The following is a 72,089-nucleotide window of genomic DNA, read 5'->3' as shown; positions in this document are numbered from 1 at the left end:
AAACAAAGATGGGCTGAGAGATGTTGAATAACTTGTCCATGGTCTTAAAGACAGTAACAAAGCTAGGATTGTCTCAAGATGCTTAACCACATACTATACTGTTGATCTCCTTTGATGATTGTCTTATAAAATATCAGAGGAAAAAAGGTTATAAATAGCTTTATTAGTTCAAATGAGATTTTATTATCACATTTGGCAAGGTTTTCGTACCTTATGAATGCAGAGGAAACTTTTGATTTTCAATTTTTGGATTTCAGAATTATGATAAGGGATATGAACCTGAACTTAGTCTTTAAAATGCAGTATTAAAAAATGGTCTTGAGAATGTTACCATTTTGGAAAGGAACATGCTTTCCCAGAAAGACAAAAGCAGTCTCTGAAGCCCCGTGTGCAACCTCATATTTGGAAAAGTAGTCCCTTTTACACAAGAAGTGTTTTATATCTGTAGTTCATCATCTATAGAAGTCTTTCCCTGATAGAAAATAAAGCTGTTAAATGCATCAGGTTATTTCTTATTTTCTCACTTTTTGAGGGGACAGTTTGAGGTTTCATATATATTAATCAGTATATCATCTTCTGGAATCCATTTTAACTCTACTCTAGAGCCAATTCTGCCTCAAAAACAGTATTTCTTCTTCTGAAACATTCAGCTTAATTTAAATTTAAATTGGGAAATTTTACCTTATCCCTTTAGTTACTTGTACTAGATTTGGTATATCACTAATGAAACTCCTCTCCCCAAACCTAACTCAAACAGATTTACTCATACACTGGAGAAATAGCAGAGAAAAACTGAGAGGTCTTTTAGTACATTTTATGGAGCCTGTACAAATATTGGGAAATAGCAGATTTTTAACTTTTTTTCATGAATGTGCACTGAATTCATGTAAGAATTGTTGCTATATAGGTTTCAAGTATGAACCATGTTCTTTATGAGCTTGAAGCACAATATGAGATGATATATGCAGTGGTTACCTGATATTAGGCATCTATCATGAGACAGAATAAAGTGACTGGAAAGTGATTAGCTCTACTAGAACACACTGGAGCCAAGCACGGTGGCTCACGCTTGTAATCCCAGCACTTTGGGAGGCTGAGGCGAGCAGATCACTTAAGGTCAGGAGTTCAAGACCAGCCTGGCCAACATGGCAAAACCCTGTCTCTACTAAAAATACAAAAATTAGCCGGATGTGGTGGCGTGCTTCTGTAATCCCAGTTACTTGACAGACTGAGGCAGAATTGCTTGAACCCAAGAGGCAGAGGCTGCAGTGAGCTGAGATCACACCACTGCACTCCAGCCTGGGCAGCAGAGTAAGACCGTCTCAAAACAAAAAGCAAAAAACAAAAAACAAAAACACTGGAAACCAGGAATTATGGTTTGTTTGTATATTGCTTATGGACAAAACTCTTCCTGGTTGATGTTTATATGTGTTCATTTACATTTTATTGAATAAATAAAAATAATGTTTATATTATTTTATTTATTTATTTCTTAGAGACAGGGTCTTGCTCTGTTGCCCAGGATATAGTTCAAATGGCATGAATATAGCTCACTGCAGCCTCGAACTCCTGGGCTCAAGCAATCATTTCCCTTTGGCCTCCCAAAGTATTGGGATTATAGGTGGGAGACACTCTACTCAGCCAATAGAAGTTTTTAAAGTACCAAACCAGAAAATATTTTGGCAATTGACATACAGGTTAAGTTACATGTATGTATGTATCATCTATTATTTTATGATTAATATCTTTTAAAAATTATGTTTTTATTTAATAAAAATTACTACACAGCCAAATAAAATATAGAGAATATTTTAATTTTTTACTTTTTCCCAAAAGGCATCATATATAAATAATATCAAGTGTTCTCCCTTCACTGAACCATAACACAATTCCACATCACATATAAGATATTTTCCTGGTTGGGCGCGGTGGCTCACGCCTGTAATCCCAGCACTCTGGGAGGCCGAGGCGGGCAGATCAAAAGGTCAGGAGATCGAGACCATCCTGGCTAACATGGTGAAACCCCGTCTCTACTAAAAATATAAGAAATTAGCCGGGCGTGGTGGCGGGCGCCTGTAGTCCCAGCTACTCAGGAGGCTGAGCCAGGAGAATGGCATGAACCCGGGAGACAGAGGTTGCAGTGAGCCGAGATTGCGCCACTGCACTCCAGCCTGGGCGACAGAGCGAGACTCCGTCTCAAAAAAAAAAAAAAAAAAAAAAAAAAGATGTTTTCCTGTCTGTCACTTTAAGGCCTTGCAAAATGAAATAGTAAAATGACAGTATGGTTTAGCATGTAGTAGCCTGAAATGGTAGGTAAAATAGTTAATCCTGGACTTATTAGAAATGATTAATTTGTTGATATTAGAAAAATTTTTAATTTATCTGTATCTCAAAGTCATTATAAAAAATGTCTTTGGAATTACTTGGTAATTGCGGTGCATAATAGTAACAGCCACATTTTAATAGCTCTTTCCTTTATGTTACTGAAAACTCAGGCTGGGTGCAGTGGCTCACGCCTGTAATCCCAGAACTCTGGGAGGCCGAGGCAGGTGGATCCCTTGAGGTCAGGAGTTTGAGACCTGCCTGGTCAACATGGTGAAGCCCCCATCTCTACTAAAAATAAAACAGTAGCTAGTGTGGAGGCACGTGTCTATAATCCCAACTACTTGGGAGGCTGAGGCAGGAGAATTGCTTGAACCCAGAAGGCAGAGATTGGAGCAAGCCAAGATCACACTACTGCACTCCAGCCTAGGCAACAGAATGAGACTCTGTCTCAAAAAAAATAAAAAAAAAACCACAAATGGTTACAAGCTGAGCCGAGCTATATGTAGCTCAGTTTAAGACCTAATTGCATGTGTGGTTTCATCTGTTATGTCTGAATGCTATGCTATTATTTTCATTAACTGTGCGACATTTTATTCCAGGGGTTGTTGATTTTAGTTATTTGGGTATCATTTATCAAACTTAACTTTACAACCTTTTATTTTTGTTCATACATTTGTACAAATCTACTTTAAAATGAAAATTTTTCATATTAAAAGAGAGCACAATGGTTTATTTGGTAAATCATCAAAGCCTGGAAATTAAAAAGAAATTTAGATTTTTCTGAGTAAGCTACCTGGTATTCTAGTTTTGTGTGTTATTAGATTATGTGTATAATCTGGTGACGTTTACCGTGCATCGTCTGATCCTGACAGAATAAACCTTTGATTTTGTGCTAAAGTTAAAACAGAATGTGTTCCTAGGTCCAGATAAACCCAGCTTTTAATATTTTGTTTAAGTTATATTTATCATTATGCTTTCAAAGAAGAAATAAATCATCACCATTCTTCCATACAAATCAAACAAATGAATGTGAAAATGTCACTACCAGTTTCATGATTTGATCTATTTCAAGATATGATCGCAAAACAGTACCCAGAAGTACTCAATGCCTTTACCCATCAATTTACTTCTGGTCTCTATAGATACTTTAAACGGTCTTTCTTAAATCACTGAGGAAAAATGTAGATTCTATTGATCTACATTCCCAGACCCTTTGCCACTCACTTAAGAGACACTAAAACAATGATATGGAGTTTATCTAACTACTGTCCCCTGCCACCATCATTAACTAACAAAGACAAGTAAACACTGATAAGTCATCAGAGGGCCTTTTAGGAATGTGATCGCTCTTGGAAAACTTCAGGACCTCATTCCTCAGATTTGGTAGAAGAGAAAGAACTTCTTCCACCTTGATGTTGGTGAGCACACCTGACTTTCAAGATTCAGGTTAATGGTGGACTCGCTTTCTTTACATGTACTTCCAATTCAAGAGATTAAATAGTGTGAGATCCATTTCCTAATTGGGCCCATTTCCTAATTGGTGTCCATTTAACTGTGGTGAAGGGAAATGACAGATTTCACAAGACTGCTCAGATAAGCCTTCACACACTTGCAGGTTATCCACATTTCTTTATTCCAGCATATGAGTGGCAGATTTTTTCCCCATCTGAGTCTCACTTTGCATTCATGTTTCTGCTCCTTTATGGAACACAGAGGTTCAGGTGTATTACAAGTTAAAAACATATGGCATGTGAACACTAGCTTTACTTTTATTTTTATCCAGAGGGAGTCTCATCTCATTTCTTCAAAATCAGAATTTAAAAAAAGTATTTTGAATGCAATCGTGTTTCATACCAACATGAAAGTACCATTATAGTTAGTGGAACAGAAGTGAAGTGTTCATTAAGACAAACCAATCAAGAAGACATCCCAATAGCATCCACTAGAGATTTATTCAAAACACAGAGCATTGACATCTGTGGAAAAGTGCCACAAAAGATAAGTCAGCCTGACGGAGGGAGGAAAGAGCATTTTAGGCACAAAGAAGTGTAGGCGGAAAGGTGAAAGAGCCTAGAGAATGCCAGGAACTTAATAAAGATGATCAATGGGACCAAGATTGGGAGTGAAGGCAGGCACAGTCTGAGATGCGGGCAGGAGCCCTCACAAACACCAGATTTTGCACAGCTGTCTGGAGAAATTAAGGAGTTTTAACTTCATCATAACTACAGTGGAAAGACTGGAGAGTTTTAGGGTGTGTCTGTTGTGGGATAGGGAAGGTTGGGAGGTAGATGGGATGACTGGGAGTCCTGTGAGTAATGAGCGAATTTTTGAACAGTACACTAGCTCCATGGTGGAGAACACGTGGAGGAGAGCCAGTGAGACTGGGAGGCTGCTTCCCACATGTTAGTGAGTGATTATTGTCGCCGGGGCTCAGGCGGTGGTGGTACAGGGAAGAAACACAGATGCTTCAGGTCTCCAAGGTTCTTTGTATACAGTTTCATGAAAAGACAAAGGATGGCCAGGCGCAGTGGCTCACGTCTGTAATCTCAGCACTTTGGGAGGCCAAGGCGGGTGGATCACCTGAGGTCAGGAGTTCGAGACCAGCTTGACCAATATGGTGAAACCCTGTCTCCACTAAAAATACAAAAATTAGCCAGGTGTGGTGGTGTGTGCCTGTAATCCCAGCTACTAAGGAGTCTGACACGGGAGAATTGCTTGAACCCGGGAGGTGGATGTTGCAGTGAGCTGAGATTGTGCCACTGCACTCCAGCCTGGGCCACAGAGCAAGACACCATCTCAAAAAAAAAAAAAAAAAGAAAAGGCAAAGGAAAGTAATTTGATGAGTAATGGAGGAAATACTGAAGATAAAGTGTGAATATTGATGCTTTCTTTTGGTATATGGAATGAAGCCCAGTTTTTAATACTGTTTCTCATCTCTAATGTACAAAGGGTAAAATGTTATAATTCGTTTTAGGAAAACTGAAAAAAAAATCCAACTGAAATCATTTAATATCCAACAACATACACTGCAAAATGAAGATTAATGAAGACTTTCTTTTTAGACATTTAATTTTAAGTTTCTTAAGTGATTAGGCCAGGGAAGATATATTTTGGTATGCATAGCAAGAGACTTAATTGGATACCTAATCAAAATTACAGATTTTATTTCCCCTGAATTCTTTCCTTACATGATGATGCTATGATGTAATTGGTGAAATTACTCCTAGTTGACCCATAGAACTAATGAAAGCTCAAAGCTGAGAAGCCTGTATAATTTGATCTACAGGTTTCTGAAATGTGTTCTCCATATGGTCTAAAGTATTTAGAGTTATATTATTTAAACTGCAACAAGAGTGCAATGACAGCAAAGTACTTTTGTTTTTGTATTTTTTCCTAAGCGCAAAGGATTTTTTTTCTTGATAAAAAATGTTTGCTGTGGCCAGCAACTCTTTCAGTATAGGCATTGTGTTTCTAAGAAGAGCTTTGAGTTTCCTACACAGAACTAATTCCAGGACTTAGACTGACAAAGGGACAAGTAAACATGTTCTCTTTCTTTCCAGAAAACTCCAAGGTCATTCTGTCTTTTCCAGGCTTTTATTTAAAATTTATCTGTTCAAAATGTAACCTTTTCTTTTCTTTTCTTTTTTTTTTTAAATATAGAGATGGGGTTTCACCCTGTTGCCCAGGCTGGTCTTGAATTTCTGGGCTCCAGCAATCCTCAGGCCTCAGCCTCCCAAAGCGATGGGATTATAGGAGTGAGCCACCGTACCTGGCCTGGAATGCACATAATTTTTTTCCCTCTTCTCTCCCTGTTTTTTGCAGAAAATCACACAAGTCTGAGGACCTGTAAGGCAAATGACAGGAGCAATCTTGAGTCCTTTTTTAAAAAAGATGTTGTTTTATTCTTCACAGCAGCCACCCTGGGGCCTCTATGTACAGGGGCCCCACCTTTGCCTGTGACTCCCAAGGAGTAATTTTTATCTCTTGTGCCATATGTTAGATGAGTTGTTAATTCTTTCATTGAGCCTGGATATTATTATGAGATACTCATTCAAGTTCCCAGACCCCTCAAAAAACTTTGCAACTGCATAAGGTCCTAAAATCACTCATGGAACATTTTCAGTAAAGTGAGGAGGAGGCAGAAAATCCCCAAGGCTAAACCCCTGAGGTTAAAATTTTCAATGCCTCTCTTATAAACACAAATTTGTGGTCTGAGATCTACGGACTGAAATCCACACCTATAAATTTATCTTATTTATGATTTTCTGAGCCTGTTTCTATCTCTCTTTTTGGAGAATGCCTTTCTTCTCACTGAGAGGTAATTTGAAATCTTAGATGTGGGTAGAAAGGTTTTTCTTACTTCAACCTGAATGGTTTGATTACTTTACCTATAAAGGTCAATTTTTTAAATGTTTGATTTCTGAATGTAATTTTTAAAATCTTATGTAATCTGAGCTCTAACTTGCTTCTCCTTTTTGAAGTCTCGTATGAGCAATGTTGTGCTCCTACAAATGTTGTCTTGCATTGATGTTTCAAGGAGGGCGAGTAGTATAAAGCAGTGCTTCCTAAATTTGGCAGTGTGGCAACCTCCTGGACTTTTCAGAAATATAAATTTCCAGGCTCTGCTTCAGACCTACTAAATCACACCACTGGGGAGCAAGACTCTAGAGTTTATGTTTTATAAAGGCTTCCCAAGTGATTCTGATGTAACCATCGACTCATTTACAGATTGCCTTTAAGAGCTCTCTAAGCATTTTCTTGGACAGAGTTAATTTACTTAGAAGACCTCTGTATTTGGATGTGAAACAATTTTAGGAGGTCTTTTGCCATTAGGAACGGTTGTATGACAGGGCAAATACAGATTTTCATTTTGGTGGTGGCCACAGTGTTAATTTTTATAAAAGTTTAAAAAATCTAACCACCAGAAATTAAATCTATTCCTGATATTCAGTTCTCAGGCATTTAGTTATGACACGATGGGATTAAACATTTTAAAAACATGCATGGAAGCCTATAAGGTCAAAACTCTTTTTTCTTTTTTTTTTTTGAGACAGAGTCTCACTTTGTTACTCAGGCTGGAGTGCAGCGGTGTGATCTTGGCTCACTGCAACCTCCACCTTCCGGGTTCAAGCAATCCTCCTGCCTCAGCCTCCTGAGTAGTTGGGACTACAGGTGCGCATCACCACACCCAGCTAATTTTTGTATTTTTTAATAGGACAGGGTTTCACCATGTTGGCCAGGCTAGTCTTGAACTCCTGATCTCAAATGATCCACCCATCTTGGCCTCCCAAAGTGCTGGGATTACAGGCGTGAACTACTGCACCTAACCCAAAACTCATTTTGACCTTACATTTGCAAATCTCTTTTTAATGATTCACCATATAAGCTTAAACGATTAAATGTGCTTTGATAATTCAGACAGTCGCATATTGAAGGCATAACTATATAAAGTTCCTAGTATTAAGGTTCATTGATTACTAGATTTAAAATGAATATAGTAGTCCAATTCTTGATTAAGCTGAACAACAAAAAACATATCACAAGCTACAAACAAATAATGGGTATATACAAAAGTACTCATTTTGTCAGCAGAGTCTACAGTCTTGCTAGAAGGTGAGAGAAGACTAAATGTATTTCTTTTTTTCTTTTTTTTTTGGAGACAGAGTCGCCCAGGCTGGAGTGCAGTGGCGCGATCTTGGCTCACTGCAACCTCCACCTCCGTTCAAGTGATTCTCCTGCCTCAGCCTCCCAAGTAGCTGGGATTACAGGCACCTGCTACCACACCTTGCTAATTTTTGTATTTTTAGTGGAGACAGGGTTTCACCAAGTTGGCCAGGCTGGTCTTGAACTCCTGACCTCAGGTAATTTGCCTGCATTGGCCTCCCAAAGTGCTGGGATTACAGGCGTGAGCCACAGCGCCTGGTGAAGAGTAAATATATTTCTTGCATATGATGTTAGGTTCCTTGAAAAGAAATGGGATAGGCTTTGTAATGATAATGGCCTGAGACCTAATTCAACCCAATATCATGTGGTAGGACGTTGTTAATTATTTCAAGCAAAACTTTTGCAGGATCTCCTTCTCCCTCTCCCTCTCCCTCCCCCTCCCCCTCCTCCACTTCTTCTTCTTCTTCCTCTTCTTCTTCTTCTCCTTCCTTCCTTCCTTCCTTCCTTCCTTCCTTCCCTCCTTCCTTCTTTTTTACACAGGCTTTCACTCCCATTGCCCAGGCAGTAGTGCAGTGACACATCACTGCTCACTGTAGCCTCAACTTTCCAGGCTCAGATGACTCTCCCACCTCAGACTCCTGAGTAGCTGGGACTACAGGCATGTGCCACCACACCCAGCTAATTTTTTGTATTTTTGGTAGAGACAGGTTTTCACCATGTTGCCCAAGCTAGTCTTGAACTCCTAGACTCAAGTGATCCTCCTGCCTTGACCTCTCAAAGTGCTGGGATTATAGGCATCAACCACCATGCCTGGCCTCTTCCTTTTATATCCTCTTCTAGGTATTTCCAGATTCACAATACTGTTGATATCACACACATTTATTACAATAAATATTTGTTTACTAAATCAATATGTAACTGAAACAAATGTAATTTAATTTCCCTCATAATTTATGTGCTAAAAATAAATATTGAAGTGCAACCTAAGGTCTCTTGAGGAAGAAAAGTTCTATCTTAGTTAATCCTAGCAACACTGATACTATACAAAGCACTATTGGAGGATAAAAGCAAACATTATGTTTTTTGCAAGACACTCACAATTTCATTTAAAAAATAAGGCACACTTACACAAAGTTAACTCAGAATAATATATGAAGGTTTGCATATGAATGAACATTTTGCACTTTTTTTATAATTACACTTTAACAAATTGATACAAATGTTACTAAATTTTAAAACAGTTTATACTTGCTTATCTATTTCTTGAGTCCATATTTGTCCGCTATAAATGTAAAAAGGTAAGCTCAGGAATCAACCTGAGAGGTATTTGAGAATCCATACAAGTTAAATGTTTCTTTAAAAAAAGCAAATTCTTGGCCGGGTGCGGTGGCTCACGCCTGTAATCCCAGCACTTTGGGAGGCTGAGGCGGGCGGATCACCTGAGGTTGAGAGTTCTAGACCAGCCTGACCAACATGGAGAAACCACATCTCTACTAAAAATACAAAATTAACAGGGCATGGTGGTGCACGCCTGTAATCCCAGCTACTCGGGAGACTGAGGCAGGAGAATCAGTTGAACCTGGGAGGTGGAGGTTGTTGTAAACCGAGATCGTGCTATTGCACTCCAGCCTGGGCAACAAGAGTGAAACTCTATCTAAACAAAACAAAACAAAACAAAACAAAACAAACAAAAAAAGTTAGTGAATGCTGTGAGTTAAAATTACTTATCTGCATTAATTTCCAGTAAGATCATGTGAGTATTCTGATGACAATAATAATCTATGGAAGATTATTTTGAATTTGGCAGTGTTAAGTAAAATCCATTATTGAAAAGTATTTAAGTTGTGTGCTTTCTTGATTTCTCGGCCGGACAAAGACAATGCTATGTGTTCATCAAACCATTTTGTTTTTGTCCTGAGCACATTGGAAGATGCATTTCCCAGTTTTCTTGCAGCTAGGTAGGATATCATATCACTAATTCTGGCCAATGGGATATTGGTGGCAACGATGTATGTATTTTCAGATCTCGTTCATAAAAATCTCTCACTTACATTTCTCTCCCTTTCTTATGGATGACGTGTTGAAGTGGCAACATCACAATGGAAGTAGTCTTGGTCTCTAAGTCCCCACTTGGACGTAAGTAACCCGACCACAAAACCAAATTGTCAACCATATTCAACATGAGAAATAATATATACTCTCAGGTGCTGAGATTTTTCTTTTTCTCCTCTTTTTAAATTTTTGTAAAAACAGTATAGCATAGCTTCCCCTGACTAATTCCCACTTCAGCCTGTGTGCTAAGGATAAGCAGGTTTTGTCCTCATATTGCTCAGCATTTTCATATACTCTGAAACACTCTCAGGTTGGAATAATATCTTCTCAAACTTTAACATCTTTATTAATCCTTATAAAATTGGCTGTATACTTTATTTTCCATGTGTTGTTGAGAAATTTGTGACTTATAGAATGTTAAGTGAAAATTGTAAGTAGTTAAAAGAAAAGATAAATTATACAAAAATAGACTTAAAACTGACAAAGATTTGAAGAGAATTACAAGAGAAAGCAAGTGGCAAATTCCAAGGGAGTAAAAGTTTATATTCGATAACTGAAATTGGATTTCTTTTATATTAGAAGGGGATGAACTTGAAAAAAAGAACTACCAACAGACACTTTTTGGGAGTTAATCCAATTTTTTGTCCATTTTTTCCTTTAATTATTTTAAAACGGCTAGTTAATGGATACGTAATTCATACAAATCATAAAGCATATTTTACTTTTTTAAATTTTAAGGATTTAATTTAATTAAAATTAATTTGTTGAATTATATATCACATGGTTTGAAGTTCAAAAGATACTATATATGTATATCTATCTATATATCTATCTCTCTATCTATCTATCTGTATATTTTTTGTTTTGTTTTGTTTTGAGATGGAGTTTCACTCTTGTTGCCCAGGCTGGAGTGCAGTGTCACAATCTCAGCTCACTGCAACCTCCGCCTTCCGGGTTCAAGTGATTCCCCTGCCTCAGCCTACCAAGTAGCTGGGATTACAGGCGCCCGCGACCACATCTGGCTAATTTTTGTATTTTTAGTTGAGACAGGGTTTCACCACGTTGGTCAGGCTGGTCTTGAACTCCTGAATTCAGGTAATCCACCCGCCTGGGCCTCCCAAAGTGCTCAGATTACAGGCGTAAGCCACTGCGCCCAGCTCTATCTCTATATATTTTTTACATACATAAAACAGATTTAATGAATCGATATTCCAAGAAATGCCAAAGTGAGGTACCAAGACACTGGGGAAATTCCTTAAACACTCTATGCCCCAGTTTCCTTAACTGTGAAGCAGAGGCAGCTATGGAGTCTCCAGGAGGATGGCATCGTGGGAGAACTCCATGAGGCCATGTAAGGCAAGCACTTAGTCTTGCTCAAAATAAACACTTAGGAGTAAAATCTACCCAAATGCAAAGACAGGATGCCAATGTAGTTCTTCCAGTATCAAATGAAGGTAATGGTGGCATTTCAAAAATCTAACCGAAGACATCTGCTTAAGGAATAAGAGGCTCAGGGTAAGATCTAAGGAATTCTAGCAAAACAAAACAAAACAAAAAAGCAAAACAACAACAACAACAACAACAACAACAAAAAAACAACAGATATGACTGATCCCAACACGAAGAGAAAACAATACAAATCCCAGGGAGGGAAACTCCAAAGTCCCCTAACATGAAAGGAATGCCTTAGTCCTCAAGTGTGTGGCGTCCATGCTGGGCTTTGTCCAAGCACACAAACCTCTTAGGCTGAACGTTTCTGTAGAGCTTCAAACAGGCTGACCATGAAAAATCCCGGCCTGCTAGAGGAAGCTCGCGGAGACAGAGATGACATTTTCTTTGCCTATGTAGTTATTCTTCCACTTCCGCGAGCTCTGAAGATTGGCATTTTTGAGCAAAGGTATCTACCCCTCATATCCAAGTTAGTCCTGGCAGATGAACCTCTGGAATTTGCTTCTCAGTAATAAAGAGGAGTTTTCTAACTACGTTCTCATGCCAACTAAGCTTCAGGTGGCTTAAGGCTGCAAAGATGCTGGTTCTCATCCAGAAAGGACCGATCTCTATTACTCCAAAGAAGGTCTAATCATTTCATCTATGAACTAAGACTTTTCCTTGTTTATAATTTTTATTTTATTTTATTTTATTTTTTGAGAAGGGTCTCACTCGGTCACCCAGGCTGGAGTGCCGTGGAGCAAGATCATGGCTCACTGCAACCTCCACCTTCTGAGCTCAAGCAATCCTCCCACCTCAGCACTGCCCCCCACCTCCCTACTAGCAGCCGGGACCACAGGTGCAAATCACCGGCTAACTTTTTTATTTTTCATAGAGTTTCTACAGGCTGCCCAGGCCGGTCTCCTGGACTCAAGTGATCCACCCGTCTGGGCCTCCCAAGTGCTGGGCCCATGGTCGTGAGTCACTGCTCCCGGCTATAATTTTTTAAAGGAATCAATTTTGTTCCATTTAACATACATTCAACCAAGACAAAGTATTAATATTTTCCTTTATGAAGAGACTTGGGGTTGGGCATGGTTGCTTATGCCCAAAGGCTGTATGTGGAAAAGTCTCCTTCCCGCAATTGTTCACAGACCCTTAGTTCTCCTCATTAGGAACAAATAATGCTACCAATTTCTTGTTTACTCTTCCAAAGTTTATATGCAATTGTAAGCAATGACATATCTGTATCTACTCACTTCTGCCATTATAGCTTCAAAACAGTCATAGTCAATACAAAAAATGAATGAGCATGACTGTGTTACCAAAAAACCATATTTACAAAAATGGGGCCGGGTGCGGTGGCTCACACCTGTAATCCCAGCACTTTGGGAGGCCGAGGTGAGTGGATTACTTGAGGTCAGGTGTTCAAGACCAGCCTGGCCAACATGGTGAAACTTCGTCTCTACAAAAAATACAAAAACTAGCCACGTGTGGTGGTGCACACTTGTAATCCCAGCTACTTGGGAGGCTGAGGTGAGAGGATTGCTTGAACCCATGAGGCAGAGGTTGCAGTGAGCCAAGATTGTGCCACTGCACTCCATCCTGGGCAAAAGAGCGAGACTCCACTCAAAATAAAATAAATAAATAAATAAACAAAAATACAAAAAAAATTTACAAAAACGGGTGGGCAGCTGTGTTCTTAGTTTGTCAACAACTACCCCAAGGCATTAATGTTATGAGTTAATTTCTCTCCTGTGCAATTAGAATAGTACTAGTTATGCACAACCCTTCAGAAAATTGAAAAAATAGTCACTCAAATAATTTTTTGTATGGCTAATTCTCTTGCAAACTGTTGTTGAGAAAGGCTGTGGGATCTAGAAAACCATCTTGCAATTGATGTCAACTAGTCCCTTTGGAATCTGAGAGCTGTGTCTCTGGAAATGGTAGGCTGTGATACATGTGGGACCAGCCCCTTTCATTGCTGTTTAGTATCTTCAGTTTGTGATCTCTGTAATTTCACCTTGTCCCAGCCCCTGAAGTTGGGTTGGAAGCACTCACTGCTGCCTTCTCTGTTCTCCTTCTAATTCCCTAATGTACCCCACTTAATTGATGTAAACTGTATTTTTAAACAAACCTAACCTCATGAATAGTTGTTGTAACCTTTATTCAGTGGATGGGAAATTAATGGATAGAGCACTAAAGATATTTATTGATGGAGGAAGCTCATGTAATTTTTGAGAGAAAAATCGGTGGCCAGAAGATTAATGACTCAAGCTCAGTAGCAGAGCATGTGGGGTCCAGGCTACATACGCAGGTTGCGCCTTCAGAGTCACTTCTGGGTTACACAGAGCGGGATAAATTCTGAGACTGCGGAAAAACGCAGTTTACTTGTCTCTCCACATTTTTCTCTTCATGTTTTTACTTCCTGCAAGACTTATGGTCTATGGTCTTTTCCTTGTACTTTAATATCTTTTTCCACAGGGACTTAGAGTTGAAAGAAGAAAAAGTTAAAACTTAAGCTGATTGGTTTAGTTTCTGGTTAACTCTTCAAATAATAGATTAAGCTTGAGAGAAGCTTGAAACCACTGAATGAAGTCAGCTTTTGTATTATTTGTGAACCTTAGTTATTCTTTCTCTACTTCCAGGTAGCACAAATAACGGATTGTTGGTTTTACTTTTAGAAAAATTTACATCTATTTTCCAGTCATTAGATAATAATCATTTTATTTGGATTGATAAATGCAGAGGTAACATTGTGAACCCATCTGTGTATTTCATCACTGTTATGAGTGCCTGAAATACAAAGGTCTTCTTAAGAATAAGTGCTTCTGAAGTCCCGTCCTTTCTTCCCAAATCAGAGCAAAGAGAAATAAAGTACTTCAGTCTTTTATCAGTTAAAATACTAACAGATAGAAAATAACAAAGAATAGACTGTTTTCCTGCCTATTGTATGACAAAATAAAATGTTTACTGTTGGAAACACTACACCTTTTTTTAGCCTCTCTCCCCTATCTTATTTTCCTTGATGGACTCTTTCTCTTATCTGAGCAAACTTTTTGTTTGTTTGTTTGACTCAGTCTCTCAGTGAACAGCATAGCGACCCATTAGCTCCAGCGTTGGACTCTGACTGTGTCAAGAGTAGAAGTTTGAAATGCAATTCTTATCCATCATATTTCTCCAATTATTAACTCTCCTTTACTGCCTTTTAAATACTTCACAAAATGGAAACCCCTTTTGAATAAGAACAGCTGATTTTCTGGGAGATGGACAAAAGCTATGGAGAGATGCTGGGTTTCTTTGTTTAGTATGTGGCTGCTTGAAAGTTGCTATTAGATCCAGAGAACTTTTTTGTTAAGTGTGATTAGAGTTCAAAGAAAATGTTTATTTCTTAGATCCTTCTATTGAAAGAAACATAAGGTGTCTATATCTGTATATCTATAATAAAATTCAGAAGGCAAGTATATATTTAAATCTATATTAACTGCACACATAAAAACAGAAGGTATTTGTGATGGGTAAATTTCAAAAGGTCTGAGAGTTGTAATAAACACTCCAAACTTCGTATACTTATCCGAACTCCTTCATCAAGAAACGGGATGGGTTGCTATGAGAACAGGATTTCTTAAGAAAATTCCTACACCTTCTAGTTTCTGTAAAACTCAGAACTTTCTCACTGAATTTACTATTGCTCTGATTGCAAATCAAAAATAATAGAACACTTAAAGTAAAAGATGGTAAGTTTGTTACTACATTGAAAAAAATATTTTATGCTGGATGAGAATACCATTGAATAAATATCTCAGTTACTTATCTGAGATAGTTTGTCTATCCTTATAGGCAGACATGAATGACAGAAATCCTATGTTCAGTATGTCTCTGTTATACGGTTGCTTTTGAAGCACTTTTTTTTTTTTTAGACAGAGTCTCGCTGTGTCGCCCAGGCTGGAGTACAGTGGCACAATGTCTGCTCACTGCAAGCTCTGCCTCCTGGCTTCAAGCAATTCTTGTGCCTCAGTCATCCAAGTAGCTGGGACTACAGGCACGGGCTACTATGCCCAGCTAATTTTTGTATTTTTAGAGACAGAGTTTCACTGTGTTGGCCAGGCTAGTCTTGAATTCCTGGCCTCAAGTGACCCACCTGACTCGGCCTCCCTAAGTGCTGGGATTACAGGCGTGAGTCACCACGCCCGGCCTTCTGAAGCATTTTGGATGGCTTTGGTAGATTGGTTATGCTTTGGGTAACAAAATAATAGCCTGGGGTTTTGGCAGTTATTTATTTTCTTTTCTTTTTTTTGAAATGGAGTTTTGCATTTGCTCCCCAGGCTGGAGAGCAATGGCGCAATCTTGGCTCACTACAACCTCCGCCTCCAAGGTTCAAGTGATTCTCCTGCCTCAGCATCCTGAGTAGCTAGGATTACAGGCATGGACCACTATGCCTGGCTAATTTTTGTATTTTTAGTAGAGAGGAGGTTTCACCATCTTGGCCAGGCTGGTCTCTAACTCTTGACCTCAGGTGATCCACCCACCTCGGCTTCACAAAGTGCTGGGATTTCAGACGTGAGCCACCACGCTCAGCCTTTTGCAGCTATTTCATAAACATGTTAGGGAGATTTTATTTTACATGTCCTCTTTAACATCTAACTTGACAGGTTTTTAAAATTTTTTATTTTTTGAGATAGGGTCTTCTCTTTCACCCAGGCTGGAGCTCACTGCAGCCTCAAACTCCCAGGCTCAAGCGATCCTCCTGCCTCAGCCTTGTGAGTAGCTTGGACTATAAGCATGCCCACGGCGCCTGGCTGACCTGACAATATTCCTAATTGTGAAGTGCCTCCCATTTCCAGTCAATGCAGTAATATACATAAGATGGGCTAAGGGAGTGAATGGAGCCTCATCCAAGTATTTGAAACCATGTTGTTGATTTTTCTGCTTTTCTGAAAAAACGTATCATTAAACTTAAAAGTCCAAATGTCCCAAAATGCTTTCCAATAATAATAGGTAGCGTTATTCAGCAACGATCCTAGGCACTGAGTTACACATTTTACTTATACTATCTCTCATCCATTTGTCAACCAAGCAAAGATTTTTTAAAATGCTCATTTTTTCAGAGAGAACACCAAGGCTCAGAGAAATTAAGTAATTTGCCCAAGGTCATATAATAAGGAAAGGTTGGAGCAGACTCAAACCCAGATCTGCTCATCTCCAAAGCCCATTCTCTGTCCTCTGTAACTTAGTGAGCCCTTTTAAATGTTTAGTACTCTGATCTGGGTGACTACTTGGTTAACTTTGTAAGCATTCTGTTTACACTAGTATGCCTATCTCTGTATGGCAGAAAGCCATCTTTATTGAATCTTTCTTGAAAGTGAGCAGTAAGGGGTAAGTACAGATAAAGCGAGTCTCTCACATGACTGAAACTCTGTGGCAATGGAGACCTGAGCTATGATTCTTATGAGATGCAGGTGGGTATCTTTGGTTGTATCGTGGATTCCTTCCTGCCACGATAATGCTGCCAGCATTGATTGTGATGGTTTAATGTCTGTAAGAGTTATAAATAACAGGCCAGGCATGGTGGCTCATGCGTGTAATCCCAGTGCTTTGGGAGGCTAAGGCAGAGGATCGCTTGAGTCCAGGATTTGGAGACCAGCCTAGGCAACATAGAGAGGCCTTGGTTCTACAAACAATTACAAAAATTAGCTGGCTGTGATGACACATGCTTGTAGTCACAGGTACTTGGGAGGCTGAAGCAAGAGGATCACCTGAGCCCAGGAACTCAAGGTTGCAGTGAGCTATGATTACACCACTGCACTCCAGCCTCGGTGACAAAGCAAGACCCTCTCTCTCTCTTTTTTTTTTTCCTTTTGAGACAGAGTCTTGCTCTGTTGCCCAGGCTGGAGTGCAGTGGCATGATCTCAGCTCATTGCAACCTCCGCCTCCCAGGTTCACACCATTCTCCTGCCTCAGCTTCCCGAGAAGATGGGACTGCAGGCGCCCGCCACCACGCTCGGCTAATTTTTTGTATTTTTAGTAGAGACGGGGTTTCACCGTGTTAGCCAGGATGGTCTCAATCTCCTGACCTCGTGATCTGCCCACCTTGGCCTCCCAAAGTGCTGGGATTACAGGCGTGAGCCACTGCACCCAGCCTCTCTCTCAAATTAAAAAAAAAATTATAAATAACAGAAAACTTTCAACTTTTAGGATGAATAAAGGACACAGAATGACAATTTTTCCTGGATGCTTACACATTAAGGATTTACATAGTATTGGGACGAGAGATTTACAAACACTTATGTCTCTGTAAACCTTATTGCTTCAGAAAACGTAGACATTTGTGTTTTAAAGCTTACTGAGGCAATGCTAATATTTCCATTGAATGTAAACCTTCTTCTGTAAAGCTGAAAAAATATATAGTGTTTTTTCCCTCTTTCACCTATTTCAGATACGGAAGCAATAACACAGTTACTTATAGCTTTTCATTATCATTTGTTAGGAGAATTAAGACAAAAATTATCATGTGTGTCGCAGGACCAAAAAAAGTGATTAAATTTTTTGTTTGTTTGCTTATCTTACCAAATTGTAACACATGTAGTTTTCTTCTTTCTCTGTGTTCTATTTTATTATTGTAACCACTTTGGCCTTTTTTTTTTTGTATAATCAATTGCAGCTAGAATGGTGTATGGTTCTTAATAGATATTTTGGATAATGCTGAGTCCCAGAAATGTTGTGAAGCCTTTCCCGAGTATTGAGTTCATTAATGGTTATTATCATCGTGTTTAATCAGTAAGTGATTTTAACTTTCTTCATTATCCCCTCCTCTTATTTAACTGTGGATAAGTAGTTCCCATGGATTGCTTCCTCTGTCTTCTTAGCGAGAAATATCGGTGGCTATGAGATCATAGCTCAACAGCTTCAATTCTATGCTCTTCCTCTGAGCAATTTTTCTTCTTTTCAGACTTTTTCCTTTTCTTTTCCCTTCCCTTTTTTTCATGTTCTTCCTCTGCAATAAAAAAGAATTTAGAAAAAAGAATGTAAATACACCATTTGGAAAAAGTAGAAATTAACTTCGGTTATAAGAAGACTTGGGTGCTCACTAATGTAACTTTTCCTGTTGGCTAGGAAAGGGATTACACCTAGCGAAAGGAGACAGAGCAAGGATGAGAGGACATTTGCCCACTGAGAAGAGACTAGTGAACACTCGTTTCTTCCTAGGTAATGTTTTGGTTCAGTATTGCAAAGGCTAATGACATCTTTTGTAAGGTGTGAACTGCCTCTGAACTAAGAGGCATTAAGATGATGAGCAGAAAGAGCACTAAGATTGATGTTAAAATTAATGGCATGTGAGAAACATGTCACATATAAAGAGAGAGAAAGCTGCAGAGGGCTGGGTGCTCAAGACAACTTGTGATAGATTTTGGGAGGCCACTGTCCACAGACTGGGATCCATAAGCCTGAGGGGCATTGTCACTTGGTCTGGTAACCCATCTCAGTCTGTTCTGGGGTCCCTGGACCTAGTGTGTGAGATATCAAGATACCATTTCTTAGGCACTAGTTAATATTTCCTGAAATAAATATGTTAAACAGTCCAGGTGCGATGGATCATGCCTGTAATTCCAGCACTTTGGGAGGCTGAGGTGGGCAGATTACTTGAACCCAGGAGTTCAAAACCAGCCCGGCCAACAGGGCGAAATCCCATCTCTACTAAAAATTAAAAAATTAGGCATGGTGGCGCGTCTGTAATACCAGCTACTCAGGGGGCTGAGGCAGGATAATTGCTTGAAACTGGGAGGTGGAGATTGCAGAGAGCTGAGATAGCACCACTGTACTCCAGCCTCGACAAAGAGAGACTTTGTCAAAAAAAAAAAGAAAAAGAAAAAAATAAGTTAAACACCCTTTAAATGTAATTATGACTGTCCTCTGGAACCTCAAGAAATCTAGGCTAAAGCATTCCCTAGGCAAGAGAAGTAGTGAAGAGCTGAGGAAAACTACTAAACTAAAAGGCTCAGATTTTCTTTACTCTTTGCCACTAGTTTGCAGAATGATCTCTCATAAACATTTGATTTCTCTGGTTCTGTTTTCTAAATGTTTTAAAGGGGTTGTGTTGGGTGAGCCTTAAAGCACCTTATGGCTTTGAAATTTTACTTCTATCTACTTTGATTGCACATACTGTCCATTTATATTATTAGTCCTGATGTCAATTAGCACCACTTATCTTCAATCATTCATTCACTCATTCATTCAGCAATTCTTACTGAGCACACACCATGCTTCAGACTGTGTTTTAAATGCTTGGGATACATCAGTGAATAAAACTGACAAAGATCACTGCGTTTAGTGATGGTTAATTTTTTGTGTCAACTTGAGTGGGCCATGGGTGCCCAGATTAAACATTGTTTCTGGGTGTATCTGTCAGGGTGTTTCTGGGTGAGATTAGCATTTGAATTGGTGGACTCAGTAAAGCAGATGGCCTTCCCCATGTGAATGGGTTTCATTCAACCTGTTGAGGGCCTGAATAGAACAAAAGGTTAAGGAAGGAGGAATTCCTCCTGTTTTTCCTGCCTCACTTCTTGAGCTGGGGATCTCATCTCAGATATTCTTCTGCCCTGTATTAGGCTGTTCTTTCCATCGCTGTTAAAAAAAAATCCCTCAGACTGGCTAATTTATGTTTATGTTTATTTTATTTATTTATTTATTTATTATTTTTTTGAGATGGGGGCTTGCTCTGTTGCCCAGGCTGGAGTGCAGTGGCGTGATCTTGGCTCACTGCAGCCTTGAACTCCTGGACTCAAGCGATCCTCCCACCTCAGCCTCTTAAGTAGCTGGGATTACAGGTATGTGCCACCATACCCAGCTAATTTTTGTAGTTTTGGAGGGATGGGGTTTTGTTATGTTGCCCAGGTTGGTCTTGAACTCCCGAGTTCAAGGGATCCACCCTCCTTGGCCTCCTAAAGTTCTGGGATTATAGACGTGAGCCACCATGCCCAGAGACTGGGTAATTTATAAAGAAAAGAGGTTTAAGTAGCTCATGCTTCTGCAGGCTGCCCAAGCATGGCACCAGCATCTGCTCAGCTTCCAGGGAGGCCTCAGGGAGCTTTTACTCATGGCAGAAGGTGAAATGGGAGCAGACACTTCACATGGTGAAAGCAGGAACAAGAGAGTGAGGGGGAAGATGCCACACACTTTAAACAGTGGGACTTCATGAGAACCTACTCCCTATCACAAGGACAGCACCAAGGGGATGGTGCTAAACCATTCATGAGAAATTCACCCCCATGATCCAATCACCCCCCCCACCAGGCCCCACCTTCAACAATGGGGATTACAATTCAACATGAGATTTAGAGGGGACAACATCCAAACAATATCATGCCCTCAGACTGCAGTTTACATCACTGACTCTCCTGATTCTCAGGTCTTCGGACTTAAATGGAATTATACCATCAGCTTTTGTGGATCTCCAGCTTGCAGATAGTAGATCATGGAATTTCTCAGTCTCCATAATCCCCTAAGTCAATTTCTCATAGTAAGTCTCCTTTAAAAATCATTATATCAGGCCAGGCGTGGTGGCTCATGCCTGTAATCCCAGCACTTTGGGAGGCTGAGGTGGGCGGATCACGAGGTCAGGAGATCAAGACCATCCTGGTTAACATGGTGAAACCCCATCTCTACTAAAAAAAAAAAAATACAAAATATTAACTGGGCTTGGTGGTGGGCGCCTGTAGTCCCAGCTACTCAGGAGGCTGAGGCAGGAGAATGGCGTGAACCCAGGAGGCGGAGCTTGCAGTGAGCTGAGATCGAGCCATTGCACTCCACACTGGGCGACAGAGCGAGACTCCGTCTCAAAAAAATAAAAAAATAAAAAAAAAAATCATTATATCAAAAAGATACCTATACTCATATGTTTATCGCAACAATGATCACAATAGCAAAGATATGGAATTAAACCTAAGTGTCCATCAATGGATAATTGGATAAAGAAAATGTGGTATGTATTATACACCATGGACTACTTAGCCCATAAAAAAGAATGAAATCATGTCTTTTGCAGCAACATGGATGGAACTGGAGGCCATTATCCTAGGTGAACTAACTGACAAACAGAAAGACAAATACTGTGTGTTCTCACTTACAGGTGAGAGATAATCAATAGGTACAAATGAACATTCAGAGTGGAGTAATAGACATTAGGGACAACAAAAGGTGGGAGGGTGGGAGAGTAGTGAGGGTTGAAAATTACCTATTGGGTATAATGTTGACTATTTGGGTAATGGGTACACTAAAAGCCCAGATTTCACCACTGTGCAGTATATGCATGTAAGAAATTTGCACTTTAGGCCAGGCCCGGTGGCTCACACCTGTAATCCCAGCACTTTGGGGGCCTAGGCGGGCTGATCACCTGAGGTCAGGAGTTCAAGACTAGCCTGGCCAAAATGGTGAAACCTCATCTCTATTAAAAATACAAAAATTGGCCGGGCATGGTGGCACACACCTGTAGTTCCAGCCACTCCGGAGGCTGAGGCAGGAGAATTGCTTGAACCTGGGAGACCGATGTTTCAGTGAGCCAAGATCACGCCACTGCACTCCAGCCTGGCTGACAGAGTGAGACTCTGTCTCAAAAAAGAAAAGAAAAGAAAAGAAAAGAAATCTGCACTTTACTCTCTAAATACATACATACATATATATATACATGTCCTTTTGTATCTGTGTTTATATCTATATTCTATTGGTCTGTGTTTCTGTAAACCTTGACTAATATACTCTTTCTTCTCGTATCCCCAAGTTTACCTTCTTGCAGACAGAGATAGACAATAAATAACAAAATATAATAAAGAAGAAAATGTATGGCATGTTAGCATGCACGATATAAAAAAAAACAACTTTGCAAGGAGGATCAGGAATACTGAGGTAAAGAGGAGATTGAAATTTAAATGATGTGGTGAGCATAAAGCTTATTAAGAAGGCGACATTGAGTAAGTACTTGAGGGAGATGAGGAGTGATGTATGTGAATATTATTAACTAAAAGAGTCGTCCAAGCAATGACAGCAGCCAGTAGAACAACCTAAAGCAGGAACCCCTCAGTGTATTTCAGAAACAGCTGGAAGAACAGTGTAGTCAAGGGTCTTAGAGACAGATACGGAAAAGAAGATCAAGAGGCTGGGTGGAAGACGTTTGGCTCTGTTAGTCATTGTAGGAATTTTGGCTATTGGTCTAAATGAAATAGCCTCATTACAAGATTTTGAGCCATTGAATGATATGATCAATTATTGCCATACTCTGGGGTGAGAGATGATGGTGGCTTGGATCAGGGTGGTGGCAGTGGAAGTTTAAGGAATGTAATCAAATTCTGGGTGTATTTTGAAGCTACAGCCAACAAGATTTGCTGACAGTTTGGATATGGGTTATGAGAGAAAGAGGTTTGTCTTGAACCACTGGAAAGATGGAGTTGCCAACAACTTTGAAGGGAAGGTGGTGGGTGGATGAGGTTTTGGAAGCAAGATCAGGAATTAAGTTTAGATTTGACTTTGAAGTAGGCATGCTGAGCAGAAAAGAGGTCTAGGCTAGAGATACAAATTTGTGACTCATCAGTTTACAGATGTTGTTTAAAGCCAAAGTAACAAGGTAAAAGCGATCCCCAAGGGAATGTGTACAGATAGAGAGGAGGTGGAAGGACTGAGTCCCAGGCACTCCAGCATTAGGGGAAACCTGCAAAGGAGGCACACAAGGACTGATAGGGGAGGTAGAGGGGGAACCAAGAGGTGTATATCTACTCATTTCTCATTATTGAAGGAATTCAGATTTAAAATCATCACCGCAGTAACATTTTCGGCAGTTGTGAATAAATTAAGTTTGCAAACTGAAGAAAAAGAACAGAATGAGAAGTGATGCTACAGAATTTATTTTACACATGGTGGTTTGAACACCACCCGGCCAATAGAATTAGTGCATCTCCTGATGGGCTAGTTGAGGATTTTTCAGAGGAAATGGTTCAAGTTCGCTTATATTTTGGGTAAGCAAATTCAAGCATTAAAGTAGTTCTAAGCCCACTGAGAATTAGCCCATAAGCTGGATACTTCTGTAAATTTATGATAACAGAGTTGCCACCCTCTCAGAGTCTTTTGAGGATGTCAGCAAGGAGTGAAGGTGGGGGTTTCTCTGTAGTGTCTGGTGACCTGTAATCAGAAGCCGAATGGAGGGAACTGAAATATTGCACCTCACTAGACTGTGCTTTCTTGGAGGGCAGAGGTTGTGCTTTAGTCACCTTTATGCTATGCAGCCCCGGCATATTGTAAGCAATTAGTAAACAGTTATTAAATGCATTATTAACTGATTATAATTAACACTTGATTTCTTACAACATGGCAGGCCTTGGAAATATGAAAATGACTAAAAAATACAATCTTTATTTATTTATTAAACATTTGCTCTTCCCAACAACTCTGTGAAGTAGGGTTATATTCAATTATCTTATATTTGCTTATATTCAATTATCTTACTCTAACGAATTAGGATTCTTCTTTTTTTTTTTTTTTGAGATAGAGTATCTCTCTGTCACCAGGCTGGAGTACAGTGGCATGATCTCGCCTCACTGCAACCTCTCCGCCTCCCAGGTTCAAGTGATTCTCCTGCCTCAGCCTCCAGAGTAGCTGGGATTACAGGCGACCACCACCACACCTGGCTAATTTTTGTATTTTTAATAGACACAGGGTTTTGCCATGTTGGCCAGGCTGGCCTCGAACTCCTGACCTCAGGTGATCCACCAGCCTTGGCCTCCCAAAGTGCTGGGATTACAGGTGTGAGCCATGGCGCCTGGCTCCTGTGAAGTAGCTCTTATTAACCCTTTGTTATAGGTGGACAAAACTGAGGCTCAGTGATATTAAGCTAATTTATCCAAGGAGTCAGAAGCAAATTTGAGATTTGAATGCAGAACTTTCTGATTCAAAGTCATGATACAATGTTGCCTTCATTAAAATTAAATTTTGTACAATTATGTAGCCAAATTTAGAACTTGCAGTGTAAAAATAGAGATTTATTAATATTGAGTGAGAGTACAATTTTATTTTCTCATTGCAAAGTATGTAAAGTAAGAAGTGAAAGTTATTCTTTTCTAATTCCACTCATTAGAGTTCATGTTAAGAGGCAATAGTTCATTATATATATATTTCCAGATTAAAAAAATATTTTTTTAAAAAATATTTTTATACTTTCTCTTCCTCTCTGTGTATCTCTATAAGATATATTCATTTATTTTAGTTTTTTAAAATTATTATTATTATTATTATTTTTTGAGACGGAGTCTTGCTCTGTTGCCAGGCTGGAGTGCAGTGGCCTGATCTCAGCTCACTGCAACCTCCACTTCCTGGGTTCAAGTGACTCTCCTGCCTCAGCCTCCTGAGTAGCTGGGACTACAGGCGCACGCCACCATGCCCAGCTAATTTTTGTATTTTTAGTAGAGACAGGGTTTCACCACGTTGGCCAGGATGGTCTTGATCTCTTGACCTTGTGATCCACCCGCCTTGGCCTCCCAAAGTGCTGGGATTACAGGTGTGAGCCACTGCGTCTGGCCCTATTTTAGTTTTTAAACAAAAATGTGGTTGTACTATACATATTGTTCTGTATGTTGTTTTTTTACACTAAAGATTGTGGAAATTTCCCCACATATACGTCTACTTTTCTTCCTCTTTCTTCTTCTTCTTCTTCTTTTTTCTTCTGAGACAGGGTCTCATTCTGTCACCCAGACTGGAGTGCAGTGGCACAATCATTCATGGCTCACTGAAGGCTCAACCTCCTGGGCTGAAGTGATCCTCCCACTTCAGCCTCCCAAATAGCTGGAACTACAGGTGTGAACCACTGCTACCAACTAAATTTTAAAAATTTTTTGTAGAGATGGGGTTTCCTTATGTTGCCCAGGCTGGTCTGGAACTCCTGGGCTCAAATGATCCACCTGCCTTGGACTCCCAAAATGCTGGGGTTACAGACGTGAGCCACTGTGCCTGGCAGGTTGCCTTTTCAACCTGTTGATTGTGGCTTTCGATGCACAAGTCTTTAAGTTTGATGTAGTTTATATCATTTATTTATAAGTATTTATATTTACTTTTGTTTGTTCTTACTTTTGGTTGCATATGCTTTTGGTGTCATAGCCAAGAAATCATTGCCAAGTCAAATGCTACGATGCTTTTCTCATGTTTTATTCCAGAAGTTTTATATTTTTGAGTCTTACATTTAGATCTTTAACCCATTTTGAGTTAATTTATATATATGATGTGTTATAGACTGAATGTTTCTGTCCCACTTAGCCCCAAATTCAGATGCTGAAGCCCTAACCCCTAGTGTGTGTGTTTTGAGATGGAACCTCTAAGGAAGTCATTGAGGTTCAATGAGGTCATAAGGATGGGGCTCAGGTCTAATAGAATTAGTATCCTTATAAGGTGAGACACCAGAGATCTTGCTCTTTCTCCCTGCATTCACACAAAGAAGAAATCATGTAAGCAAACAGCGATATAGTGGCTGCCTACAAGCCAAGAGAAGCAGTCTCAGAATAAAACCTACTTGACCAGTACCTTGATCTTGGACTTCCCAGCCTCCAGAACTGTAAAAAATAAATTTTTATTGTATAAGCCATCTAGTCTAAGGTATTTTATTATGGCAGATTAATACCTGGTGTAAGACGAAGGTCCAACTTCATTCTTTTGTATGTGGATATCTAGCTTTTTTGTTTTGTAATTTCAACTTTTATTTTAGATTCAGGGGTTACAAACACAGGTTTGTTACCTGAGTTATTGTGGGATACTGAGGTTTGGAATACAAATGATTCTGTCACCCAGATAGTGAGCCTCGTGCTCAATAATTAGTTTTTCAACCCTTCTTTTCTCCCTCCTCACTCCGTTAGTCTCCAGTATCTATTGTTGTCCATGTTTATATTCATGAGTACCCAATATTTGGCTTCAGCTTATAAGAGAGAACATAATGGCATTTTATTTCCTGTTCCTGTGTATATTTGCTTAATGTAATGACCTCCAGTGTTAGCCATATTGCTGCAAAGAACATGATTTTGTTCTTTTTTTTATGGCTGCATAGTATTCCACGGTATTCAGTTTTCTCAACACCTGTTGTTGAAGAGGTGACCCTTTTGAAATTGAATGAGCTCTTTATTCTAATCCATTGGTATGTTTTTTTCTGTTTTTATGCCAGTGCTACACTGTATTGATTACTGTGGCTTTGTAATGTTTTGAAATCAGGAAATATGAGTCTTCCAACTTTGCTCTTATTTTTCAAAATTGTTTTGACTAGGGTGCCTTGAGATTCTATATGAATTTTATGATAAATTTTTTTATTTCTGCAAAAAAAGTTATTGAATTTTGGTAGCAACTTTGTTGAATCTGTAGAAAACTTTGAATAGTATTTGGATTTTTATGTGTACTGAAGTGGTCTTCCATAGTAGTAATCACAGTTCAGATGCTGAATTCACCAATTAATAATGTTAAACGAAAAATTAAAAAGACAAAACCTTTTGAAACAAATTCAGTACTTTGAAATGCTATAAAATTTAGACAAATTTTGGCAAATTTCTCTTTTAGGAATTATAGACTGCATCTTCATGTTGTTCCTTTCCTCAAATCTCATGTAGAAAACCTTAATTAAATAAACTGTGAAAAAAAATTATTGCTAATGATTTATTGGCAAAATTTACATCAAGACAAACTAAGTTTCCCAAAGGGTGGAGAAATTTGCCAAAATATTGCCTAGATATTATATTACTTCAGAACACTCCTTTTGTCAATGAGTTCCTACACATCTTTAAAAAATATATTTTCAATTATCTCCCCCTTTTTAGACAGCTTTCAAGAAACCGCTTTGAAAAAGGTTAATGATAATCTAAAATGTTGCTACTTAAAGTGTAGTCTGTGGCCTAGCACCATGATGTCACTTGAGAGCATTCTGAAACAATGCAGAATCTCAGATCTACTAAATTAGAAGTTGCATTTTAACAAGATCTTCAAGGGAATCAAATGCACATTAAAGTTTTGAGAAGCACTGATTAATGAATAGCTAATTCAATGGAACTTTGTGTAGCAAGGATCTAAAGCATCAGCTTGCCCAGAAAATCTTGTGCAGCTGACAATAATATTGAATAGAAAACCAGATACCACATGTTCTCACCTATAAGTGCGAGCTGAGCTGTAGATACGCAAAGGCATACGAAGTGGTATAAACAGACATTGGAGACTCAGAAGTGGGGAGTGTGGGAGGGGTTGAAGGATGAAAAATTACCTGTTGGGTACCACGTACACCATTAAGGTAATGGGTACACTTAAAGCCCAGACTTCACCACTCCACAATAAATTCAAGTAACTAAAAACCACTTGTACCTTAAATCTATTGAAATAAAATTAAATAATAATAATAGTAATAATATTGACAACAAAATGTCTGAGAACCATTGCTATAGATGATTACTGTAGACATTATAACTACTTTGTTAGAAATGAGTAAACTTTTGGAAGGCTAAGGCAAGTGGATTGCTTGAGCCTAGGAGTTCGACACCAGCCTGGGCAAGGTAGTGAAAACCCCATCTCCACCTAAAAATTACAAAAATTAGCTGGGTGTGGTGGTGTGTGCCAGTAGTCCCAGCTACTCAGGATGCTGAGGTGGGAGGATGGCTTGAGCTTGAAAGGCAGAAGTTGCAGTAAGCTGAGATCACACCACTGCAGTCCAGCCTAGGCAACAGAGCCAGACCCTGTCTCAAAAACTAAAAAATGACTAAAACTACCAAATGTATTATAATTTTTAAAACAGTGATACATCATGTCTTCTTTCATAGCAGGCAAATAAATTTGTATGTCTAACAGATTTAAATATTTTAATGATAATTAAGAAAACATTAATCTACTCAATGTAATACATTTATTGAGAATAAGAAAAAAACAGTCCAAGATAACATTAGAAGTAGCTATAAATTAACAACAAAAGAGGATAGAAGTTATATCTGTGATCTGGAAAAAAAATCTTGGAAGTGACTATTCTTGGATATTTTTCCTTATACACATAACAAGGATTAAAGAATAATTTAATTATTATATGGAGTTTTTCAGCTTCAGTGCTAGCCTCTGAATGTTTGCAGATTCCACAGATCTGCAAATAATTAGCTGACAATGCTGGAATGCAGAAACAGGTCTATAATCTATTTGTTGATTGACCATACGTATTTTTCTTTGAATATATATTTTTCTAAAAATTGTTAAGGTCTTTTATTTTGATTTCTTAAGATAACCTCTGGAGCATTTGTTTCTTACATTAAAGTTACACATTCTTTTCACCATAAAATCTAGAGGTGAAACTAGATCAACAGATGAATATACCCAAAAAGTATACTTTTTACTAATGAAAAGTATTTATTATTTGACTGAAAACTATTAACCTTAAATATTGTAAAGGTTTGGTAAAATAAAAATACAAAACTTTATTTTATTTTTTTGTCAAAATTTAGTCACTTTGAGGTTTTCTGTGTTTTGTTTTTCAGAAGCCTTTGTTACTGGAAACATGAGAATGAAAACTAAGCCTAATTTATTTGTAGTCATAAGAATTTATTCCCACTCCCACTGCTTCACTGGACTAATAAAAAATGGAATTTATAAGTGTCATGTGATGTCACTTAAAGTGAATTACTTGCATGTTGAAATTTATTAGATAACCTTATTAGTGATTTTGCAATCTGTAACATATGTAAATAATTTAGTCTTCAGAGCTTGTTTTAATACTTGAATACTAATTCATTTAAAAGGATTTTTTTAAAAGAAATACAGTATCATTCAAATCAGTGACAGCAGGTGAAGTAATTATTTAGCTTATAAGTTTTCAAATTTCCTGTTTAGGTGTTTTAGTCATCATAGCATTTCATGTATAGTTTTTAAAGTTAGGATTTTGCTTAGTAAAATGTGCCTAGAAAGTAAAATGTGCCTAGAAGAATTCTGATGCTGTGTGTGGCCTATTAAAAACTAGGGAATCATGTGTTCATTGCTTATCTGGTTCCCTTGAATATATCGTGAGACAGAAGTAGGCATAACCTGAAGAAAGGAAAGCTGAATGAAGTCTCCAAATGAATAAATGTGTATTTTAGGGTCTCAAGTCCTCTTCTACGTATAACTAGATTTCTAGTCCTTTGTTACATAAAAACAGACATTCTACATAACAGTTTTAGGCTTGTTTGACGTATCCTGGAAATAACTAAGAGATCTAAGAGAACAGGGACTCAGAGAGAGAAACATTAACTTCAGTTTTCGTCAGAGAAGGATAAAGAATGAAACAGAACTTATTCTCAAGAATAAGTACCATCTTCCAACATTACTTATCTCTTGAGTTGCAGAAATGCACTGTGGTAATGCAAACACATTTGTGACAAAGCGTCGGATTAATAAAATTTAGTTAAACCCTTACATCTCTGTAATGACTATGGGGTAAAATTCCTTTGAATTTTACTCTTTTCCACTTATAAATCTTCTATACAGGTAGGAGCAAGATTCCAAAAGCTAAATTACTAAAAATTATGCATTGAGAATATTTTGCCTCTACCCAGTGAATTTTCTCTTAGAGTGGACAAATATTTTGGTAGTCATGAAAATGCAATCATTTAAAATGTTCAGGTTAAATGACAAGATGACTTTTATGTAAGTACAAGATTCTTAAGTTATTCCTTAATTCAGTCCATATAGATATTTGAGAAACTTTTTTGACGTTACCTATGGAGTGTAGATAAAGGAGAGACTGCGGTCTTTGCCTGAGTGAGTTCATTTGTACCTCTGCTGGCCTTTGATTCTCCCTCAGTGCTTAACACCAATGCTGCTGACAGATCTGTTTCTGCATTCCAGCATTGTCAGCTAATTATTTGCAGATCTGTGGAACCCGCAAACATTCAGAGGCTAGCCTTGAAGCTGAAAAACTCCATATAATAATTATTCTTTAAACCTTGTTATGTGTGTAAGGAAAAATATCCAACAATAGTCACTTTTGAGATTTTTTTTTTCCAGATCACAAACAATTTTCAAGTAAGCATTAGCCTTGCACACAAATCAGTATCTTGTTTTTATTGCTTCTTAAATCTAAAGTTCCATTAATGTCTGAGAACTCAATTTTCCAGTTAAAACATAAAATCAACACATTTTTCTTTCGGGACTGGTAAATTATATACTGAAATAGCATATAGAATACCAAAGATTGCCATTTGAAAATGTTTAAAATTTCTAAAGGAGATATAAAATATAGCACATGTTTTTAAATCTAGCTCAAAAAATGCTCTTAAAAAATTAGAAGAAAAGGGCCGGGCGTGGTGGCTCACGCCTGTAATCCCAGCACTTTGAGAGGCCGAGGCGGGCGGATCACCTGAGGTCAGGAGTTCAATACCAGCCTCAACATGGAGAAACCCTGTCTCTACTAAAAATACAAAATTAGCTGGGCGTGGTGGTGCATGCCTGTAATCCCAGCTACTCGGGAGGCTGAGGCAGGAGAATTGCTTGAACCTGGGAGGCGGAGGTTGCTGTGAGCCGAGATTGCGCCATTGCACTCCAGTCTGGGCAACCAGAGCGAAACTCCGTCTCAAAAAAAAAAAAAAAAAAAAAAAAAAAGAAAGAAAAATTAGAAGAAAAGAAAAGAAATTTTATAGATTCGGATTGGCCACGAGTAGTTAGTTTATTTGAAATATTTTTCCATCAGTACTACCCCAGGGCATTAAGTTTGGTGATTCTGTTTCCCCTTTTATAAAATGAAAATTCTAATATCTCTCACAGTTTTACCACACAGGACAACAAAGTGCATATATCCCTGTAAATAGTGTTATTGATCAGAAGAATTGGCACTAGCGAGTCTCAAGGGTTAGAGGGAGCAATTATCCTCAGCTCTCTACTTTTCTGAAACGTAATTATTACATAGCATTAAAAACATTCTTCCAAACACGGACCAGTGGGTTCAATGGATTGCTGACGATATTTATTTTCCAATAAAAGCAAGTTATTGAAAATACATCTGAGAAACATTTCTGCAGTCTTCCTAATATATATTGTGTAAAACTGAGGATGGTGGGGAGAATCTTTGAAAAGTACTGAACCGAAGAGCTGAGTGTAGAACCTAGGCAGGAAATGGTATTATAATTCTGAAAAATTGATGATAATATGTGCCCCAACGTATTAGTACATCTATATATAAGTAGATTGCCAAAGATGTTAAAAGAACAAATACGTGTCTAAATCAGAAAGCGATGCTATGTTCAAAGACTTTCTCTTAAATGGCTGACGTAAAGTACTAAAAAGACTTGAAGAGAACAGGATGAAAAATAGGCCTATATCCTTAGGCACATGAGAGTGTGCATATGTTTATATAAAACACATTTTTTCCAAAGAGGTAGGGATTTGGAGGCCGGGATTAAAAGATCTAGAATTTCCATTATCCAAGTAAAGTGAGTTCTAGTTCATGACATTTGAGATTCAACTGTCATGGAAGAGAGAAGACAGAGAACAGCGGGCCTACTCTGACTGTATCCACTAGTTTTAGCTTAAAAAAAAAAAAAGCCCAAATGCTTATTTTTAACTTTGAAAAAAAAGAATAGAGAAAAGAAGGAAAAAAAGGAGAGAGAAAAGAAGGAAATAAATTAAAATATAAGAGCAACACTGTGTTTGTCCTCTGGAAACTATGAATTTCTTTTTTTCTTTTTTTTTTTTTAATTGAACACTTCATGAATTTGCATGTCATCCTTGCACAGGGACAATGCTAATCTTCTCTGTGTCGTTCCAATTTTAGTGCATGTGTTGCCAAAGTGAACACCATTTCTTTCTCTAAACATCTTATAGTAGTTTAAAAAAGTCTTGGCACACCATTTAGTATCTCTCCAAATGCTGTCCAGAAAGTAGTAACTAATCCCAATTTACCACAAATGTCAATATCCCATTGTTAAGTAGTTTTAAGAATTATTTAATAAAAACTCGGAGATATAAAAAAGGAGATTGAAAATTATTAACATGCAACTATCTATCCCTGAGGGTAGGACTTAATGTCACTTCTCTCCCTTAAGTTGCTGTCCTTAAACATTTCTGCGAAGTGTTCTTTAGTTTGTGCAAAGAATTACTGGTGCTACCTGTAGCCTCATGGTTCTATTAGCAATTCCAAGAATAAAGTTTGAGCTATGATTCCTATTGGTTTATGTGTGCTTATCTAAGCTCAAACAATTTTTTAATTAAATGTTTTTGCATCCTATACCTACCCATTTATGTTTAAAATGGTCCATCTGGATGAAATCAAGCAGGCTGTAAGCCTTTTGACCCAATGTAAAGTGTCCAAATGTTCAAACAAGGCAGTGACAACGTCCTTTGGGATAAGGGAAAATTTAATCCGGCTTTATTGGCTTGGATCTATACCTATAAAGCCTTGCCACTAGCATTTAGGCATTTAGGCACACAAAAAAGAGGGATTTTAGTAGCTGAAGTGTGAATAAATTTTCTGGATAACTAGTTTCTGACTCAATAATGGTAGAAAAGAGCACTAGAATTCTAGCACAAACTATACATAAAAGCCAAAATATGTTTTCGAAAGTGAGCAAATATTAATTTCTCTTTTTATTTTTGTTATCCATAAATCCTAGGGTTTCTGGCAATAATTCAGATTATCCATAGCAGAATTTTAACTATCCCTAAGGAAATGTAGTTATCATCATTTCTGGAAAGATGTCTTTGATGTACTCTTTCACCTGGAACACAGACTAGGCCCTGGGAACAGCTTTCAGGTAGCTCCTGAATGGCATTTTCAGTAGCTGCTAGGGTAGTTTAAATATAACTTGTTACATAAAACTGGAGCCACAAAGGCTGTAACTGCTGGCTGGTGGGAATTGTTTTACTGAGCAAATAGTATAACAAACATCCATCCTTAGCAAACATCCTTCAACCAAGATTAAGTTCCTGGGAAATTGTGTCACAAAAATAAGTTTTATTATTTTTCTAAAATCTGTGAAGTTGATTTTTCCTTAGGGTTATAATATTTAGATTTAAATTTGATAATGGTTTATTTTACATGCTTTCTTAAAAGTGCTGGAAGTCTTGGTCATTTCCGATAGGAAACCATAGTTTATGTGGTCTTTAGGGACAACCACTATCCCTCATAATATGTGATTTTTACTAGCTACAAATTGAAGTTTGGGATGGGATTTAGGGAGCTCCGAGGATCTGGGCTATTTGTAGCCATGACATTTAATAACCTATTCCAAATGATATTCTACTTCTTCCATTATAAGAAACTGATTCTTAAAAATTCTCAAAAGATAGGTTTCCTTTTGTTAAAGATATATGTATATATGTGTATATATATATATATATATGTGTGCATACACACACAAGAAGCTTAAAGATTATGTAAATATATGCATTGCATAGCTGAACACTGAATAAGATTAAGGTTAAAGATATATATATATATATATATATACACACACACACAATAAGTTTAAAGATTATGTAAATATATGCATTGCATAGCTGAACATTGGATCTGTATCTCAAATTCATTTCAATAACAAAGAAAATATATTTGGTACCTACATAAATAATTCCTTAAATATGGTTACTATTTTATAGTTTCCATACCATTTGATTCTCACAAAAACCTTGATACGTGGTGTTATCTCCATTATATAGAGCAGGAGATTGAATCTTACTAATGTTTGATGATGGACTTTGAACTTTGGAGTTAGTTAGTAAAATTTTGAAAAACAAAATGTAAACAAACAAGCAAAAAAATAGTTAAAGAAACCCATTTTGGAGTGTTTTTAATTGCTCTTGTCATGAAGAAATCACTCTTCTTTTAGTAAATGTTACAAGACTTTTTTTTTATTTTTTATTTATTTTTTTGAGATAGTCTTGCTCTGTCGCCAGGCTGGAGTGCAGTGACATGATCTCTGCTTACCGCAACCTCTGCCTCCTGGGTTCAAGTGATTCTCCTGCCTCAGCCTCCTGAGTAGCTGGGATTACAGGTGCGTGCCACCACACCCGGCTAATTTTTTTGTATTTTTAGTAGAGACAAGGTTTCGCCATTTTGCCCAAGCTGGTTTCGAACTCCTGAGCTCAGGCAATCCGCCCGCCTCGGCCTCCCAAAGTGCTGGGATTACAGGCGTGAGCCACCGCGCCCGGCTTTACAAGATTATTTTTACAACTCACGGAATTAAAAAAAAAAAAACCCAAACAAATAAACAAACAAAACCTTGGGGAGAGGCTGATGATAGCAAAGATCATTTGATTTTGCGTATGGCTACTGATTTCTTCTTTTCCAAACACAGCACTCCAAAAGCATCCTATTTATATAATTAGTCCAATGAGCCCAGCTATGGCACAACTCCTTGAGATGATTCTGTATTGATTCTTGTGATTCTCAGGCTCATAAGTAGGACCAAGGATTCCCAAACCTAGGCCTTTCTTATTTCCATTTCAGCACTGTAGGAAGCAAACTGTTAGTAAGTCTTATTTCTCTCAGCATCTTTGTAGTCCCTTCAACAGGAATCAACAAACCATATTCTTCAATTTAGTGGCTTAGTGCTGAATTTCCTTTCATACAAAATTCATTATATACTATCTGATTCTACCTGTTTGTGGTTGTTCTGCCATCTTTTTAAAAAGTTTTCTTATACTCATCAAATGACTTTTTCTGTATTAGGAAAAATACGTTATCCAAAACGTGACATATAATACTATCAAGAACCAACGGCGTCTAGCAGTTACATTTACCCACCACAAATAAAACTCCTGTTTGTTTCAGGGTTCAGTTAGAGAGCTAGCCAAACTGCAGTCATTAGTCTATAATAACTCAAAGGCGAGCAGTCTTGGGAGTCAAGCTTGGAACGTCTTTTGTCCCCTTAATCATATATTTTACATCTCCCTGGGGAGTGGTGAGAAAGTCTTGATGTGCAGTTACCACTCCCACAGTATTAGCCTCAACTCCCAGCTGGGCCCTCGCCCCCAACTTTCTTCATCGTTAGTTGTACTTTTAATTTTTATTTTTAGGGCCACCATTCTTCCAGCCAATGATGTGTAAGCAGGGGAATTTATTATGCTCTGGTGAGGGAAAATAATGCCTGGAATTCTTGTCATTTCCAAGTTACTAAAGCAGTACTTTGAGAGTTAATTTTTAAAATGTTATGTCATGAAGAAAACTGCTTCTTTTTTTCACATTTTCTGAGGTTTTTCTGTAAAAGTAGTTACAGGAAAATTCATATAAATGAAGTGAAAATGTCAGTACAGGCAAAAAATTAATTATTTTATTTTAGCAAGATATATCACATATTTTTCTTTTTATGTGTGTATGTATTTATTTTTTCAGAGATGGAGGTGGGGGATGTGGTCTCGCTGTGTTGCTCAGGCTGGTCTCAAACTCCTGGCCTCAAGTAATCCTCCCACCTTAGCCTGCTAAGTAGCTGGGATTACAGGCATGATCCATTACACCCAGTTTATGGATCACATGTTTTTCTAAGAAGCATGAAGAAAACACTGTTTTCTGTATTGGCAGATGTTTAGAAATTTCATTTCCATTTAGAAATGGAATGGAAATTCCTTCTTTTTTTGTTCTTTTTTTGAGACAGAATCTTGCTCTGGCACCCAGGCTGAAGTGTAGTGGCTCAACAGGGGCTCACTGTAACCTTCGCTTCCTGTGTTCAAGCGAGTCTCCTGCCTCAGCCTCCCGAGAAGCTGGGTTTAGAGGCTCCTGCCACTATGCCTGGCAAATTTTTGTGTTTTTGGTAGAGATGGGGTTTCACCATGTTGGCCAGGCTGGTCTTGAATTCCTGACCTCAAGTGATTCACCCTCCTTAGCCTCCCAAAGTGCTGGGATTACAGGTGTGAGCCACAGCACCCGGCCAGAAATTCCTTTTTTTTTTTTTTTTTTTTGAGACAGAGTCTCGCTATGTTGCCCAGGCTGGAGTGCAGTGGCCTGATCTCGGCTCACCGCAACCTCCACCTCCCGGGTTCAAGCAATTCTCCTGCCTCAGGTTCCGGAGTAGCTGGGACTACGGGCGTGTGCCACCATGCCTGGCTAATTTTTGTATTTTTAGTAGAGATGGGGTTTCACTGTGTCGGCCAGACTGGTCTCGAACTCCTGACCTCATGATCCGCCCACCTCAGCCACCCAACGTGCTGGGATTACATGTGTGAGCCACCACACCTGGCCTGGAAATTCCATTTTTATTTAGAAATTAATTTAAGAGATCCAATAAATTCAGTTTTTTGAAATAATTACTGTAAGTAAACTATTATAAAGTCTTTAAAAACTAACCTGTATGTACAGATATCCAGTTATTCATAGACAGAGAACTTTAGTTAAACCTTGCAGTACTGTTTACATATTTTATCATCATTTCTATATTAATTTATTTGATATTTGATGTGAAAATTCAGAACTTTGTTATTCAATGCTGAATTAAGTAGCATTCTTTTTAAGTTTAGGAATCTCTCCTATGATGTTTATATCACTTAAGAGATAAAGTAGTGTTGGGGCCGGGCGCCGTGGCTCACACCTGTAATCCCAGCACTTTGGGAGGCCGAGGCGGACAGATCACGAGGTCAGGAGATCGAGACCATCCTGGCTAACACGGTGAAAACCCGTCTCTATTAAAAATACAAGAAAATTAGCCGGGCGTGGTGGGGGGCGCCTGTAGTCCCAGCTACTCGGGAGGCTGAGGCAGGAGAATGGCGTGAACCCAGGAAGCGGAGCTTGCAGTGAGCCGAGATCGTACCACTGCACTCCAGCCTGGGCCACAGAGCAAGACTCCGTCTCAAAAAAAAAAAAAAAAAAAAAAACAAGAAAGAGATAAAGTAGTGTTTTATAGGTCTGTAAAAATTCATTTTTAAAATTTATGTAGGGTAAAATTCACTTTTTTTTTTGTGAGACGGAGTTTCACTCTGGTTGTCCAGGTGGAGTGCAATGGCGCGGTCTCGGCTCACTGCAACCTCTGCCTTCCAGGTTCAAGCGATTCTCCTGCCTCAGCCTCCCGAGCAGCTGGGATTACAGGCAAGTGCCACCACCCCCGACTAATTCTGTATTTTTAGTAGAGATGGGGTTTCTCCATTTTGGTCAGGCTGGTCTCGAACTCCCGACCTCAGGTGATCCACCTGCCTCAACCTCCCAAAGTGCTGGGATTACAGGAGTGAGCCACCATGCCCGGCCCAAAATTCACTTTTTAAGGTAGATAGGCCCATGAGTTTTGATAAATGCACAGACAAATGTATCACGCATCATCAAGATGTGGAACAAGATTCTGGCTTGTGCAATTCCCCGTGCTACTCCTTTGTAGTCAAATCTTCTTCCTGGCCTTAATGCCTGGCAGCCACTGTGCTGTTTTCTGTTTCTGCGGTTTGGCCTTTTCCACAATGTTACATAGGTGGAAGCATCCACTATGTAATCTTCTGAAGTTGGCTCTTTTTGCTTGGCACAGTGGGTCTCACCTGGGAAAAACCTTGGCCTCTCCAGGGGACATTTGGCAATCTCTGGAGACATTATCGGTTGCCACAACGAGGTGGGTTGGGGAAGTGCAACATGGATCTAGTGGGAAGAGGCAGGGAGGCTGCTAAAAGTCCTCCTATGCCTAGGACAGCCCCCTACAACAAAGAATGATCTGGCCTAAAACAATAATGAGGTTGAGAAACACTAACTTAGCAAAACACATTCGAGATTCATTCATATTGTTGCATGTATCAATAGTTTGTTTCTTTTTTATTGCTTAATAATATTCTGGTTTATAAATGTATTATAGTCTGTTTATTCATTTACCTGCTAAAGGACATTTGGGCTGTTCTCATTTTTTGGCAATTGTGAATAATGGTATAAACATTTGTGTAAATGTTTTTGAGTGAAGGTAGGTACTGGGAGTAGGATTGTTTGGTCGTTTGGTAAGCATATGTTTTATCTTTGTAAGAAATTCCAAACTGCTTTCCAAACTGGCTGTACCATTTTGCATTCCCACCAGCAACATATGAGAATTCCAGTAGTTCTTCATCTTCAGCAGTACTTGGTATTGTGTGTGTGTGTGTGTGTGTGTGTGTATGTAAATGTAGTATATGTAGGGCCAGGAATGGTGGCTCACACCTGTAATCCCAGCTCTTTGAGAGGTGGAGGTGGGACAATTGCTTGAGGCCAGGAGTTTGCGACCTGCCTGGGCAACATAGCAAGACCCCTGTCTGTACCAAAATTAAAAAATAGCCGGGTGTGGTTGCATGTGCCTCTAGTCCTAGCTACTAGTAGGCAGAAATAAGAGGACTGCTTTAGCCCAGGAGTTTGAGGCTTCAGTGAGCTATGATTGTGCCACTTTACCTAGCCTGGGTGACACAGCAAATCACTGTCTTTAAGAAAAATAAAAATTAAAAAAAGTAGTATATATATTTAAATTTTAGTCATTCTAATAGATGTGTAGTAGTATCCCATTATGGTTTTAGGTTTGTCTGGTTTTGGCTAATTTTTAGAATTTTAGAATTTAATGCACATTTTCTGAGATTTCAAAAATAGTATTATAAAAACAGAGTGTTTGATAATACACACAGTTATTAATGCCTTTGTAGGCATTCATTCTGTTCTTCCTCATTGTAGAGCTACTGATCCTTTTACAGCTTCTATTTTAAGATAATCCAGTTTACCAGTATTAGGATTCATTGATCTACAAAGGCCTTCAGGACACACCTGGCCTAGGCCCCTGCCTACTACATGGATTTTGAGAAAAAGAGAAGAAGCTATTCGTTTTTTGTCTGTTTTTTGAGATGGAGTCTCGCTCTGTCACCCAGGCTGGAGTGCAGTGGCGCAATCTCGGCTCACTGCAACCTCCACCTCCCGAGTTCAAGCAGTTCTCCTGCCTCAGCCTCCCGAGTAGCTGGGACTACAGGCATGCGCCACCACGCCTGGCTAATTTTTTGTATTTTTAGTAGAGACGGGGTTTCACCATGTTGGCCAGGCTGGTCTTGATCTCCTGACCTTGTGATCCACCCGCCTTGGCCTCCCAAAGTGCTGGGATTATAGGTGTGAGCCACCGCGCCCGGCCACTATTCCTATTTTTAAATATGATTAAGGGATTATCTGGAAGAGTTGCATGCATTGCTCACAGTTCACTGGGGAAAAAAAAGCTTTGGCATTCCCAGTGTTTAGCATGGTGGCTGGTGTGAAATTAGTTTTACACAGGCAGCACCGGAACACAACAGAGCAAAATTATTTTTCTTGGATTCGGGTGTTTGTCAAACATTGCCGTCTACTGGCTGGCTGCTGCAATTACTTCTAAGACATGCCAAAAAACCAGTTTGTTGCCTGCTCTCAAAATTTGCTGTCTCCACCTCTAACAATCCATATTAAATAGATTAATAATCCTTCTTTGAAAGCATAACTTTATTGATTCCTCTATATCCCTAAATATGTGTGTCAGGAACATTGATGCAGAGAGGATATTTTGATTTCATTTAAAACAAGCCTGAAATTTGCCCTGGTAAATAATGAACAGTCTCATTCCATGCAAGTTTGTGGCTTTCAGTTGAGATAAATAGGAAGACCTCAGTCTCACTTATGGCCATGTCTTCTTAATTTTGGACAATTTGGTTTATAAAGGCAGAAGAGTCATTGTATTCAGAGTAACAGAAAAATTGCAAAAAAAAATTGCTGACTTTTTGCATCACAAAAATTTGCAGAAAAATAACTTTAAAACTATGTGAAATAATAGAAAGTCTACAGATTGGCCACTAATCTCAGTTTGGTCTTTTGCTAATAGGGGCTTTCCTCACTTTTACGAAGAAGAAGCAGAAGCTTCCAATTCAGGATCCAGACATTTTGGCATTTTTTTCCTAACAATTTAACTGGAAACCTTGGTGCCTGTGGCCTTTGGCACCCGCAGAACTATGTTGTGAAGTATTAGCTCAGCATGCCCAATAGTTTAGCCACACGCTACGGAAATAGCTGGGGTGACCAAAATGTAAACCCACCTCTAATTACTGAAGAATTAGAAATGAACACAGTCTTCATGACATTCTCTAAGACTACAGTGTTTTAGGCATACATACCCGAATGTTGAACTTCTCTGCGACCAAAAGACATTTAATTTATGTTCAATCAAACCTAGTTAATTACAAACACAACTTTAAGGTAGTTAAAGAAACCCTCAGTTGAAAATGATGTAGCTGATGCGCTGGAGTTTTTTTTTTTTTCCTGTTTAGTGGATTCCATTCTCAATATTATTTTACATTTTTTTCCAGGTTGAGAGGCCATTTTTTATTCACGAAGAGTTTATGGTTATAGTAAACATGGCGGATCATCAGTATCTGTCTATGTTTGTTCAAGGATACCTGAATTTAGATATGAGGGTTAACTTGGCAACTTGCCCATGATCACACAGTTAATTCTGAGTCAGTTCCCATTTTCACACTCACCCCTGTCTCAGGCATGTGGATGGAGAACCTGAGCCATGATCATGCTCACCGAGCTCTTCCTGCCTCTTCCTCTCCTTGGGCACATTGCTTCTGGGAATTTCATTTTCCTTATCTCCAAAGTAGACATAGCATTACTTCCCTGCTTTACAATGTGGTCATAGGGATGAAAGGAGGCTTAAATATGTTAAGTGCTTGGCAGACAGTGAACACTCAAAATATTATTTTTGTGCTATAGATATCATCAGTTCTTATTTTGCAGACAACCCAAATTGTGTACCAAGGGAATAAATTTTTCATTGAGTCATCACATATAACTCCCTAAATGTGTGCTGGTACTATCAAATCATTTTGTATATTATTAGAGGTGTATATTAAACTTTTGTTTTGTGCTTAATGTTGATTTTGGAGAAGAATGAGGTGGCATTGCAAAATAAAATTTTTTTTTAAAATCTATTTACCTGGGTACAAATTTGTAGCTTCCCTACTTGATTTTGCCTCACTACTCTTGAGTGCTGAAAGGTTTATGTTTATTTATTTATTTATTTTTAAATAGAGATGAGGTCTCACTATGTTGCCCAGGCTGATCTCAAACTTCTGGGCTCAAGCCATCCTCCTGCCTTGGCCTCCCAAAGTGCTGGGATCACAGGCATAAGCCACTGCATGTGGCCAGGTTTATGACTTTGACTCTGGTTTGTGAGGCCAGCTTTGAAAAAACGGTAGGGATCTTCTTAAACAACAAACATGCTTATTGCTGTCTGATTAATATAGAATCACAGCAGTGGCAATTTTTCTTTATGAACAGATATCTTTCTGTGCTGTAGTGCTGTAGGGCCTTTGGCCACATTGACACAGTTGGACAACAGCAATATATGTAATATCTAAATGAATTCTTAACAGACATCAAGTTTTAAAACCTAAGACTTTCTAAAATTATAAAGTTGATTCTAACCTGGACTGGGGATCTGCCAGCCTTAGGCTTACTTTCTCTAAAGCTCTGTGCATCATGGACGAAGTCACCAAGACTGTTCACCTGGCAGTTACAGCTATTCTGGAAGGGAGTGTCTGGCATGGGGATGCTGGATAGCTACTGTTTGTCAAGAGGCTGGACACACCTTTGATGAAGGATCATTACCTTCCCAGAACATCCTTATAATTCCCTGATGGGTCACTTACATTTTATCACTTCCTACTGGTCATTACACCAGACAACTTTCAAAGACAGGGCCTAGTGTGCAGGTGGACAGCAATATGATTCAGGCAGGAAAGAGCAGCTACTGCCGCGTCAGTATGTGCTACCTCTAGAGATATAAAGAGACTGTTATACTAATCTCTTCTAAACTGATACTGCAGCTTCACAGTGGTGAATTTAAAAACTAAAGAACAATGAAATAGGTGCAAAATGATTCTATATAATTTAAGAAAATACAAGGAAGCAGTGGTCTGGGTAACACAAAAAATGGAAATACACCATGCCATTTATATTTGACTTTGGCATGCAGAATATAATTTCTTCTGCCCTGAGGGCATGCCTATCCTGGTCATGTTTTGTTTGACAGACATTAAAATCTGTTTTCAATTCACGAATATATCAAACCTGAACATTACAGAAAGTTGATCAAATATACATTGAAGACCATCATGAAAAGCCTGTCTACATTGATTTGTGTTATTCTGAATTAATTTGTGCTTCATGTCACTGAGTTTTCAAGAAGGAGGTTTATGAATAGCCCATATATCATCTTTGTGCGTAAATCAGCCTGTGATTCTGCTCATATACAAGTCCATGAGATCCTAATGAGTATTTCTGAGGATTTTAGATTTAGTGTAGCATTATAACAATACCTGCCTCATAGGCCTAATCTTAGGATTAAATGATTAATATAGATAAAGCAACATGAACTATTATTAGGTAAAAAGTGGTAGGAAGAGCTATAGAATGAGTAAGATGATGTATAATGCTCATGAAATGTGAAACTCGTATGTTGAGCTTCTCTAAAGAAATAAGCTCTAGGTATTTATTAATTTATCCAGTAATGAGTTACTGAAAACCGCCTATTTCCCAAATAGTGTTCTAGGTGCTGGGATGAGCAGTGGTTAAACAGACCAAATCTGCATTATGGAGCTTACATTCTAGATGACATGCAAAGAGTGATTTCTTATTATCTTTAAAACATGCTTTTGTTAGTTTGCTATTTTATTTTCAGCCATTCAAGGAAAGGCTTCACACAGGGATGAAGAATTGTATTTTTATGTGAATAGGAATTACCATCCTGTACTTTCCTACCTGTATTACCTCTCCTCTGAGACTCTAAACTTTAAGGGCAAGACTGGTAATTGGCTAATTTTTCATCTGTGCCCATGCCTCTACAGTGCCTTCTTGCAAACAGCATGTAAAAAAGTATACTTGCTGAATGGTCAACCAAGTCAAGTAACAAATCATGGAACTCTAGTTCATTATTTTATAGTCTATTTTCCTACTCATATAAACATAACCAATAGTACAAGGTGATGAAGATAAGCACCAAATTAGTGAAATATTAAAATGCTCTATGAAAGTTCCACAGAGAGGGAGTTCATTTTGGGTTAGACTGATTAAAGAAGAGAGAAAATGACTTATTTGAAGAATAAGTAAGATTCAAGTAGAGGGGGAGGAGGGGATTATTGGTGGACAGGTGGACATTTTCTACTTGGAACAATAAGAATGCTCAAAAGCCTTGGAAATTTTCATTTTATTCTGCAGGCAATGGCCAATTAGTGAAGGTTTCTGCCTGGGAGATTGACATGTAGTTTAGGTGAATTGCCACCAGCCTTGCAAAAAAGAACAAAACAGAATGCAAAGTATTGGAGTATATCACCTGTAGAGAGGCTGAGTTTATGAAACTTTCATTTCAGCTGCACACACATGGGTAAATGTGTTGTAGGTGAGGGAGCAGATCTGGAAAAGGGTTTTACCGGAAAAAGTTCCAACATCCTTGAACTAGAGCCCCTAATGAGATTCTTTTCTAGTGAGCCATTGTCTCTTTTCTCCATGCCAGAAATAGTTGTAATCCTACTAAGCAACTATATTATTTTTTATCCTATCCACACCAGTTTGTCATATATAGGGACCAGATTGTGTTTTGTCAAAGACACACACACAAACGTGTGCGCACAAGTAAGCAGATTGATTTTATTCAAGCTATTACTATAGGGAGAGCACCTCAAATCCAGAGATCAAAGTAGCTTGGCAGGGTAGTTTTACTGCAGAATTTTATAGGGAGGAGTAGAAAAGTTATAGGTAAGATGATTTATAGTTGGGATTGTTTTGCTATCAGGAGAAGTCTCAAATAGCTGTAATGCAAATGTTTAGCTCTATCTATCTGGCTAGTTTCAGAAGGACAAACAGTTCAAATCTCAGCTAAATCATTCATGAGACAAAGAACAAGGAGTTGAAAGGTCTGTGTCTGTTCTTGTCTGCAGCTTCAGGCTAAAGAGGAAAGGTCTGTATTTGTCCAAGGCTCAGGTAAACAAGGGAGTCTTCATGGGTCTTAGGGAAGTCAGGAGAAAGAGTGGACAGTGAGTCTTATCTATGTCATAAGGGGAAAGGTAGTTCTTTTCCTTAAGCCATTTCCTGGAAAATAAGAGTGGGGAGATTTCAGAAAATAAAAGGTTGGTGGAATTTCTGGACTATACCTGCTTTCCAGAAGCACAGAGCTCAGATAAAGTTTGGTGTTGTCAGTTTTCTCCTCTGGGCTGGCTTTAAAGAAAGAAAAGACCTAAATGTCTGGCCCATTTCCTACAAGTAAGTAGATTTAAGAGCATGCCTCCAGCTAGTTCCTTGGATGATAACTGATGTTGGCTAACACTGTTGAGGATATCATTCTGTAACAGGTAATTTCTTTTTAATCTGAGAATAAATGGTACTGGAATGGATCAATTAAAGTGAATTTACTTGAGCCAGGGCAAAATTTAATATAAAATAGCAAAACAAAAACAAAAAACAACTTTGAATGAAACTTTATATTGAAACTTGAAACTAAAAATAATGAAAATAAAATTATGTTACTCATTTAATAAAATGCAGTTTGTAATTGCAACTCAAAGTTAATTTTAGACAAATAATGGATGAGATGTTGATGTGGGTGGGTTGGGGAGCATCACTTTTCTGACACATTTGCATCATAGCTCCATACAATACTCTCCTTGTTACTTGTGATTTTCATAGCACAATTCTATAGAGGATAACATTAGCAAAAAATATTCAAAGCATCATTAATTTTCTGAGATGTCTTTCACTTCTTTGGCATTCACTTCACACTATTTTGGGGTGCTTATGTACCCATCTCCTCTTTATTGGATAGGTGGTCTAATTCTATTAAGCACTCATTTGTCAGTGGCTTTGCCTGGGGGATTCCAGTGGCCCTAACTTTACCTTCCCTTACATCAGATTTTTATCTTTTGTGACATGTGTGATGTCACCTTGCAATTGATTTGTGTGGAATGTATTGTATTGCTAGATATTTAAAACAAAGACATTGACCCAGTGTGTGGATTAAGTGAATACAAGTTGTATTGGTTTTGTAATAAATATTTTTCATGATGATGAACCTTTTTTGTTTTTTTTTTTTCTTGAGACAGAGTCTCGCTCTGTTGCCCAGGCTGGAGTGCAGTGGCACAATCTCAGCTCACGGCATGCTCCACCTCCCGGGTTCATGCCATTCTCCTGCCTCAGCCTCCCAAGTAGCTGGGACTGCAGGGGCACGCCACCACGCCCGGCTAATTTTTTGTGTTTTTAGTAGAGACGGGGTTTCACCATGTTAGCCAGGATGGTCTCGATCTCCTGACCTTGTGATCCGCCCGCCTCAGCCTCCCAAAGTGCTGGGATTACAGGCGTGAGCCACCGTGCCCAGCCAGATGATGAATCTTATTGCTCTATCTAAATTTCTAATCACGAAGACTCCCAAGGAGAAGACTCCACTAAGTCACCCTTTGGCATTTTATATGATTTATTTTATTTAATTCTCACTTCAACTCTTCAGGGAAGGTACTATTATTATCCCCAAAACATGGATGAGGGAATGGAGGCTGATAAGGTTTGGCTGTGTCCCCACCCACCCAAATCTCATCTTGAATTACAGTGCCCATAATCCCCACATGTTGTGGGAGGGACAAGGTGGAGGTAATAGAATCATGGGGGCAGTTACCTCTATGCTTTTCACCTGATAGTGAGTGAGTTCTCACAAGATCTGATGGTTTTATAAGGGCCTTTCCCCCAGTTTCGCTCATTCTTCTTCTTCTGGCCACTAAGTGAAGAAGGACATATTTGCTTCCCCTTCTACCACGATTTTAAGTTTCCTGAGGCCTCCCCAGCCATGCTGAACTGTGAGTCAATTAGACCTCTTTCCTTTATAAATTACCCAGTTTTGGGTATGTCCTTATTAGCAGCATGAGAACAGACTAACACAGAGGCTTTGAGAATTTGTATGATTTTTCGAAAGGCAGAATTACCCAATGGCAGAGCCAGGACATGAATCCAGGAGTGACTAATCACAAATTTGTGCTCTGTGCTGAAATAGTATGCCAGCCTCCTTCTCCCTACCAAGTTCACCCATTTTTTCCTACTCTAATTTTTCCTTTTGCCTGGATGTCCTTATCTACTTATTAAAAATTAAGTTGTATCTTGTTATATCTTTTTAGCCAATTTAAGCCCTTTGCAGAAAGAGAAGTATATATGCTTTTTTTTTTTTTTTTTTTTTTAAAGCCAAGTGTCTTTTTCAAGGTTATCTGAAGAGAAAGTGTGCTGGTTATGCACACTCCAGATTCTGGAGTCCTATAAGCTGGAGATTAACTTCTGGCTCTCTGTCGTATTAGCTGAGTGATCTATGGTAAAGTTTAAAACTTCAATGTCCTTGCCTGTGAAATAGTGAGGTTATTATTACTCATCTCATGGGATTGTTTTAAGATTAAACACAATAATGCCTCTAAAGTGCTTCGAGTTCTGCCCTTTTCATGGAAGGCTCCTGATAACGGTTTGGATCTGTGCTCCCTCCCGAATCTCATGTTGAAATGTAATACCCAGTGTTGAAGGTGGGGCCTGGTGAGAGGTGATTGGATCGTGGGGGCAGTTTCTCATGATTTAACACCATGCCCCTTGGTGCTATCGTCATGGCAGTGAGTTCTCATGAGATCTGGTTGTTTAAAAGTGTGTAGCACCTCCCCTCCCCCTTCTCCCTCTTCCTCCTGCTTTGGCCGTGTGAGATGCCTCACTACCCCTTTCCCTTCCACCATGATTGGAGGCTTTCTGAGGCTTTCACAGAAGCAGAAGCCACTAGGCTTCCTATACAGCCTGCAGAACTATAAACAAATTAAAATTCTTTTCTTTATAAATTATCCAGTCTCAGGTATTTCTTTATAGCAGTGCAAGAATGAATTAATATAGCTCCTGATAAAAATTTCCATTGTTTTTTATGCTTACAGGCAAACAAGATAGTCAGTAAACAGTGTACTAAACTGGGAAAATCAGCCCTGCTTCATTCTAATTTCCACTATAGCTAAGTAATTTCATTTTAATCAATTTTTAAGGCACCAAAATGAGACAACCATTTTTCCAGGTTGAGTGGATTCTTTTTTAATTTTTAATTTTTGTTTTTTGAGACAGAGTCTTTCTCTGTCACCCAGGCTGGAGTGCAGTGGCGCAATCTCAGATTACTGCAACCTCCGCCTCCCGTGTTCAAGTGATTCTCCTGCCTCAGCCTCCTGAGTGGCTGGAGCTACAGGTGCGTGCTACCAAGCCCAGCTAATTTTTTTTGTGTATTTTTAGTAGAGACGGGGTTTCACTGTGTTAGCCAGGATGGTCTTGATCTCCTGACCTCGTGATCCGCCTGCCTCGGCCTCCCAAAGTGCTGGGATTATAGGCGTGAGTCACCGCGCCCAGCAAGTGGATTCTTTAAAATTTATGTCGAAGATGGAAAGAACCAAGGTAGAAGTAACCTGGGTTCCAAGATTTTATTAAGTGCCACGTCAGCCTTGAACTCACTACCTCCGGGCTTCCTGTCCTGGTGAGGGAAATACATTATTATGTAGTTAAAGTAACTGCTATTTTGGTTTTACTCTTTCTTTTAGCCAAACCCATTTTAAACTAACACAGTGGAAACAATTGTGAGCAGGAAAAAGATTTTATGGATTCCAATTATGTTTCGCAATCTGCAAGTCAGCATGAACTGGAATGTCTATTTACTGCAGCTTTTTGTTTCCTAGTTATGATAGTGTTGTATGTCTGTAGGATAGAATAGTCTTTTAATTCATAGACAGCACTTATTTTATAGTCAAGAATTGATGGGATTGGGGATAAGCTAGGAAGCACAAATGCAATTTGCTTTTTATGATTTTATCTTATTTTCTATGAATATACATAATTTCCTAATCGTATATTTACACACACATATACACAAATAAATATAAATTTTTGGTTCCCAAATGTATCATTTCCCCAGTTATCAATTTTGTCTGAAATGTGGTGGGCCCTGAACTATGGGCCCATAGTTACCATATGGTAACCATGTGGTGGGCACAATCCTTTAAATTATATATTTCTCTTATTAACAATTGTTTTTACTGGCAATGAGGAAAAAAATGTGGTACTGGGTTTTTAAAAGACTTCTACAGAATTTTTTTTAAATGTTTGGGCTTTACCAAGAACTCATTAAAAAATTCAAATCCTTTTCCTTTCTGTGTATAGTTGAATGAACACACATACATGCCACAAAACAAAAACAAAGTTATCCTCACACACAGGATAGAAACCAAACCAAGTCCCAACACATGGCAAGATGATAGGCAGGGAAAAGGACACAGTAGCCACAAAGAGCTTTTTTCTTTTTGTCTTCTTTTACCTTCATTACTGTCATCCGGAGTAGTGTAGATGGAAGCCAGGGTAAATAAGGAAAAGATAACAAAAGCCAATAAAATGAATGCCATTTCCAAGTTGGTGTAGGGAAGCTCCATGAACCACCACCGAAAACTTCTTCACCTACAATAGGAATAAAACATGGGCTCAGCATACTCTAATCCAGAGAGAGCTTGCTCAGCAATGATTTATTTTAGAATTCAACATGTGTGAGATTTGCTAAAGCTTGTTAAAATACTTCTGTGTACCTGAAACAATGTATTTGGCAGTGGCAAGAATGGACTGTGCTCTTGTTGTTTTGAAATTTGGCATACAATTTCACTGTGTAGATTGGAAGAGAGCCTAGAAATCTGAATGGTAGAGTCAATTTACCTTTACACAGCTTTGTGAGTTTTTTGACACAACTCTGGGAATAAAGACAAGGTATGCTGACGTGCAATGAGCACTTAAACGGGGCCAGGCACTTGAAAAAGCTTGAGCTATTACCTCCTTTAATCCTCATAATAACTCTGTAAGTGAGGTACCAGTATTGTCTCCATTTCATAAATGAAGAAACTGAAGCACTAAGATGTAACTTACCTTAAGTTATAAATCTAGTATATGGTAGAGGTGAAATGCCAACTCTGGCAATCTGGTTATAGAATCCTCACTCTTAATCAATATACTATACTGACACTCGACTAACCAACTAACCAACCAACCAACCAACCAGCCAATCAATCCCAAACCCACCATAATGGTTAGGATCATGTTTTGCAAAAGCATTATGTGGATTGATTGGAGAGGAGTTTTTTTTTTTTTATACTTTAAGTTTTAGGGTACATGTGCACAACGTGCAGGTTTGTTACATATGTATACATGTGCCATGTTGGTGTGCTGCACCCATTAACTCGTCATTTAACGTTAGGTATATCTCCTAATGCTATCCTTCCCCCCTCCCCCCACCCCACAACAGGCCCCGGTGTGTGATGTGCCCTTTCCTGTGTCCATGTGTTCTCATTGTTCAATTCCCACCTATGGGTGAGAACGTGTGGTGTTTGGTTTTTTTGTCCTTGCGATAGTTTGCTGAGAATGATGGTTTCCAGCTTCATCCATGTCCCTACAAAGGACATGAACTCATCATTTTTTATGGGAGAGGAGTTTTTATGTTAGGTGGTAGAGGATACAATGGGTTAAGCAAAGGATAATAGAAAGAATTTAACGTCAAGATGAGAGCTTAGTCTTTTTTCAAATGATATTAGAAGATGAATATAAGGTCCTTAGTAGTACGGAGACATGATGAAGCAGTATTTTGCAAATATTAATGGCATCTCCATGTACAGGAGAGAATGAAGGAAGAGAATGGTAACTGGAAAAAACTCAGAGTGAGTTTTAGCTCTGTGTCAGGATTTTAGCAGGAAGGATAGAGAGGAAGGGATAAAACTCAGAGCCGATTTGATGGAAGGGCAGAAGGATCTTGGTAGCTTGTTGGCCATATGGGGTGCAGAGGGTGCCCCAACATTAAAATGAAGTTCAGGGAGAAAGAGGGGAGACAAAGATCACTGGGAAAAAGAGGCCCCCAGAATCATGTGTGAAATCGGTGGTAGAGAATATTAATTCCTCAAACTTCATTGTGGTTAGTAGAGATGCTGATGCACTCTCACATATTCGGCCATTCATCAATATTTGGAAAATGAATTGATCAAGCTTCTGCTTCTTCAGAGAATATGAAGACTATTAACTCTGCTAAAGCAGCTCAGAGAATACCGTTATTTTTACCGTCAGTTTTCTGTGAGGACTCTTTCTTGAAGAAAAAATAAAAATAAAAACAGAAAAATTTGTGCCATCTAGTGGTTTTTAAGTGCTATAGGTCGGAGAAAGAAGGATGAATTACCCACACTCTCTAAAGATGTTTCATTATACATATGTAGTACCCTGTGCTCATGCAAAATGGTTTCTCCTATTCTCCAGTTTTGTCCTACGCCTAGAATATCAACAGATTTTAAGGTAGTTGTCTTTGAGAGGAGGCAGCTGTTAATGTTTTCTGGACACAGAGCTCATGTGTGGTGAGTTCCTGCCTCCTTCCCTTCCTCTGGCAACCTGGTTACAGAATCCTCACTTTTTTTTTTTTTTTTTTTTTTTTTTTGAGATGGACTGTTGCTCTGTCGCCCAGGCTGGAGTGCAGTGGTGTGATTTCGGCTCACTGCAACCTCTGCCTCACGGGTTCAAGCAGTTCTCTGCCTCAGCTTCCTGAGTAGCTCCTTCCTTCCTCTCTCTCTCTCTTTCCCTCTCTTTCTTTCTCTTCTTTCTCTTTTCTTTTCTTTTCTTTTTTTTTTGTGACAAAGTCTTGCTTTGTTGCCCAGGCTGGAGAGCAATGGCATGATAACAGTTCACTGCAGCCTCAGCCTTTTGGGCTCAAGCAATCCTCTCATTTCAGCCTCCAGAATAGCTGGGGGCTACAGGCATGCACTGTTACGCCCAGCGAATTTTTTGATTTTTTTCGTAGAGACAAGGTCTCATTATGTTGCCCAGGCTGGTCTCAAACTCCTGGGTTCAAGCAATCACCCACCTTGCCTCCCAAAGTGCTGAGATTACAGGCATAGCTACCGCATCTGGCCCTGTGATGAGTTATTTCTAGCTCACTACCCTAGATGCTGTCATTCTAGGCAAATAAACGCAAAATAATGGTCTTTGAATTGTCAGTAGAAATTGAAAGCTGGGGGAAAAGACATAGTGGGATAATAGATATTGTCAGACATCTATGATTATGGAACTTGGAACCTGACTACCTTCTTGTCAAATGCTCAGGGCACAGAGCCCTTGACCAGGAGCTCTCCACAACTATGCCCTAAATTCAAGAAGAGGTGATTTCCGCATAAATAAACCAGCCAAGAGTTATTTTCTAAATGCAAAGATGATGCTTCTGGTGCCTACACTGTTCCCATTCTTGCGTATCCTTGATGGAGCATCTGAAGAACAGCTGGTTGTACAGCCTGCATTTCTTCCTGGGTTGTGTATCTGTAGTCTGTTCTCTGGACATTTTCTCCATCTCAGCTTACTTGGTGCAAAAATGTATCACTTGTTCCCCACAGCTTCTCTAAGGGTTAGGACCAACTGAAATTATTATCTAGTAACAGATAGTAGGTAAATCATATTATTTTTGTATGATAAAAATTACCGTAACTCCTTTTATCATATATTCTATCACATTTAAGCTTATCTAAGCTTAGTTAAGTTAAATCATTTACTAGTGACTAAAGCATGGTTACCTTGATATGTCATTATTTCTTAGATAATTTAGGAAACAGATTAAATTCAGATGGTCATTAGACTATCCCGACCCTACCATTCTGTATTCCTGCTATCCTTTAGCATCGCGAAGGGAATGATCTTTATAAATGTAAATCAGATCCACTCCTCTTCTACTTAACTAGCCAATGGCTTCCCTTGGAATAAAATTCAAACTCCCAGTTCTTCCCTACTAGGCCCCCATCACCTACCCCACATCCTGTCTGATGGTAGCATGTGTGACAGTTTGCATGCTCCTTCACTGACCTTGCTTGTGTTCCTTGCCCTGCTAAGCTCATCCTGTCTTCCTCCTGCCTGAGAATCTCCTCTACATTCTCATTGTCTACTTTCTCTGTGTCTTCTCTTCAGTTCAAGCACCACCTCCCCACAGAGGCATTTCTTGACTTCTAATCTAAGCCAGGTTCTCAGCAGTTTTATTTTCATCACAGCTATTCTCCATTGCATTTTTCTTCTTTTTTTTTTTTGAGATGGAGTCTCACTCTGTCACCAGGCTGGAGTGCAGTGGCACTATCTCAGCTCACTACAACCTCCGCTTCCCGGGTTCAAGCGATTCTCCTGCCTCAGTCCCCCGAGTAGCTGGGACTACAGGTGTGTGCCACCACGCCTGGCTAATTTTTTGTATTTTTAGTAGAGATGGGGTTTCACCATGTTGGCCAGGATGATCTCAATTTCCTGACCTCGTGATCCGCCTGCCTCAGCCTCCCAAAGTGCTGGGATTACAGACGTGAGCCACCGTGCCTGGCTACATTTTTTTGTTATTGTTTGTCTGTCTTTCCCCATTAAAGTTCTATGAAAGCAGTCTGCTTTGTTTATCTCCATACCTATAGGGCTTAGAAAAATGACGGGCATATAGTACATTTTCCCATAAGTATTCATTGAGTGACCATAAATGAGTGGATGCAAGCAGCACCGAAGGAGGCAAGTTGATGCAAAAATCTGAATTTCACAGCTGTGAATGGAAACTCTGGATTGAAGATGTATTTGGAAATCTCAGCGGCATCAAGCACTCTATTACTTGAGAAAATCCCACCCAGAGGACAAGAAGTATATTTTGAAAATGGCTTTAAGGTTTCCATAAAACAGGCAGCATGGTTGGGATTGATGGTTTTTCTTGCTGCTGTTATTGCCCTCACGGGGGAGATGTGTTTCTTTTCTTTTGTTACTTTATTTTTCTGTCTCATGGCTGCTGACCGAGCTCACTGCTCTCTTTGTGCACCATCCATTCATTCTCTTGCGGCTCCCTTGAGTGCTGTTATGATTGCTCGGGGACAGCATGGAACATGCTCTTCTTATTGAGTCTCCTTCCTATTGTAGATGCTGTGTGCATGCATCAAGGGCCAAAGGGACTAGGTAAAATGACTGCCTTCATCTAAAGACAAATCTGCCAGAGTAAAAATAAAGGGCTTATTTACAGGAAGTAAATGCACTTTTCTGGGCAGTGGGAATTTAGTGTTTTGAATTCTTACAGCCTGCTACATTAGAAAACTATGGGCTGAAAAAAATCTGTGAGATACTGCAGTGCCCACTCCCCCCTTGCCTTCAAAGGCCTTGTGGAAAAAGTCTAAAGGCTACTAACCAACGTGCATGCCACTTCTGTTGCTTCCTGGATTTATCTGCCTTTTTTTTTTTTTTCTGAGACAAAGTATCCCTTCCTTCTTTAAAAATTCTGAACAAGACTCACCTGCTGCATTGAATGCTTATCTAATTTAAATAATCTGAAACCAGTGGCACTTTTTTCCGTTTTATCTGTAGGAGGGTGGTTCTGTCATGGTGTAAATCCTGTCTACTAAACAAAGCCTTGAATTATCCCGTCCATCTGTGAAATGCCAACAACGCTCATTAGTCTCTGCATATGGTTTCTGAATTACATATTCACCTTGAAGGCTCATACAGGCAGAAAACTGTTTTTCTTATTTACTCCCTGACACCAAGTACTTGGCAAATCACGCTTGCTGAATGACAAGTGATGTGTCCCAGCTCCTGTCAATGCTGTTCCTACTTGACATTTCAACCTGCTACATGTCTCTTTGATTTTCTCAATCTTTCTTTTTGGATGGATCCTCTATCATGTTGCCTTCCTCTGTTTCTTTGGGCAACTCCATGTCTCAAGTCTTCTTCTGGTCAAACTCTGAACAAAAAGCCATCTTGTCCTTGAGAACTTTCCTCCAAATAAAATTTCAGGTTTGGAAAGAAAATCAAAAATCACCTTGTCCAGACACCATACAATGATTGAATTTTCCCTAAACTGTTTTGGTGAAATAGATGGCCAGCCTGAATTCCTCTAGTGATGAGGAACTCACTGTCATTGGAGGCAATCTGTTTAATCTCTGGATAACCCTGCTCTTTAGAAAACTCTATATCAGCTAAAATTCTGTTCTTTTTAACTATTACCATGTGATTCCTAAATACAGAACTAAAAAGTTCTCCTTTTATGAGAGGGGTCCTCAAATATTTGAAGACCAGGAATTTGTCATGTTGCCTGGGCTTTCTTTCCTTTGTCTAGACAAATATTCTTCTTATGACATAATTCTGTGTCCTTTGTCCCTTTTGATTTCTCTCCTTTACTTCCAAATCCCTCTAAAGTGGAGTAACCAAGCTGAAGGCAATATTTTGAATTAGGTTGACTGGATTCCAGTAAGGCAACAACAGCACCCACCACATTTTTTTCTATTTTGTTTCTTTTTTTTTTTTTTGAGATGGAGTCTCGCTCTGTTGCCAGGCTGTAGTGCAGTGGCGCGATCTTGGCTCACTGCAACCTCTGCCTCCCGGGTTCAAGCAATTCTCCTGCCTCAGCCTCCCGAGTAGCTGGGACTACAGGCACACGCCACCACGCTCAGCTAATTTTTGTATTTTTAGTAGAGACAGGATTTCACCATGTTGGCCAGGATGGTCTTGATCTCTTGACCTCATGATCTGCCCGCCTCGGCCTCCCAAAGTGCTGAGATTACAGGTGTGAGCTACTGTGCCCTGCCACACCTACCACATTTTAACTCAATGGTCTGCCAATGGTCTGGTTGCCAGTCAGACCTCATTTAAAAAAACATATAGGGCAATCCATGCCTCCAATGATAGTGAGTTCCTCATCACTAGAGGAATTCAGGCTGGACAGCTATTTGACCAAAACAGCTTAGGGAAAATTCAACAATTGTTAGTTTTCAATTTATTTAATATCACTTTCTGAGTTTCTAAAGGATGATTTAAAAATTACAGTTATTAATTTTTGTGATTATAAATATACTATTATAAATAATATGTTGAAGAATTTTGGAAACTAAAGATAGATATAGCACTTCCTATCTACTGTTATTTTTCTTATCTCACAGAATGTTTGAAGATTCCTTTGGCTTTATGTCAACCACAAGGTTTTTTCCTCCCAATTTTATTGAGGTATAATTGGCAAATAAAAATTGTATACAGTTAGGGTGTACAACTTGATTTTTTCATATATACACACACCCACTAGGTTAATAAGCAGGTATTCTATGCCTTCTTTTAAATCTTTGGCAAAAACATTGCCTGAAACAAGGTTATCTTTTCCATAAGAACAAGCTAAATGTACTGTGATTGTTGAATTTGCTTAATCTGTAAGCTTAGAAGACTGATTTTTAGAGTTTTAGGGAGGATCACATGTGAAATAAAGAACTTTGAACAGTGTCTGGCATTTGGTGAATGCTCAATCATACAGTCATTGAGATTCATCCCCCTTTCTGTGTCACTAGAAATTCTGAAGTTTAATTCACTATTGCAGATTTATTCTTTAAAAAGTTTTTTTCTTTAATTTTAGCCTGAATTTCTATTTGGTTCATTTTTAAAAATTCCGAGATGTAAAATGTCTTTTAAAAGACATTCTCATCCTTCCTGATGTACACTTTAGTTTTCAATTTATTTAATAACACTTTCTGAGTTTCTAAAGGATGATTTAAAAATTCCAGTTATTTTTGTGATTATAGATAATATAACATGTTGAAGAATTTTGGAAACTAAAGAGAATAGGAAATAGGAAATAAAATCAGGGAAGGGTTTGTGTTTTTATTTTGATATTCTCATTTAATGAATTGAATTATTGAGGCAATGGGCATTTATAAGGTTGAAAGAAGCATTGCCAAATTTGCAAGTCTCTAAGGTATAGGTTTACTAAAGTTCTTTTCCCCTTCATAAGGGTATATACACTGTATATAATGTTGTGAATAACTTTCATTTTTTTCTTTATGCCTTTTGTCTTTAACTAGATATTCATCCCCTAAGCAAAACAATTAGAATTCTTTTGTGCTTGAAAAATATCAGATCTCCAAAGTCACTTTAACTTGGAGTCATTAGAGCTTTATTTTTGCCCAAGGAGAGCATGAATTCAGGTATCTTTAGGTTTTCCCCTTTGCATGTTCTTCAAAGCGTTTCATTCTTCTAGGCAGAGTGGAATCACATAAACTCACCCACAACTGTGTAGCTCCGATGCTTTCAATATGATAGATGAAGTGTGCACTGAATATAAGCAAATGTTCTGTACATTGTTTTATAGCAGCATTGTGGGCTCTGATTAGATACTGAATACTTTCTTTCTTTTTTTTTCTTTTTCTTTTTCTTTTTTTTTTTTTGAGACAGAGTCTTACTCTGTTGCCCTGGCTGGAGTGCAGTGGTGCGATCTTGGTTCACCGCAACCTCTGCTTCCTGGGTTCAAAATATATATATATATATTTTAGTATTTTTAGTAGAGATGGGGTTTCACCCTGTTGCCCAGGCTGGTCTTAAACTCTTGACCTCAAGTAATCTGCCTGCCTCGGCTTCCCGAAGTGCTGGGATTATAGGTGTGAGCCACCACGCCTGGCCAGATATTGAATACTTTCAATCATTTGATTGAATTAAACATTTATTCGATCATCTTGGTTGAATTAGATATTTGTTAAAATAGAAGAAGGCTTTACTTAGAACATTATACCTTATTCCCAATTCCTTGACTTTCTATTGATGTTAAGTATATCTCCAGTCTTTAGAATCCCTAAAATTTTGCAGAGATTATTCTGTTTTTGCCCATGCTTGTTATCCATTTAAAGGAAGATATATTTATAGTCCCCTTTCAGTCATAAGCTTCACACCCCAAAGTTCCTATTTAAAGTTGCAAGCAGTTTCCCATTTCACAACCACTAGACCCTGTAGAGTGAGCTCTGTGTGAGCTTTGGGGGTGGTGGCATGTGGAGAGGTGAGGTGACTCTTTCACATTTCTCCTCCCTCCTGCCGACATTGGCTGAGCTAGCAGGAGCTCTGGAAGTGGGAGGCAATGCAAAGCATCAGAGACCTGATTATTTATTTATTTATTTATTTTTTTGAGGTGGAGTCTTGCTCTGTCGCCCAGGCTAGAGTGCAGTGGCAGGATCTCGGCTCACTTCAACCTCCCCCTCCCGGGTTCAAGCACTTCTCTGCCTCAGCCTCCTGAGTAGATGGGATTACAGGCACTAGCCACCACACCTGGCTAATTTTTTTTTTTTTTTTTTTTTTGTATTTTTAGTAGAGATGGGGTTTCACCATCTTGGCCAGGTTGGTCTTGAACTCCTGACCTCGTGAGACACCCTCTTTGGCCTCCCAAAGTGCTGGGATTACAGGCGTGAGCCACAGTGCCCAGCCAGAGACCTTATTAAACTGAGTCTTATGAACAGGGTGGAGATTACCTGTTGCAATCCAGGTATAACTATGAAGGTGGGCCACTGGGCTGCTGGACAGTAGAATTGACCCAACTCTTTGCAACTACAGACTCTACTGTAGGCATGAGGAATTGACTGTGGCTTCTTTTATAATGTGAAACAGTGTTGTAATTTCTATTTTGCTAGGTTTCAAAGGGCAGAAACTGTAACTACCTCGCCAAGGTTCAAAGGTGATTTATGAATTTTTTTAAGATAAGGATGAATGACTCAGTAATAGAGTTAAGATGATTATGTAAAGAATAAAAATCAATTCAAGAAAATTGTTCTATTTGTTTCCTAGAACTCTTAAATTGTTGATTTACTTCTTCATAGTAGAAAGACTATTTCTCTGATAAAGTTATGCTATGGCATAAAGATAAATTATTAGTAAATCCTGTGATTTTCTTTTAAATGAAAAATTCACACTCAAATACTACTATATTTGAAAATATGGTTGGTTTCAAAATGGGAAGAATAACCAAGGCATTTAATTCTTTGGCTTAGAATGGCAATAAAATATTTATCATAGATGGGCAATTGGCTTTGAGAAAATATGTAATATTTCTAAACTTCAAGAAACTTAAGAGATTTCACTGGACAAAGATCTCATGCATCCTTGGACTTGTACATACTATTTCTCAAACTTAATGTGTTTAAAACAGAATTCCTTCTTTGTCTCACCCCCTTTATTTCCCTTTTCATTGACAGTAGCTCCATGTTTCTAGTTGTTCAGGATAAAATCCTCAAAGTCATCCTTGACTCCTATCTTTCTTTCACAGTTCATATCCTCTTCTTTCAAGAAATCCTATTGGCTTTATCTTTTTTTTTTTTTTAGGTGGAGTCTCACTCTTCTGTCCAGGCTGGAGCATAGTGGCGTTATCTCAGCTCACTGCAACCTCCACTTTCCAGGTTCCAGTGATCCTCCCACCTCAGCCTCCTGAATAGCTAGGATTACAGGTGCCCACCACCACACCTGGCTCATGTTTGTATTTTTTTTTTTTTTAGTAGAGTTGGGGTTTCACCATGTTGGCCAGGCTGGTCTTGAACTCCTGACCTCAAGTGATCCACCCGCCTTGGCCTCCCAAAGTGCTGGGATTACAAGCATGAGCCACCAGGCCTGGCCCCTATTGGCTTTATCTTCAACATACATTCAGAATCCCACCACTTCCATTGCAACCACCCTGATTTGAAGCACTACTACTCACAAGGTTTAATGAAATAGGGTCTTAACTGATCTCTCAATTTCTCCCTTTGCTTTTCTTTCTACCCTTAAGACAGCATTTTAAGATTGTAAGGCACACTACATTGCCTATCTGGTCAACACTCTATTATGGCTCCTATTTCACTCAGATTAAAAGCCAGTGTCCTTGCAAATGTCCTGTTGGAAGACCCTAAATTATCTGGTCCTGCTTTGTCTCTGACTTTCTCTCCTACTTTCCTCCCCGTTATTTGCTCCATTCTAGGAGCACTATCCTCCTGGCTTTTGCTCCTTCACTCCAGGCATATTTCCACCAGAGGGCCTTTGTACTGGCTATTCTCTTTACCTGGAATGCGCTTCTCTGGAGACCTGAATGGCTTACCCTCTTACCTCCTTCAAGCCTTTGCTCAGACGTGTTACTTTCTCAGTGTGGTCTACTCTCACCATCATATTAAAAGTTGGAACTCCCCCCAGTCTCCTTAGCCTGCTTTGTTATATTTTTGCAAAGCAATTATTACCTTCTAATCTTTACTTATTTATTGTATTTATTGTTTAGTATAATAGAATTTAAGCTTCATGAGGGCGAGGATTTTTGTGTGTTTTGTTTGCTGAGCCTAGAACAGTGCTTGGAATAGTACCTGGCTAGATATTTAGCCAGGAGGAGCTCAATTAGTATTTAACAATATGATTCAGTGAATGAATGAATGAATGAATGAAGATCTAATGAAGTGGATACAGATTTGCCTGGTGGAATGATACCTCATTGATAGGGATATCTTTAGGTCACTATAAAAATAAATTTGATAGGGAGTTTAGTTAAATGGAAAAAGCTTACCCGTTCGAGTCATACCTGACTCTAGCCCCTGGCACTTACAGATAATAGTTTTTGTATTTTTGACATAAGAATAATATCTATTCTCAGGGTTGTTGTGAGGATTAAATTAATTAACATATGTAACATACCAAATAAAGTAACCGATACATTGTAGGACCTCACAAAATGATAGCTATTATTATTAGCAGTCTCCTTTTCCATGGAAAGATTGTGAGGAGCTCTCACAAGATGAGTGCATTCTATCAAACACTTAAGGAAAAAAAAGTTTACATAAAATCAGAAAATAGAGGCAGAGGAAATAATTCCTAATCATTTTATGAGGCCTGGATTAGTTCTGATATCCAAAACTGGTAGACATTACAAAAACAATAACAAAAGTAAATTGCGGACTAATATTCTTAACGTACATAAACACAAAAATCCTAATAAGATGATAGCAAATGAAATCCAGCAATGTACATAAAAGGATACTATAATGAGTAAGCAGGGTTTATCCCAGGGTCGGCTTAACATTTGGAATTCAATCACTGTAATGTTCTCTATTAACAGAATAAAGCAGAAAAACTACATGTATGAGGCAGGGCGCGGTGGCTCATGCCTGTAATCCTAGCACTTTGGGAGGCTGAGGCGGGCAGATCACGAGGTCAGGAGATCGAGACCATCCTGGCTAACACGGTGAAACCCAGTCTCTACTAAAAATAAAAAAAAATAAAAAAAAAAAAAATTAGCCGGGCGTGGTGGCGGGCGCCTGTAGTCCCAGCTATGCTGGAGGCTGAGGCAGGAGAATGGCGTGAACCCGGGAGGCGGAGCTTGCAGTCAGCTGAGATCGCGTCACTGCAGTCTAGCCTAGGGGACAGAGCGAGACTCCGTCTCAAAAAAAAAAAAAAAAAAAAAAAAGAAAAACTACATATATGGTCATTTCCATAAATACTGACAAGGTATTTGAAAAAAATTAACACTCTTCATGATAAAAATGCCCAGAAAGTTGGGAATGATCTTCCTCAATTTAATAAAGGACATGTATGAAAAACTTAGAGCTAACACCATACTTAAAGGTGGACTATTGAATCCTTTGCCCCTAAGCAACAGTATTTACTTCAGTCATTTCTATCCAACTTATACTGAAGGCTTTAGCCAATGCAATAAAGTTAGAAATAAAAATTTAAAAGCCTAAAGATCACAACTTAATAAGTAAAACAAACTCTATTTTTAGATGATATGATTGTTTATGTAAAAAATCCTAAGAATTTTACAAGGTAACTACTAGAATTTAGTAACATCTTAGGATATAAAGTCAATATTGAAAAACCAATTGCGTTTCTATATATTGGCCTCAATAATTGTGAAATAAAACATAACAATTATATTTTAAATAGAATTCAATAATTTAAAAATAAATTAACAAAAATAGAGAAGATGTATACGCTTAAAACTACAAAACACTGCTGAGAGAAATAAAATATCTAAATAAATTGAGAGATATACCATATTTTATGGATTGGAAGACTCAATATTGTTAAGCTTCCCAGATTAACCTATAAATCCAAGGCAATTATAGTCATAATCTTATCATGCTTTTTTGTAGAAATTGACAAGCTGATCCTAAACTTTCTAAGGAAATGCAAAGGCTGCACCTAAACTTTTGAGAAAGAACAAAGTAGGAGGACTCATACTACCTGACTTCAAGACTTACTATAAAACTTTAGTAATCAAAAGAGTGTAGTATTTGTGTAAGTGGTGACAAATAGATTAATAGCACTAAACAAAGGGTTCAAAGTTAAGATCGACCCTTTATGACATTTGATTTCCTACAAAGCTCCAAAGCAATTCAGTAATGAAAAGAAAATGTTTTTTTGAAAACGGTGGAACGATGAGACATTTATAAGAAAAAAAAAGGAACTTCTATTTCTGCTTCAGCAACATATGAAAAATAAATTCAACATAGTCTTAGAACTGAATGTAAAAGCTAAAACAGTAAGACTTCTAAAAAAATGCATAGTGGAGTGTCTTTACAACTTAATGGTAAAAAAAAGACTTTTTAAGATACGACATGAAAATTAATAGCCAAACAAAAATTTGTAATTAGACTTTTCATCATAATTTAAAGCTAGTGCTCATCAAAATGCATCATTAACAAAATGAGTAGGCAAGGCTCAGATTGGGGAGAATATTAACAAAATGCATATTTGACGAAGAACTTGTATCAGCAATACATACTTATGAAAACTCCAACTCAATAACAAAAAGACAATCCAAGTTTTAAAAAAATGGCCCAAATATTTGAATGGATATTTCACAAAGGAACATATGCAAATGACCAATAAACCTAAGAGAAAATGCTTAACAACATTCATCATCAGACACATGCAAATAAAATCACAATAAGATAGCATTGCCTAGCCACTAACATAGCTAAAATCAAAGCCAAAACCCTAAGATTGGCAAAGATGTGTAGTAACTTAAATGCTCATACAATGTTAGGGTGTTAAAATGATACATTTCCTTTGAAAAAAATCTCTGGAAGTCTTTTATAAAATAAACTATAACTACAGTATGACCTAGAAGTTCCACTTCTAGGTATTTACACAACAGACTGAAAACACATGTTCAGAGAAACACTTATCTCCCATAGCAGGCTTATTCATACTAGCCAAGAATTGGACAAAACTCAGGCATCCATTGACAAGAGAATGGATACACAAATTACATATTTATATAGTGGAATCCTACTCAACATTAAAAAGAACGATTTTGTGATACATACAAGACAAATGAATCTGAAGAAAACATTGAACATACATACTATGTAGAGAGGAAGATTGTTTACATCTGGAGGCAGGGGTAGAACTTGATTAGGTAGAAGGAAAGAGCATTCTAGATCTGGAGCCATATTGATGTTCTCTATATCTTTTTATTTGTTTATATATATATATTTTTTTGAGACAGAGTCTCTCTCTGTCCCCCAGTCTCGAGTGCAGTGATGTGATCTCGCCTCACTGCAAGCTCCGCCTCCCAGGTTCATGCCATTCTCCTACCTCAGCCTCCTGAGTAGCTGGGACTACAGGCGCCCACCACCACACCTGGCTAATTTTTTTTGTATTTTTAGTAGAGACGGTGTTTCACCATGTTAGCCAGGATGGTCTCGATCTCCTGACCTTGTGATCCGCCTGCCCCAGCCTCCCAAAGTGCTGGGATTACAGGCGTGAGCCACCGCACCCGGCCTATTATTACTTTTTAAAGTTTCCTTTTTAAAGAAATTTTACTTTAAGTTCTGGGATACATGTGCAGAGATGTTCTCTATATCTTGACGGGGGTTTGGATTACATAGATGTACATATCCATTAAAATTCATTGAATCATAACACTAATGATTTGTGCATTTCACTCTAATTGAATTTTATCTCAAGAAAATAGTTAAACAAGTATTGACTTCTAGTTAGTGATATAGTTTCCTAAATGTTTAGGGGTAAAGTTTACTGAGGTCTTCAACTTTAAAAGGTATCATAAAAATAAAGAAGGTGAATCAGTGGGCGTACAGAGAGATGACAATATGTAAAGAAGCCAATATAGCAAAATGCTAATTGTACAATCTACATGGAAGGCATTTGGATGTTCATGATACAATTATTTCAATTTTTCTCTATGTTTGAACAATTTTCATAACAACGTGTTGGGAACTAAAAGGCTTTGCTACTACTGCATTCCAAAGAATTTTTTAAATTGTTGATGATGTAATTGCTAGTCTCTGTCCCACCAGAGACTGGTGTGAGACTGGGTGTGTTTTTTATATTTTATCACATGGGACAAAAGGCAAATCAATAACATCAGTTTCATTCAATTTCAATTTTCAGGCATATCCCATAATATTTCAGCTCAGATTTGCAGGTTGAATATCTAGAACAACACAATGCTGGCCACAGATTTCCCTCCCCTCCCCTCCCCTCTCCTCCTCTCCTCTCCCTCCCTTCCCCTCTCCTCCCCTCTCCTTTCCTCTCCTTTCCTTTCTGTTTGAGACAGAGTCTCCCTCTGTAGCCCAGGCTGGAGTGCAGTGGTGTGGTCTCAGTTCATGGCAACCTCCGCCTCCTGGGCTCAAGTGATTCTCCTGCCTCAGCCTCCTGAGTAGCTGGGATTACAGGCACACACCACTGTGTCCAGCTAATTTTTGCATTTTTAGTAGAGACAGAGTTTCACCGTTTTGGCCAGGCTGGTCTTAAACTCCTGACCTCAAGTGATCTGCCTGCCTTGGCCTCCCAAAGTACTGGGATTACAGGCATGAGCCACCGTGCCCGGCTGTGGCTGTGGATGATAGAAAAATATTTCTAATTAAATTAAATCATATGACTTCACTCAGTTCTTATACTTTTCTACTGCTGAAAATATGGTACCATATTTTGGTGAAAGCAAGAAATAATTTCAAAGGAAATATTTTTAAGGGATGTAGTTAAATAATTATTTATTTTAAGTTTAAGGCTAAAAGCAGATAAATGACAGTATTTCCTCCTGAGTATTTCTAAAGGTTTTTAATAACATAAATCTGATGATAGAAAAATATTTCTATCATACTCAGGAGGAAATACTGTCATTTATCTGCTTTTAACCTTAAACTTAAAATAAATAATTATTTAACTACATCCCTTAAAAATATTTCCCTTGAAATTATTGCTTGCTTTCACCAAAATATGGTACCATATTTTCAGCCGTAGAAAAGTATAAGAACTGAGTGAAATCATATGATTTAATTTAATTTGGTTAATTCTACCTTGGAATTAAATAAAAATACATATCTTCTGGCTTTGGAAAAAAACAAAACTAGGACAAATAACCCAAACATAGCAAAAGAGAAGAAAAATATTCTGAGGGGGAGTTGTTCTACAAAACAGAAAATTTTCCTTCCCTCTTTAGCCATTTTTTTAAAGTAAAAAAAAAAAAAAAACACCTCCAGGAAGGAACAATAAGTAAAATTTCTTAGCTGTGGCAGTTAAATATTACATTTCTAGTCCATATGAATTAGTAAAAAAAAAAAAAAAAGAGAGAGAGTTTTGAGGTAAATAGAATAGGGGATTTATAAAAACTTACCAGAAGCATTCCTGTCCCTGAGAGTGGCTAGGAAGGAACGCGTGAGTCTGATTCAAACAGAGTCTTCAGTGTCTTGGGATTCGGGACTGAATGGCCTGTGTCTGTTAATGAACATTTTCACTGAACGCTACCAGGCCATGAAAATGTAGGCACTTCCTGATGCCACTTCACTAACCAAGGCTTACTAATGTCTTAGCTGGAGTTTTAATCAGGACTTGACTAAGAGGAATCTGTACCTCTAAAAAAGAAAATCTTCCCTTGTGAAGGATCAAGAAGGAAACAGGAAACTGTAATGAAACGTAGTTATTTACTTTTTCTGTCACCCAACCATCTGTAAATACCACTACTTACACAGTTCTGAGCAAACAAAGATTGTGCTTTGGCTGACAGTCAAGAAATTCAACAGATGGTTTATAGGAGTGACGTGTCTGAACATAGGTCAATTTCTATAGTATTCTTTAATGTCTTTAATGATAGCAGGCAAGCCAAACACGAGAGTTTGATAAACAATTAACTTTTCAACCACAGTTTATCTTGGGACTTCACAGCTACTTGTCAGCTTTTGTCTTTGTTTTTTTTTTTTTGAGATGGACCCTCACTCTGTCACCCAGGATGGAGTGCAGTGGCATGATCTCAGCTCACTGCAACCTCCGCCTCCTGGGTTCACGCCATTCTCCTGCCTCAGCCTCCTGAGTAGCTGGGACTACAGGTGCCCGCCACCATGCCTGGCTAATTTTTTGTATTTTCAGTAGAGACAGGGTTTCACCATGATAGCCAGGACAGTCTCAACCTCCTGACCTCATGATCCACCCGCCTCAGCCTCCCAAAGTGCTGGGATTACAGGTGTGAGCCACTGTGCCTGGCCTTGTCTTGGTTTTTATTGTTGCCTATTAAGTGGCCCTTTTGCTGTTTACAATAAGGAGATCTTATTTCTTTGCTTATTTTTACTCATTATTTTTATTTTTAGTTTCTACTTTTAGTTCAGCTGGGAAAAATAAAATGGGAAAAAGTGAACTATCAGTAATGGTAAAGATGAAGGCTGAGGATGAATTCCACTTGGACCACTTGACCACTTGTTGCAGCACTGATGTCCAACTTTTGTCATTTTTTTTTTTTTTTTTTGAGACAGAGTCTCACTCTGTTGCCCAGGCTGGAGTGTAGTGGTATTAGGGGAACCCACCCCCAATATTTCAACGTAGGTTCTTTCTATTTTCCATAAGTGTTGGCCAGCTAAGAAATAAAGAGAAAGATTACAAAGAGAGGAATTTTACAGCTGGGCCACTGGGGGTGACATCACATATCGGTAGGACCATGATGCCCACCTGAGCCTCAAACCAGCAAGTTTTTATCAAGGGTTTCAAAAGGGGAGGGGGTTTGAGAACAGAGAGTAGGTGAAAAGATCACATGCTTCAAAGGGCAAAAAGCAGAACAAAGATCACATGCTTCTGAGGGAACAGGACAAAAGGCAAAAGCAGAACTACTGATAAGGGTCTATGTTCAGTGATGCACTATTGTCTTGATAAACATCTTAAACAACAGAAAACAGGGTTTGAGAGCAGAGAACTGGTCTGACCACAAATTTACCAGGGCAGAGTTTTTCGCCACCCTAATAAGCCTGAGGGTACTGCAGGAGACCAGGGCATGTTTCAGTCCTTATCTCAACTGCATAAGACAGACATTCCCAGAGCAGCTGTTTATAGACCTCCCCCAAGGAATGCATTCCTTTCCCAGGGTATTGATATTAATATTTCTTGCTAGGAAAAGAATTTAGTGATATCTCTCCTACTTGCACATCCATTTATAGGCTCTCTGCAAGAAGAAAAATATGGCTCTTTTTGCCCAACCCCACAGGCAGTCAGACCTTATGGTTGTCTTCCCTTGTTCCCTAAAAATCGCTGTTATTCTGTTCTTTTTCAAGGTGCACTGATTTAATATTGTTCAAACATAGATGTTTTACAATCAATTTGTACAGTTAACATAATTATCACAGTGGTCCTGAGGTGATGTGCAGCCTCAGCTTATGAAGATAACAGGATTAAGAAACTAAAGACAGGCATAAGAAATTATAAAAGTATTATTTGGGAACTGATAAATGTCCATGAAATCTTCACAATTTATGTTCCTCTGCCGCGGGTCCAGCCAGTCCGTCCATTTGGGGTCCCTGACTTCACACATCTCTCCCTTTCTTTTTATATAAATGTGCTATGGTGATGAAGTCTTGTTTGTTCTCTCGGTTTTGACACAGGATTCTTTGACTGGTCCGCACACTAAAAACAAGCCGATTAAACAGAGAAACATGATTCCAAAATTTACTACAGTGGAGCCCCCAGTAGACTTAATCCAAGTCATGGGGTTTGGTCCAGAAAGACTTTCTGCCACCTGATCTAATGCCTCAGCTCCAGGCACAATGGATAAATGAGCTTGACAGGCTTCAAAAATTTGTTTCTTTAATTTAGTTATGTCCAAGGATAAATTATCTTCCCTACCCAGCAGGTGTCCTTTGACCATTTCCCATGAATGATCAGTGTTGTTGTAGGAATATGGTGTGATACAGAAATCAGAAGTATTCCAATCGCACTGCATTTGCATGCAATGTTTGAGACTCATTTGTTGATCTCCAAGCCAAATAACAGACTGTCTTAAATCATTAATTTGATTAGCTAATTTTTGATCAATGCCCTGTTGAGAATTCCACATTTGGGTGGAATTGGCTTGCCAATCATTAACAAAATGAGCCATTTGAATAGATTGGTGTAATGCCATTCCGGCAGTGGTGGCCAGTGCAGTGACTGTAATTAGGCCCATGATCACAGTGCTTAAAGTGAAAACAAATCTCTTAGATCTTCTGAGAATTCATTGTAACACTTCATTAATTAAATATACTGAGGGGGAAGATTCCCAAGGTCTGGGTAAAGTTACCAGTATCCAGATTCCTTCTTGAGCTCGAACCAACATTACACTTTTCCTGAAGTCAAAATGGGAGTTAACACAAGTGTATAAATGACAATTAATGCATAGGACAGTTTGGTTGTTTGTCCAAATTTTGATATTTCCCACTAACAGCATGTAAGGAGGCTTAACACAACTCTGTATAGGAATAGTCAGGTTGGAGGTTAACAAAGCAGAATGTTTGAATCTACGTTGATACTGAGGGAGAGGAGCGGCAGTGGCAATGCCCGATATTCTCTGCCGTAAAGGAGCAATCCGAGGTACCCGGGAACACCGAAGAGGTAGAGGGGCATACCTCGGTCGAGAAGAATTATCATAATGCCAATTGGAGTCCCATAAAGGGGGATCTGCATCAAAAAGAGGAAAAGGGTTCAAAGGGGATTTATCATAGGGTTCAGAATCATGGATGCGAGGGGCGGTAGTGGGGACAACAGACAGAAAAGTTTCCCCTTCTCATACTCGCAGTCCAGACATGGCAATAGCCAATTTCCAAAGTTCTGGGTGTTCTGGGCTCAGAATGGGGAATATCATACGAGGCCTTGGGCGGGTAATGCCCTTATCTTCCCATTTTAAGGGAAAGAACAAGCTGAAACTTCTATGCAAAGTAGGTTGATGATCCTTGTCCTCCCAATAAGAAATAAAATAAGTAGCCTCCAGGCATTCCCTTCTGCCAGAGGAGCAATTGTTTTTTAAATAGCCCTTTGGTGCCCAGTCTATTACTAAACCATATGAGTCATTTTTTAATACTGCTCCATGTGAGTTAACACAGTCTTCCCAAATTAAAGTTTTAGATGGGCCCTTAAAATTTTTAGGACATCGTTTTCCAACAGGTTTATATTGAAAGTATGGGGTATCTCCTATTACTTCCCTTTTCATTTGTCTTAAGGGAGAAAGGGAGAGGCTGGAGACCAAGTGTCCCTGTTCTCCTGTGGCTAATCTCTCTGGAAGATAAGCAGCTCAGACTTGAGTTTCTAGATGGATACAACCAGGTGCATGTCTGAGGCACAGAGGAGGGTATTTATAACCTATAGTAACATCAAATGCAGTGCCTTCTTCTCCTGGATGAGAGGGCAACAGTCATCTGTAGCTCCAGGCATCCACACACTATCATTAGTGTAGATTTCTGCAGGAGCATCCATCCAGGTGAGAGGTCGAATAAGTGGAGGAAAAGGCACATAAGCCCAATAAGAATAATTTTGTGTAGCAGGTAAATCAGTTTGAGGGGAAACCGGTGAGACAGTATAAGGAGGAGAATTATTAAATAAAACCTATTGTGAGCGAGATCCAGTGCTGAAGGAGGAAGAGAAGAACAGGGGGATGTTATTTTCAGGCTAATAGAAATGGTGAGATTTTTAGGTTCATAAGGAGAAAAAGAAAGGTAATTAGGGGAAGTGGGATTAGTTAGGGGGGTCTCCATTGCCATTAGGGAGGATTGAACCAGACCCATTTTGATTTGGCCTGCCAGTTTCTGAGGATCTTACCACGTATGAGGGTGGTCTCTGACGTGGACATCTTTTCTCTGTGGTTTTATTGTCAGCATTCACACGAAGTTTCAGTCTTCTAGTGGGCACCCAGACAGGGGATTGATGATCTCCTGGTGAAACACAAGCATACCCTCTTCCCCACATTATAATTGTTCCAGGTTCCCAGGTATTGGTTTGGGAGTTTTAAGAGTTATGTGAAATATTAATTTCAGCCCCCCATTGTGCCAGCAAATCTCTACCCAAAGATTAATGGGGATTGGTGTGATATAAGGCTGAATTGTACCCTTTCGACCATCAGGGCCAGTGCAAGGCAAGATAAATGTGCTCCGGTGAACTTCATCAGTTTTTCCAATCCCTACTAGTCCCATGTTAGTGGGATGTTTAAGTCAGGAGGAAGGCCATAAATTAGAGGAAATAATAGAAACATCAGCCCCAGTATCTACTAGACTCTCATACCTTTTTCCTTGAATGTGTATGATGCACGTGGGCAATTGTTTAGAAATTACATTAATCCAATAAGTGGCTTTTTTTTTTTTTTTTTTTTTTTTTTTTGCCACCGGAGCCCATCCCAGGGCCCCATGTCTTATCTCCTTTGTTTAAAACAATATTAGGTAGTAAAAGTAATTGAGCTTACTGGCCAGAATGGAAACAGGAATCTTGGCAGACACCGTAAGTTTAATCTCATCAGAGGAATCAGAATTAATGAGACCAGTATGAACTATGATACCTTTAGCGGAGGTGGATGCCCTACCTAACATCAGGCCCACCGAACCTTGAGGTAAAGGGCCAGTGACCCCCGTGGGGACAATTAAAGGCAAAGAATTAGGTAGTAAATTTAGAGGAATGGTATACAGCGGTCGACCGCCCCGCCCCCTACTGTGGAGGTGGACAAGCATTGTACTGAGAAAGAAGAAGAGGCTGGGACCCATCTGGGTTGGCTGTAGGTAAATTTGTTTGTGCTGGGGGCTGCGTTGGGACCGCTTGAAGCGGAAACGCAGCACTGGTCTGAGTCTGAGGTGTCCCGTTTGATATTGGGGCCAGGGATTGGCCCCGCTTCCTATTTCCCTGGTTCTGTGGCAGGGGGTTTCCATCTATATCAGACTTAGAGTGGCCAGTGTTTACCTTTATGCATGTATAATCTAATATGTAAAAATATTCTGCTTTTTTTAGCAGAGTATTTTTTAGCACAAATAGTAGATTATCGCATTTTTTTGTATTGATTTTTGCGTTTGATACATCTTGGAGATCGTTCTAAGACATAAAGCCTATAAATAATTATGAGGGCTTGTCCTTTCAAATGCCATAGTAAAATGTTTTTCCCTGTGCTGTAGTTGCTTGCTTTTATTTTAATAGGAAAATATTATTAAATATCACCTTAAAGTCAAAAATATTCTAAAAGTTGTTAACATAGACCACTAGATGGTGCTGTCATCACAAAGAAATAAAACGTGCATTGTTTTAAAAACAATTTGGCCATCTAAGGAAAAAAATCCAACTACTATAGAACTGTATAAAACAAAAAGTAACAGCTGGGTTTCTAAGTTCTGTGTCCCAAAAATAGTCACTAATAATTGAGATTTTTCTCTTCCCACTTATTTTATCTGTACTGTGTGTGTGTGTGTTTATGCTCTTTTATAAAAAGTATCTAATACTGTACATTGCTATTTTGAAACTTGTTTTTCTAGAAACCTAATATATGATGGAGTTCTTTCCATGTCAGTACATATACATTGATTTCATTCTCCAATGAAATTTGGTAAATAAATTATTTTAAATTATCTGAATGTTATAAAATGTGCTATAATTTCTTTCATCTCTAACATTAGGTATTTAGGTTGTATATGGGTTTTTGCTTGTACAAACAATGATGCAGAAACCATCCTGGTACATTTATTATGGTGCACTGGCTATAGACATCTCTGTTGGACATGATTTTCTTTCAGAACTTTAAAGGCATGATCTTCTATTGATTAAAGCTGCAGCATTGCTGTGGAGTAAATATGCCATTTGGATTTCTGATTCCATTCAAATTCTTTGAATTTGATATGTTCACTTTCTATTTACACTCCTCATCTCCTTCTCCACTTTAATAATTGTTTATTCACTCCTACAGCTCTTAACACTCTTGAGGAAAGTCCCCATTGCCATTCCTTTTTCCCAAACACTGTTTGGACCTCCAGTGAGCCCTTTTCATCTGAAAACTTAGGTCCTTCCAGTTTGGAAAATGTCCTTGTATTAGTTCTTTGATAGCTTCTTCCCTTCTATATTCGATTTCCTCTTTCAAGAACTCCTATTATCCAGATGATCTACCTCCTAGAGTCTCTGTTTTCAAAAAATATTTTTTTCCCTTTTATTTTTCCTTTGTCTTTTCATTCTATTCCTGCATTTTATCCTCAACTTTGTCAACCCTTCAAATGGCTTCTTATTTCTTCTTAAGTCATGTCCTTAATTTATTAAAGCATTCCCACTTTTCAGCAGGGTCACCAGCTCTCCTGGTTTGCCTGGGACTAAGGGTTTTCCTGGGATATGGGACTCTCAGCTAAAACTGAGACAGTTCTGGGCAAACGGGGATGGTTGGCCACTCTACCCCTGGATATTCTTTGTTGGTAGCAACTTTTTCTTTTTTCTTGCTTGAAATATTGTTTTATCCTCAAGCTTGTTAACTATAGGTTTTTTAACAGTCTTTGTTTTTTCTCAGTATCATGCAATACGTTGACTCTGCTTTCTTTGAGTTCTTTTGATTTACTTAGTCTCTCCTTTCATGCTGGAGACTGTTTACAAATGTCTTGTGATTTGTAACTGGCTAATCATATTTAAGAGTGCTGAC

General features: G+C 38.7%; 1 protein-coding gene and 1 non-coding gene across 2 annotated transcripts; both read right to left on the bottom strand.

Moving 5' to 3' along the window:
* Positions 1 to 15,105: 15,105 nt before the first annotated feature.
* Positions 15,106 to 66,544, bottom strand: SMIM31 (small integral membrane protein 31). Its single transcript, XM_057302205.2, has 3 exons — positions 64,830 to 66,544; positions 48,747 to 48,883; positions 15,106 to 18,463 (listed from the first exon to the last, which is right to left on the bottom strand). The coding sequence occupies exons 2-3, from the start codon at positions 48,856 to 48,858 to the stop codon at positions 18,360 to 18,362; spliced, it is 216 nt and encodes a 71-aa protein (XP_057158188.2). The 5' UTR covers positions 48,859 to 48,883; positions 64,830 to 66,544; the 3' UTR covers positions 15,106 to 18,359.
* LOC112439639 (U6 spliceosomal RNA) lies at positions 32,166 to 32,272 on the bottom strand. The gene has a single exon (XR_003027897.1). It is a non-coding gene; the product is annotated as a U6 spliceosomal RNA (small nuclear RNA).
* Positions 66,545 to 72,089: the final 5,545 nt, after the last annotated feature.

Source organism: Pan paniscus, chromosome 3 (assembly GCF_029289425.2).
Source record: "Pan paniscus chromosome 3, NHGRI_mPanPan1-v2.0_pri, whole genome shotgun sequence".
In the NCBI taxonomy this organism is placed as follows: domain Eukaryota; kingdom Metazoa; phylum Chordata; class Mammalia; order Primates; family Hominidae; genus Pan; species Pan paniscus.
Note: the sequence above shows the minus strand (reverse complement) of the source record. Positions and strands in the feature narration are given on the sequence as shown.

Bases quoted from the DNA above. Each gene is read 5' to 3' on its own strand.
- SMIM31 (XM_057302205.2), bottom strand. From the start codon at position 48,858: ATGGAGCTTCCCTACACCAACTTGGAAATGGCATTCATTTTATTGGCT. The intron at 18,464-48,746 runs GTAAAAGAAGAC...TTTTTATTGCAG, and splicing joins TCCGGATGACAGTAATGAAG to AGGAAGAACATGAAAAAAAG.